The sequence below is a fragment of the Gigantopelta aegis genome, chromosome 2, assembly GCF_016097555.1.
Source record: "Gigantopelta aegis isolate Gae_Host chromosome 2, Gae_host_genome, whole genome shotgun sequence".
Lineage (NCBI taxonomy): Eukaryota > Metazoa > Mollusca > Gastropoda > Neomphalida > Peltospiridae > Gigantopelta > Gigantopelta aegis.
Window position 1 is genome coordinate 46,898,473 of NC_054700.1, and position 72,089 is coordinate 46,970,561.

The 72,089-nt window shown below is 38.5% G+C and overlaps 1 protein-coding gene and 1 long non-coding RNA gene across 2 annotated transcripts; one reads left to right on the top strand and one right to left on the bottom strand.

The window, feature by feature from the left end:
- Positions 1 to 11,231: 11,231 nt before the first annotated feature.
- LOC121385081 lies at positions 11,232 to 17,138 on the top strand. The gene is made up of 3 exons (XR_005959494.1): positions 11,232 to 11,361; positions 15,666 to 15,746; positions 17,029 to 17,138. It is a non-coding gene; the product is annotated as an uncharacterized LOC121385081 (long non-coding RNA).
- A 14,654-nt stretch (positions 17,139 to 31,792) lies between these two features.
- On the bottom strand, positions 31,793 to 60,517 carry LOC121388750 (limbic system-associated membrane protein-like). Its single transcript, XM_041520244.1, has 9 exons — positions 60,429 to 60,517; positions 59,392 to 59,513; positions 40,342 to 40,469; positions 39,165 to 39,369; positions 38,284 to 38,433; positions 37,097 to 37,225; positions 35,987 to 36,274; positions 35,399 to 35,620; positions 31,793 to 31,875 (listed from the first exon to the last, which is right to left on the bottom strand). The coding sequence occupies exons 1-9, from the start codon at positions 60,515 to 60,517 to the stop codon at positions 31,793 to 31,795; spliced, it is 1,416 nt and encodes a 471-aa protein (XP_041376178.1).
- Positions 60,518 to 72,089: the final 11,572 nt, after the last annotated feature.

The window sequence follows — 72,089 nt, forward strand, 5'->3', positions numbered from 1 at the left end:
CCCACAGGCAGGATAGCACAAACCATGGCCTTTGTTGAACCAGTTATGGATCACTGGTCGGTGCAAGTGGTTTACACCTACCCACTGAGCCTTGCGGAGCACTCACTCAGGGTTTGGAGTCGGTATCTGTATTTTTAAAAATAACATGCCTCGACTGGGATCCGAACCCAGTACCTACCAGCCTGTAGACCGATGGCCTAACCACGACGCCACCGAGAAGGCCATACAATACAATAGATAATAATACCCAAACTAAGACTATGTTACACTCCTGACATTTGAGTGTAGCTGACATTATTGGAGCATCAAACATGTCGAAATGTATAAACAAACACATGGATTTGTGGGAGATATATAAGTAATTGTAAAAGAATCAGTTTGCTTTTAGAATTTTTTTTTACTGGATTTCATAGAAGAGAGATATTTTTCCAAGACTTGTTTGATGATCTTCAGAAGTAAATATATCCATTTATTTTGTAATAGATGTGACAAGAAGTGTTCACTAAAGCACCAGTACTCCCAAAAGACTAATTTTCACCCGTCAATCACCAGAAAAAATATTTTCATTTTTTTTATTTCATGCGAAAGTGTTACACTCCAGACAGTTTTAGAAACATCATTTTTTTATATTTCTTTTGTCATACATGCATGGAATCGTTACGTGTGGAGATGTCACATCGATAGGAACATAACGGAACAGGAACTGATGAATAGTATTGTTTTTAGTGCAACAACAACAGCAATAACAACAACAACAACAAACTGATAATAAAAAGAGCCATTTTTTCACTTATATTTAAAATACATGTAATTCAGTAATCTGTTTATACACGGTGATTACACACAATGGGTCGTAAATGTGACACGTAATCTAGTTCATATTCATACCCGCATGGTCCATAATACAATGAGACACGTAATCTAGTTCATATTCATACCAGCATGGTCCATAATACAATGTGACACGTAATCTAGTTCATATTCATACCAGCATGGTCCATAATACAATGTGACACGTAATCTAGTTCATATTCATACCCGCATGGTCCAGTAATACAATGTGACAGGTAATCTAGTTCATATTCATACCCGCATGGTCCATAATACAATGTGACACGTATTCTAGTTCATATTCATACCAGCATGGTCCATAATAGAATGCCTATGATAATTATGGTTGAAACCTACGGATTCTTGCTTATAATATTCACTACTGAGCATCCCGTGTGTTTTTATTTGTCCAAATACTAGTATCTATAGAAGCTTATTAAGTAGCCAAATATCTATAGAAGTTTATTATTAAGTAGCCAAATAGCTATAGAAGCTTATTAAGTAGCCAAATAGCTATAGAAGCTTATTAAGTAGCCAAATATCTATAGAAGCTTATTAAGTAGCCATATATATATATAGAAGCTTATTAAGTAGCCATATATATATAGAAGCTTATTAAGTAGTCAAATATCTATAGAAGCTTATTAAGTAGCCATATATCTATAGAAGCTTATTAAGTAGCCAAATATATATAGAAGCTTATTAAGTAGCCATATATCTATAGAAGCTTATCAAGTAGCCATATATCTATAGAAGCTTATTAAGTAGCCATATATCTATAGAAGCTTATTAAGTAGCCGAATATCTATAGAAGCTTATTAAGTCAGATTAAAGGGACTATCCCGAGTTTCCTGCCATTGTATCACGTGTACCACATTCTGAGTCCTTTTCGTGACTAAAATTACATATTAAAGATATTTTATATTTTTGTTTAGAATATCAATGTCTGTATAAACAAGATGTTTCTAATTGTTCTAATGTTTGTGTAGCCCAAACGGTTTTTACCTTCCAATAATTTCGTACGTACAAATATATATATATATATATATATATATATATATATGAAAAGTGACTGCTACAAACATTATCACTCGATTACAAACATATTGGATATACAGACACTGATATTCTAAACACGAAAACGTAGTTCATGTGTAATAATAGTCGCCATAAAGGCTCTGTCAGTCTGACACATCTTTCAATGTCTGCAAACTCAGGATAGTCCCTTTAATTAGCGTCAGTGATTCATTTTCATTTCAATTTATTTTCGTGCTTATATCAAATTAAGATTCAAGCACGCTGTCATGGGCACACACCTAAGCTATCTGAGCTGTCTGTCCAGGGCAGTGGGTTAGTTGTTAGTGGGTAGTGGGTAGTGAGAAAGAAGAGGGTGTAGTGGTCTTACACCTACCCACTGAGTCGTTGAAACTCGCTCTGGGTGTGAACCGAGTACCTACCAGCCTTATGTCCGATGGCCGAAAGAACTTGGTGGCTTAACTGAGGCCGGCGTCGGTGATTCATTGTTTAACCTGACACATTAAAGAGACACAGTCAAAGGCGATTCTTGATCTGACGTCGTCACAGTGAGCTTGGGAACCCAGATTGTGTTTTATTATTACTATGAATTTCCCCTAGTTGTATTACTATTTGTATTATTTGTATCATTGTTCCTGCAAGACAGAACTTGTAGGAGTGGGCAGTACTGTAGTTCACATATGACTAAAGAAATACATAATTTGTGTAAATGTAGTAGAACCATCGGTGAGTGTACGTTATACTAGGTTCAGACTACCAACTGTCAGCACAAAGTTGGCAAACGTTTTGCTCTCATGACTTCTACGACTGTTCAGTTGCTAGTCTGAGCGCTCGTACAACTCGATTCTCGTCGTATAACTCATTAGTTGCTAGTCTGAGCGCTCGTACAACTCGATTCTCGTCGTATAACTCATTAGTTGTTAATCTGAGCGCTCGTACAACTCGATTCTCGTCGTATAACCCATTAGATGTTAATCTGAGGGCACCAGTCGTAAGTTGGGGAAATAAGAACGCAACCGTCGAGTTGGCCAACGTCGTCCTGACAATTGACAGTCTGGTCCTAGCATTAGTAGACACGTTCCTGTTTTTTCTCACGTTCTGGAATATATTTCTCAGTGGAAGACTTACGACATATACACATTTGACGGTGCGTAACCAATCTGTGTAATAACTATCCATTTTGGAGTTGAAATAAGAACATTAAATAACCATGTTGTTATGTATTTTCTAAGACACGAGGTAAAATGTTTACGTTCACAGTTATCAAAAGTTATATATTTGTTTCTTCAAAACTGTACAACAGCGACTTTATGGACCTTAGAAGGAAGCAAGGAAGGAAATGTTTTATTTAAAGCCGCACTCAACACATTTTATTTACGGTTATGTGGCCTCAGACATATGGTTAAATACCACAGAGATATTGAGAGAAGAAATTCGCTGTCGCCACTTCATGGGCTACTCTTTTCGATTAGCAGCAACGGATCTTTTATATGCACCATCCCATAGCCACGGTAGTACATACCACGGTCTTTGATGTACCGGTCGTGGTGCACTGGCTGGAGCGAGAAATAGCCCAATGGGCCTACTGGCGGGGATCAATCCCAGACCGACCGCTCACCAAGCGAGCGCTTTACCACTGCCAGCTGGTCTACGTCCCGCCCATTATGGACCTTGGAATGGTGGAAATGACGGTTACGTACAAGTATATTATTATTATTATTATTATTATTAGCTTTCCATTGTTGTTGTTATTCTTATTGTTGTTATTATTTTAATGTATGTAGAATAAAAAGATTATACATTGGTTAAACTCTATGAATTTATTTTATTGTTTGTGTTGTCGTTGCTGTTCAGTGAAGAAGTTGACTACATGTGTAACAAAAACCAAAACAAAAAACAACAACAACAACAACAACAAAAACAACCCAAGCCAAACAACCCAATATCACACAAACCCGATGGAAGATCGTGAAATCTCCTGAGCTGTTTACACCATCACCTACGTATCTCTGTGTACTTTCTGCATCCACATTGACGTCCTTGTTCTCTGCCACTAATAAAGTTGGTCTGGCCCACGTCACTAACTAACGATCGCCAGTGGTAGAGGAGTGTAGTAAATTGTTATATATAAAAATGCCTCATAACAATGACGGAAGTAACCACTGAACACTCTGTCAGATTTAGCCTACAGTTAAAACTCATGGCAAATGGCAGCTGTGTGGTACGAATAGCCATAAGTTAAAGTTTGTTTTGTTTAACGACACCACTAGAGCACATTGATTTATTAATCATCGGCTATTGGATGTCAAACATTTGGTAATTCTAACTCTAACTCTAACCTTTAAATTTTTCTAATGCAGCAAGGGATCTTTTATATGCACCATCCCGCAGACAGGATAATACATACCACGGCCTTTGATATACCAGTCGTAGTGCACTGGCTGGAACGAGAAATAGCCCAATGGGCCCACCGACGGGGATCGAAGTTTGAGGTGAGTGGAATTTGGATTTTTTTTAGTAAAGTTGAGAATAACCATGTCTGGTCAGTTTAAAGGCCAAACAAAAACATTTTGAGTGCTCATCCAAAGTTTGAAGGTGATTGGAGCAATTTAGACGGACTGCCAAAAATAAAGGTTGTCGGACTATTTATATAAAAAAAACAACAACAAAGTTTTGGAAATGACGACCAAATTTTTTTAAGTCAAACTAAGTCCATACTTTATGTAAAATTACATCACAGTGACCAAGCAATGACTCAACCAAAAAGTTAAATAAACTAATAACTGAAATAATATGGAACAATATATATTTCACATTGCCTTTAGTCCAACTTTTGACATTACCAAAATGTGTCTGCTCGCGGGAATGCACAGAGCTAAGACTGCTGGGAAGCGACTATGACGTCTCTTCCACAATATGACGTTATTGCTTGGTCACATGACTACACACACGGAGGCAAAGTTTGACGAAGGAGGACGCTATGACGAGTAGAGGAACTCGTTCGTCTTGAGGTTAGGAAATTGTGGCCGGAAAGACGGGCGTGCTAGCAAGACGATAATGGCCGGGCAGGCCCTTCCGAAAATCCTCTTTACAATCTGGTGGATCGCGAGGTTGACCATTTCTGGGATGACGAGAGCCTGGGTAATTATGTCTTGGTGGCAAAAGCTGATACAAGCGGGCCTGTTTCTTGTCTTTGAATACGGCATAATTTTAGCGCAGACTCTCCTCGTGATCCACCAGCAACTAGAACGGGAGTCGGCCCGGATGGATGAACAGTTTCTTGACATCCTTGATGTTGTTGGTCCAGACAATCTTGGCGTAACGATGGGTTTAACGTCTCGTCCAGTCGTGGTTTTCCTCTAAGTTCGGAGCTCTTGGCGGACCGGTGACACATCGGGAGCCATAAGCTTGGGTGGTGGCCGTACCGGAGTCGCCGGAAGTGTAGAAGGTGTTTGGCAGGGAGCGTCGCCGGAAGTGTAGGAGGTGTTTGGCGGGGAGCGTCGCCGGAAGTGTAGAAGGTGTTTGGCGGGGAGCGTCGCCGGACCCTCGCACAGGGCGGTGTCCAATTCCGGCAAAGGGATATTGGAAACGTCTTCCTCTTCCTCCATCTTCGATTCTTCTGCTCCCGGTCGGCATACATCAAAATCACGGTTGCCCGTGATCCAGTGTACACGACGCGGTACTCGAGTAAAACTCCATAAGTACGGATAAATTCCCCCAGGTGTGTGTGTGTGGAGGGGGGGGGGGGATAAAGACAGCGAGCAAGGAGACACGTCCTGCTTTATCGATTGACAGTATTGTGGTTTCATGGGTTAAATCTCCGAGGACAATATCACTTTTGATCAGAGCAATGGGACCAACTGACAATGCAGATATATTCTCATTATGTAATAAAGTGTTTAATACATTACTTTTATAGTACTATCATTTATTAATAAGCCATATGAAACGCTATACCCGACGGTTTCCATTTGAAATGAGGATTAATTTTTTGTGTGTTTAAAGCTATGGTTTTTTAAAAGTCTTTGTCGACGAACACGATCATTGTAAAATAGATGACCTTTTTCATGTATAAGAACACACATTACGTTCAAATGTTTCCATTAATAATGCAGCACCAACGTTTTGTGGCAGACATAACGGCATGAACACTGTTGAGCAAGCAGCATGTAAGTACGTGTATACTAGTAGATCTACCATAAAACCATTTAGAATTAATGGACACTGGATTATAATGGAACTGGGGGGGGGGGGGGGGAGATGTGTACAAGTTCTTCAAAACGCCTTGTGTCTATAGTTCTCTCTATACAAATGTTTGACGATTTGGTTTGTTTGTTATTTATATTTTTGCTATTGCTATATATACCCATAACGTTACCTTCATTTACAATTATAGTTATGGTATGCTCTGAACGTTTGTTATTTTATTGGAAGATTTCAGCTTTACTGACACCAAACGGGAACAAACTGATACTAAGGTATACCAACGTGGTACTCTTATAGTTTTAATTATAACTATTGTCTTCTGAAAGTTGTCATTATTTTATTGCAATTTTAGAACACATGGTGTCAATTATGAGATTGAGGTTTGCCTTGTTGACTCTAATCGTCTGCCTCAGCCCGCCATGTCGAGGGAAGCTGAACCAGGAGAAGCTACTGCTGGTGGTTCCAACCAGAAACACGCCGCAGTGTTTCAATCTGTGCTGGGCTACAAAACCATGCAAGAGAATTACATTCGACGTGAAGACCAAACTATGTAGTCTTCTCCAGCACGACCCAGATGCTGGTGCTCCTGATGCTGCTGCTGCTGATGTTGAGGATGACGTCGACAGAACACGGACAGTCTCTCACAACATGCACGCATACGACCTGAGGAAAAAGCTCCAAGAATCCACCGCCGAATTTCGACATTATGGAATAAGACAGCATTCTGTACACAAGGTAAAGTCAATAGAAGCTAACAGAATAATGATATAGTATTCAATTTTTGCAAGGGGTATACTAAATATATGCCATGATAAACAATTTGCGAAGATCTTAATTAGAAATAGTAATTCATGACTACACACATGGTTCGGTATATTTTGTTTCAAGATGATACTGTCGGTAAAGTTCATAAGGTAATATATTTCCCATAATGTAGACCTAATCCCCAACAGTGTAATGCTTGCTCACAATCCAACGACATAAATCGTTATCAAATTCCATTTCGAATATCTGTATTTAAGTCAAATGCAAGAAAAAGATACAATGGAAACACTGAGCCAATACCGTAATAATTGTATAGGTTCATAATGTCCATTTCAACCCATAGGGCAATAACTATCCCGTTTTTATTTCTTGGTTTAATAGTTTAAAAAAAACAATTTGAAGGGATTCTTTTTATACATCACATTATATTGTCTATTAAATCTGCAGTATTTAGAAAAATAAATTTGAAGTCACAGCATTATGCGATAAAGTGGCTGCTGTGCTGAGTATAAAATTATATCTTATATATTATTTCATACAGAATTATAATATTTGTAATTAGGAGAGGGCCTCGTAAGTTGAATAACTTGTGCCCAATCCTTTTGTGTAGTATATACAATAAAATATGTTTCAAACCAAATTATCACACATAATGATGACACCTTTGGGAATATGTCACTTGTCAGTATGAAATCATAGAGAAGATAATACAATTTCTTACACACCCGTTGGTGAGAACACTATGCGTTATTTTTTATTACAATTGGTTGTTTACACATGTACGTGATGACCAGGTCACCACTGCCATACATCCAATGAAAAACTACACGATGGAAATCGATTACATTGTGACGTATAATTAACCTGACAACCATGGGTATGTGACGCGTAAGTTAGCTACAAGTGCAACGGCTGTAAATAACTTTTAGTCAAAAAAGATGTAAAATTTTGCTTAAAACCTGGTTTTTGAGGATGTGTAAGAAATAGAATAATACATTCGTGTCCGTTAGTTACCATTTATCTCACATCTTGTTGTTTAAAAACGTGTCAAACTCGCTTTCGCTCGTTACATACATTTTAAAACAACTCGTTGTGAGATAAATGGTATCTAACGGACACTCATGTATTATTCTCTATATATAGCACGGCTTTTGATATACGAATCAATATACGATATACACACACGCACGCACGCACTCACACACACAGATAGATACAAAGGGAGAGACATTGTGTGTGTGTGTGAGAGAGAGAGAGAGAGAGAGAGAGAGAGAGAGAGAGAGAGAGAGAGAGAGAGAGAGAGAGAGAGAGAGAGAGAGAGAGAGAGAGAGAGAGAGAGCAGCAGCAGCAGCAGCAGCAGCAGCAACATTTCCCCTGACATTAGCAAATGAATTCTTTGTATCAATAACCATAAGTTATCATAAATAATTTTCCAAGATTTAAAAGTAGTACTTCCACAATGTCCGTGTCAAACAATATGGAATTTGAACAACAAAACCATTTGCATCTTCAAGTTCACAAGACAGCTATATTTGACTATATTCATCCATTAATCTCCGACTGTTATGTGAACGTTTTCCTGCTCCATTTGAATAAACTTTGCTCAGGAGTTTCTCCAGAGACCCAGAAAGCCATAATCCAGTTGAAATAACCTCCATGCCACACGAAATAAAAAAAACCGTCGTCCTCCTAAAAAGCCATAGGCATTCTAAATCTTTGCCATGAATTTAAATCATTCACATTTTGTTTAGAGTGATTTATGAGTCCACCTATACACAAATCACGCGAGTGAGTCGACGTAGCAGACACAGCCTTGCCAAAAACTTCCTTTGATTTTGTCTTGTGCAGAGGTACGTTGAGGTTTCTGTTTTGTTGTTCAGATTTAGCATGGACATTGACTGCAGTATTAAACCATATCTTGTTGTTGAATATAAAAGTATTCATCAGTGTTTTTGTATTGTAGGCATATGTTGTCGGCTGTATGAACCGTCCATGCAGAGAATATGAAATATGCTCTGGGATAACTGACAAACACCACTGTCTTACCAAAGGTAAATCTTAAGAGTTCTAATAGAATACTATCACAGACAAACATTTCTGTTAGGTACTCAAGTTATGAAACATCAGCACTGACCTTTACAATTTCTCTACGCAAATTAAATGTCAATAAGGGCAAGACGTTTCTCTCTCTCTCTCTCTCTCTCTCTCTCTCTCTCTCTCTCTCTCTCTCTCTCTCTCTCTCTCTCTCTCTCTCTCTCTCTCTCTCTCTCACCGGCCTCGGTGGCGTCGTGGCAGGCCATCGGTCTACAGGCTGGTAGGTACTGGGTTCGGATCCCAGTCGAGGCATGGGATTTTAATCCAGATACCGACTTCAAACCCTGAGTGAGTGCTCCGCAAGGCTCAATGGGTAGGTGTAAACCACTTGCACCGACCAGCGATCCATAACTGGTTCAACAAAGGCCATGGTTTGTGCTATCCTGCCTGTGGGAAGTGCAAATAAAAGATCCCTTGCTGCCTGTCGTAAAAAGAGTAGCCTATGTGGCGACAGCGGGTTTCCTCTAAAAAAAACCAGTGTCAGAATGACCATATGTTTGACGTCCAATAGCCGATGATAAGATACAAAAATCAACGTGCTCTAGTGGCGTCGTTAAATAAAACAAACTTTACTTTTTTTTACTCTCTCTCTCTCTCTCTCTCTCTCTCTCTCTCTCTCTCTCTCTCTCTCTCTCTCTCTCTCTCTCTCTCTCTCTCTCTGACAACGTTATATAATTGTTTTATTTGCTCTGCATTAAACAGTTTTATCACCAATGGTTTTGAGCAGCAATTGTTATTGACTTAAAGGCAGATTGGAAAACCTTAATCCACCAACCACTGAAACGTCCACAAGACACAGTGCTACTGCTCAGTAGTCGGCCAATACACTAAGTGGTTCTGTTTTATTCCATTGTTCTTACAGACAGAGACACAATTAATTATTTTCAGATTGGCCGTTTTGGTTACCCGATGATAAAACAGTGTCCAGTTCTCCAGTGACAAAACCTGGTGATGTGACAGATGAGTGGAACACAGACTCTAGAGTAGCATCATCTGAGAACACAAGTATCACGTTAAAGAAGACCTCTGGAACAAATGCGACGTATTGTTTAAATGGAACAGTCCTGGAGTCTGGTAGTGGTACGTCTAAGACAAATACGTCTGCTAACCAGACGGCTATCTGTCGGCCAATTCTGACGGGAAATGATAATGCGGAATCCAACAAAGAGGAAACCAAGATCTCTAAGCCTTCACATGGTAATCCCACTGGTGTTGCTGATAATACTGCGGGTGCTGCCGGTAATATCACTAGTACTGTCGATCATGCCACTAGTACTGTCGATCATGCCACTAGTACTGTCGATCATGCCGCTAGTACTGTCGATCATGCCGCTAGTACTATCGATCATGCCACTAGTACTGCCGATCATGTCACTAGTACTGCCGATCATGTCACTAGTACTGCCGACCATGCAACTAGTACTGCCGATCATGTCACTAGTACTATCGATCATGCCACTAGTACTATCGATCATGCCACTAGTTCTGCCGGCAACTTCAATGTTAATAATGTGGATAATACAAAAAGTACTTCGAATAGTCTCAGTGGTACTAACAATAATAACGGTATTGTGGATAAAGGTACTTTCACGAAAACGTTCACTATGAATAGGTCAGGACATCTGAGTACTGCTAACAGCAACAGTAAAGGCTTTATAAAAGCAGAAAAGGTGCGCGTAGAAGACACAAAAACCAACGACCAAGTTGAGGATGTTGCCATGGAGGAGAAGTTCTGCACCAGTCATTACAAATCAAAAGGTAATCATATTCAGTTATAAACAGTAAGGGCCGAATTTACAAAGCATGTTTATGACTTACACACGTTTACAATGCTTAAATACAGGTCTGTGTTTAAGAAAAACAGGAGTCGTAAATTCGGCACTTATCTTATCTTTCGCAATTAGCTGCCCGCCATAATGCATGTAGGCAAAAGAGGGTTCGTGTATATACTCATTGTACAACAATTCCTCATATGCAGTTGTTTGACAACCTGAATGTTCCGAAATAAAGTTTTTTAAGTACAGTTTCAAGTTTTATGTTTTAGCGGTCAATTCTGTTTTCAACTGGTGGACAAAAGAAGGCTAAAGTTTGGTAAAATTATCGAAAAGCTACCGGAGATTATAAAACTAATTCCTATATTTTTAGGATTTTCTTTAAAATCACAAACAAAATGTAATGGAATTAATAAAAAAATATATACTCCTTTTTTTTTAGTAGATTATACATTGAGGAAGCCGTTAATAGTGTCGTTAATAAAACAAACTTTAATTTTCAGGTGTATGTTATGTGATGTTCATTAAAACCGACCTCAAACAACGGGGAATCGACTTTAAGGCAAACATATATGTAGTGTCAAACGTTTGGTACCATACATTCGCCAAGTTGGTCATTTTTATTCCTGTTCAAGACGAATCCATTGGAGTTTATACGGTAAGGACGATTTCATTGAATATTAAAATGGGGATTTTTGTCGTTACGGTAATTATGCCGTGCCAAACGTGTTGTCCTATAACAAAATAAATTGTATCCTTTAATAATATCATTATGATGATTTGTATAAATAATCCTTTCTTTATTTTTATTACTCTCATTATGTAATAGATCTCCGGCCTCGGCGGTGTCGTGGTTAAGCCATCGGACATACGGCTGGTAGGTACTGGGTTCACAGCCCGATACCGGCTTTCACTCAGAGCGAGTGTGTCTGACGCCATATAACCGTAAATAAAATATGTTCAAGGAAAAGAAGGAACTGTTTTATTTAACGACGCACTCAACACATTTTATTTACGGTTATATGGCGTCAAACATATGGTTAAGGACCACACAGATATTGAGAGGAAATCCGCTGTCGCCATTTCATGAGCTACTCTTTTCGATTAGCAGCAAGGCATCTTTTATATGCACCACCCCCAAGACAGGATAGTACATACCACGGCCTTTGTTACACAAGACAGGCCTCGGTGGCGTCATGGTTAGGTTATCGGTCTACAGGCTGGTAGGTACCGGGTTCGGATCCCAGTCGAGGCATGGGATTTTTAACCCAGATACCGACTCCAAACCCTGAGTGAGTGCTCCGCAAGGCTCAATGGGTAGGTGTAAACCACTTGCACTGTGTGGTCCTTAACCATATGTCGGACGCCATATAACTGTAAATAAAATGTGTTGAGTGCGTCGTAAAATAAAACATTTCTTTCTTTTCTTTGTTACACCAGTTGCAGGGTTGAAAATTAACATGAAAACCATGGTTGCCAGCAGGGCCAGTTGAAGAAAAATCTTACTGGCCCTTCTCAAATTCAACTAACCCGCCAATTATCACATTCAAATTTAACCGCACAGCCAAAATCAAAAGTAGAATGTCCTTTGTTGAATAATAACCATGTGAGCATCGTATATAGTCCGTTTGCTTCAAAAGGAAACCGATGAATTGGCATGTAACTTCATAATGAATACAGTTAAAATTCATATAAAAACATGTGCTTAAGTTTTAAACCCATAACAACTCAAATAACACTTTTTGAAAAAAGAAATCAAGTATAAATAAAAATGTTTCTTTACAAATTACATATTAAATCTCATTTGTAATACAGAGGTGACGACAAAATGCTAGAACAGCCAAGGTATGCAGCTTGACTTGCATTGTCTTTGAAGTAAACAATAAAATAATGAATGAATGAATGAATGAATGTTTAACGACACCCCAGCACGAAAAAATACATCGGCTATTGGGTGTCAAACTATGGTAATGCAAATAAATAAAGTGATGATCAACATCAATATAAAAATTCAAGATTTAAACAAAAACAGTGTAAAGAACTGTGCAAAAACACAAATATCACAGAATTTTACGGATACTGAATTCTACTCAAAACTTCAATTTTGTGCTGTATTGGCCATTCTCAAAGAATGTTACACCCCTGCACCACGGTGGGGTTACAGCACACGCAGGGGACAATAAAATAAGGCAGTACAAAGAAATAAAGGTAGAATTGCGCATGCTTTATTATATAAACTATTCTGGGGTGGCAGTCCTCTTTTTGGCGATGCAAGAGGGAAGAAATAAATTTTGTGGTGATGCAACGGTGTAAAATCGCCAGTAAAGAATTTCCTCGGGACTGGCTGTCCTCCTACAAATAAAGCACACACACGTGTGCGTTTAATTAGGTTATTGTAAATGTTACAGTAGTAGGCTACTGTGACGGTACATGCTCTTAATTTCTTTTCGCCTGTGGCGATATTGTTTTAGAGGGCCGTGTGCAGTTCCAATATGCACTTAGCCTTGGGCAACTTGTTACGTGATACCTTTGCGCGACGGTCGTCGAGCTTTTCTAAAACACACCCAGCGCAGGTGCGGAGGCCATGTGGCCAGTAGTTACGTAATACCTCCGCGAGTGCGGTTTTTACAACCGTGATTTTGGTGACTAGGCGTCATTGAGTCTGACCATCTGAGAAAAAAAATACCGCTTGGTCGCTGTGGAAATTCACATGATAAGATTCAGTACCGCCTTGTACCCCCAGGCGATATTCGGTATTTTTAATAAATAGCTAGGGTTTTAGAGATATCGGGGAGAAACATAAGGAAGGCTCCAGGGGATCGCTGTCCGTCCGGACTGGTAAATAATTTTATTTTCTGCTCTGTTGTATAACCTTGATGTGATTGATGTGACTTTAAATATTTTAATACTGTATTATACCAATATTATTTAGACGGTGCTGCCGGTCATCTGACGCAGTATACTGTAGGCTCACCGTTCTGATATATATATATATATATATATATATATATATTATATATATTATATATATATATATATATATATATATATATATATATATATATATATATATATATATATATATATATAAAGCTTATCCAGTCATCCTAGAGGACCTAGGTAAACTGTAGGTTATTGTCTTTATTGTGATAGGTACCAGTATTAATTCTGTATTACAAGGTTATTGATTGAGTAGATAGGGTTAATTAAAAATTAACCAGTTAGGAATAGAGTTGTAATTCCTTTATTAATTAAGTTCTCCTGGAAGCGTTTCTCAATTATCACACGTGTGGGTGTTGTGTCACGGTGAAATGATTAGCATATTTTGTAAACTAGACACCTAGAGATTAACTAATTAGGTGATCAGTTCTGGGTTGTTATTATTTGTTGTTGTTAATTAACTACTGCGGCAGTACATTGGTCTGCGTAGGTTAATACAGATCCCAAAGTGTATTGTGTTTTTGTTGTGTTTTCTAGTGAACTAAACGTGCTATAATAATATATACTTTATATAAGATCTTATCTCTGATCATACCTAGACGAGCCAGCGGGTATAACTGCCTGTTACAGAGAGATCTAATAGATATACAGTTAGGAGAGATATTTGGACAATCGTGTTTCATTCAGTTACGGGTATTATAGGATCCCCGTGACAGCTACTAATAAAATAAATTTGGAAAGAAAAATAAATCTGTGACAAAAAAAAAAAATCTTTTTTTTTTTACCAAAATATACGATGTACTTAGTTATTATATCAAAAGCATAAAAATGTATTTATTGTTTATTACAGTAATATTTGGATAGTTGTGTCATCATGTAACTTTTGGTGTTACTTTAGATCTGATCTGTTCTTATTTCATGCAAACCGCTTAAACTTAAAAAATACCTTCACTGACCTTCGGAATAAGCCCTGTAGTAATGGAAAATGTCATTGCTATTTTATATGCGCGCATGCGCTCATATTAATGTAAGTTAAAACTACACGATAGATTTTGATTTTTGTCCCAGAATAATGTAAGGTAATTAAATATGATTCCTTTTTACCACATCCATGAATAGTGTTTCTTTTTTAACCAGTACCTTACGCGCCAAACCCTAAAATCAACGGTCGCCCAACGGACTACCTTTGCAGACCGGGCGACTGCTAATTTTCAACCCTGAGTTGTGGAGCACTGACTTTCAACGAGAAATAGCCTAACGGGGATCGATCCTAGACCGACCGCGCATCAAGCGAACGCTTTACCACTGGGCTACGTCCCGCCCCTAATATGTGTTGAGTGCGTCGTTAAATAAAACATTTCCTTCCTATGAGTCATCGGCTATTGGATGTCAAACGTTTGACAATTTTGACATAGTCTTGGAGTGGAAACCCGTTACATGTTTTCCATTAGTAGCAAGGGATCTTTTATATGCATCATCCCACAGACAGGATAACACGTACCACGGAATTTGGTATACCAGTCGTGGTGCACTGGCTGGGACGAGAAATAGCCCAATGGGCCCACAGACGGGGATCGATCCCAGACCGATTCTAAGGTAAAAATGGAAACCTTGTTTTTCCAGATTAAATTGCCGTGGGGCGGGATTTAGCTCAGTGGGTTGAGTGCTCGCTTTAGGTGAATGCGTCGCAGGATCGAACCACCTCGGTGGACCCATTCAACTGATTGGTGTTTTCTCGTTTCAACCAGTGCACCACAACTGGTCAAAGGCTGTGGTATGTGCTATCCTGTCTGTGGGGAAGTGCATATAAAGGATCCGTTGCTGCATTAGAAAAAATGTAGCGTGTTTCCTCTGATGACTACGTGTCAGAATAACCATATGTTTGACATCCAACAGCTGATGATTAATTAATCAATGTGCTCCAGTGGTGTCGTTAAACAAAACAAACTTTATTAATTTATAATTGCTGTTCGTATACTCGGCAATGTGAAAACTATAGTGGTGAGATACATCTTATTTCAGTTTTATGCGCGAGATGTTACAATTCGCAAGATTGTGTTTGTGTCTACAGTGAAAGAAAATGAAACATGGAATGTGTACTGGGTGAGTAGGCTAAATGGTGACAGACACTAATTTACTAAAACCACACATATACCGGTATGTATACACACACACACACACACACACACACACACACACACACATCTATGTATCAATCTGTCTGTATATGCGTATGTATATATGTATGTGTTTCTCTCTCTCTCTCTGTGTGTGTGTCTCTCTCTCTCTCTCTCTCTCTCTCTCTCTCTCTCTCTCTCTCTCTCTCTCTCTCTCTCTATATATATATATATATATATATATATATACTCACGGAAAAAAGTTCCTGTGCATCATTAAAATTTCAGGACTTATATTTTTAGAATTTGAAAATATTGTAATTTACATAGATGTACTATTTATCTGTTAAAAGTACGGTGATCCTCTCCTGCCTTCTGAAACTTAAGTACTGTTTACACAATGTTTGGTGAGCCGTCGGTGACGATGTAACAGAACAACGTACTGATGTACGGTTATGGTCGTACTTTGTTATCACCTAATCGGTTGCGTTCAGTTCTTCCACTGATTGGCCTTAACTCAGAGATGCATTAGGATGTTAAATGTATCATTTCCAAATGATTCCATATGTGTACCCGCTGAATACTGACGATTTGCTGACGTGGTGTCACGTGTCGACTCCCCAAACATGGAAGATCCCTAGTACCCCTAAACTGTCGAGAACATCTCCGCAGATATTGCATAGTGTTCTGATGAACACCAAGGAATACCAAAATTACTAGCAAATTACTAGCAACAGCGTTTGTGCCATTCTAACCTCAATCATACTCATCGTTCGAAGGAGTCCATTTTCTGGGAGGCGTGGCATCACACTGACGACGATCAGATACCAACAAAAATGTTTTTCTGAGCGATGAGAATCCATACAATAGTTTTAAAGTCCAATAATAAGAAAAATGACGTCAAACAGGAGCACGTGACAAAGAATGCTAGTAATGCAACTTGTGGTCACAAAGAATGAATAGTTCATGCAATTGACAGGACACCGCAGGAATATCGACGGGAGTGGTTACACGTTCATTTACTGAAATTTTTATGACCAGATTTCAAGTAAATTATATTCTATATGCAATTATTTGGTGCACAGGAACTTTTTTCCGCGAGTATATATATATAGCAACAGCTATATAATATATATAATATGTGTGTGCGTGAGTGCGCACGTTTAAATATGTGATTACATTGTATTGTGTTGCATTGTATATATTCATCCAACCATTCATCCATCCATCCATCTATCCATCATTCCATATATTTATCTTTTTCATAGATTCATATAACCAAACCATCATCACAGTCACGCGATTACATCTTCTGGCAAAAAAAGACAATCAGAGGTCCGACAATGTTCAGTTTCTATGTGTCATCGTCAGCTTCTGGGTTAACCAGTAAACTCAGGCTCAACAGATTCAAATATTTAGCCCCAGTCTTAACGCGGTCTACACTCAAAACTGAAAATCGTCCAAGTTCCAAGAATGATGGTTCAAAGTAAGATTATTCTTTAATTCTGTTAAATGTCATGTCACCCATTATTCACTTGCAAGCATATTTGAGAGAGAGAGAGAGAGAGAGAGAGAGAGAGAGAGAGAGAGAGGGGGGGGGGGGGGGGGGGGGGGGGGGGAGGGAGGGAGAGAGACAGAGACAGAGAGAGAGAGAGAGAGAGAGAGAGAGAGAGAGAGAGAGAGAGGGAGAGGTGGTGGGTGGGTTGGGTGGTGTCATGTGCTTGTTCAATACTATGCAGGAGGTCTAGATCGTGGTTACCTACATTTCTACGAGGAGTGTTGTTGATATTGTTCTACTTGTGTGTACGTGCCCAAAACAGATTACAGACTGTTTACATTCCATCGACTTCATTATTCGTTGTAGTCGTTGTTTTTGTTCTTGCGACATATCTTAAGAGGAAACCTGCACACATTATGGTAGATAACTTGTCCAGCAAGGTATTCACACCCGCCGATCCCGGGCACAATCATGTTCATATCCTGGACAGCGTGCTTGAACCCTCTGTCGAATGCAAGCACAAACGTACCAGCATTATTATCATCAGCATTATTCATCAGCATTATTCATCATCATTATTAACATCGTCATCGTAGCCAGTTTTTAAAAAGGTTGAATAAAGAAATGATTCTGGCTCCTGCTGATGTTTGGAGCCTAGTAGGGTATACTACTATCATCACGATGATGGTGTTGATCATGATGATGATCAACATCACCATCACCACCACCACCGCCATGAGCATCATGATCACCACCACCACCATCATCATCACCGTCATCACCATCACCACCACCATCATCACCACCATAATCATCACAATCATCACCACCATCATCATCGTCATCATTACTATTATCATCATCACCATCACCATCATCACCACCACTATCACCACCACCATCATCATCACCGTCATCATCACCACCACCATCATAATCATCACCGTCATCATCACCACCATCACCACCATCATCACCACCATCATCATCATCATCATCACCCCCACCATTATCATCATCACCACCACCACCACCACCATCACCACTGCCATCATCACCACCATCATCATCACCACCACCACCATAATCATCACCATCTCCATGATCACTACCACCACCACCACCACCACCATCATCATCACCACCACCATCACAACCATCATCATCATCATCATCATCATCATCATCACCACCACCACCACCATCATCATCATCACCCCCACCATTATCATCATCATCACCACCACCACCATTATCACCATCACCACTGCCATCATCACCACCATCATCATCATCATCACCACCACCACCATAATCATCACCATCTCCATGATCACTACCACCACCACCACCACCACCATCATCACCACCATCACAACCATCATCATCATCATCATCATCATCACCACCACCATCATCATCACCACCACCACCATCATCACCACCACCACCATCATCATCACCACCACCATCATACCACCACCACCACCATCATCATCATCATCATCATCATCACCATCATCACAACCATCATCATCATCACCACCACCATCACCATCATCATCATCATCGTCACCATCATCATCACCACCACCATCACATCATCATCACCACCACCATCACCACCACCACCATCACCACCACCACCATCATCATCATCACCATCATCATCATCACCACCACCACCACCACCACCATCATCATCAGAACAACAGAACAGAACAGTTTATTCACCCTGGCTGTTCAGCGACGGCATACGAGAACAGGTAGAGACGTAGCCCAGTCGTATAGCGCTCCACGTGATGCGCTGTCGGTCTAGGATCGATCCCTGTGTGTGCTATCCTGTCTGTGGGATGGTGCATATGAAAGATCCCTCTGTCTTAAAGCTGGGTAAGAAAACTTACAAGCAATTTGGTGGTGAGTTTGGACAAGAACAATTTAGCAGGTGCCAGTTTTGATTTGCCAAACAAAACAAATTTGCTGACAAAACAAACAGATAAATAAATAAAACGTTTTTTAAAATTAGGTTTTAGGATGTCAAATATTTGGTAATTCTGACACATATTCTTGGAGAGGTAACCCATTACATTTTCCTCATCAGTAGCAAGATATCTTTTATATGCACCATCCCACAGAAAACACAGTACATACCACGGTTTTTGATACACCATACGATCGAAGCCCCTTTAAGAAATTTCAAGACTATTACAAATGGAAATGGTGGAACTTACTGATTAATTACAGAGATGTTTTTGCAACAACATCTAATCCCATCGGTGTGCCAAGCTGACATCGTGGGCTATTTGTGACACCCATATATTTGAGCACCATTTGCCTGTCGTGTAGAGGCCATATCGTAACACGATGTTATTGCCTGTACATGCATGCGGGCGAACACCAACGTCCGCGTCCATTAACAGCGTGAAAATACGACCCCGGCGCCAGATTTATGGGGCATTAACTGCGCAGAGTGAAACGTCGGTTTAGCGAGCGTGCAAATCGTGTGCGAGGTTTACTTTACGAAAGTAAGTTGAAGGGCGCACTTGAATAATGTATATGTAGTGTTCTCCAGTTCTAAAGTTTGGTCTAAGCCGATGTACCGGGCAGTGATATACAGCTTGTAATATTTCCACATCACTCCTTTTTATTCACCAGAGACAAAAGCTTAAGGCCGTTTATGATCAGTGCGACCATTTCTCCCGATAAAGATGAATATGTCAGGATATTCTACTAAAGCAGGCGCCAAAAATGATCGCATGGGGAAGTGGTATGCAGAAAGGAAAACTAATATTTTTTTAACGACACCCCAGGAACACATGTTTTAGTTTTGCCAGACTCGGTAATGGTCATACATATAGCCTAATATAACTAGAGATGGGTGTGGGCGGTAATGGTCATACATATAGCCTAATATAACTAGAGATGGGTGTGGGCGGTCATGACCATACAATGCCTAAAATAACTAAAGGTGGGGAATAGGGTCAGACATAGTCGAAAATAACTAGCCGTGGGGGTGGAGGTCAGACACAGCCGAAAATAACTAGCCGTGGGGGTGGAGGTCAGACACAGCCGAAAATAACTAGCCGTGGGGGTGGAGGTCAGACATAGCCAAAAATAACTAGCCGTGGGGGTGGGGATCAGACATAGGGCTCACGTCAGACGTAGTCTAAAATATCTAAAGGTGGGGATGGGGGAAAGGCGTCTAAAATAACTAGGTGTGAGGGACAAGGGTTAGACATAGTCTAAAATATCTAAAGGTGGGAATGGGGGAAAGGCGTCTAAAATAACTATGTGTGGGGGACAAGGGTTAGACATAGTCTAAAATATCAAAAGGTGGGGATGGGGGAAAGGCGTCTAAAATAACTAGGTGTGAGGGACAAGGGTTAGACATAGTCTAAAATATCTAAAGGTGGGGATGGGGGAAAGGCGTCTAAAATAACTAGGTGTGAGGGACAAGGGTTAGACATAGTCTAAAATATCTAAAGGTGGGGATGGGGGAAAGACGTCTAAAATAACTATGTGTGGGGGACAAGGGTTAGACATAGTCTAAAATATCTAAAGGTGGGGATGGGGGAAAGGCGTCTAAAATAACTAAGTGTGAGGGACAAGGGTTAGACATAGTCTAAAATATCTAAAGGTGGGGATGGGGGAAAGGCGTCTAAAATAACTATGTGTGGGGGACAAGTGTTAGACATAGTCTAAAATATCTAAAGGTGGGGATGGGGCAAAGGCGTCTAAAATAACTAGGTGTGAGGGATAAGGGTCAGACATAGGCTAAAATATTTAAAGGTGGGGATGGGGGAAAGGCGTCTAAAATAACTAGGTGTGGGGGATAAGGTTCAGACATAGTCTAAAATATCTAAAGGTGGGGATGGGGGAAAGGCGTTTAAAATAACTACATGTAGGTGTGGGGGATAAGGGTCAGACATAGTCTAAAATATATAAAGGTGGGGATGGGGGAAAGGTGTCTAAAATAACTATGTGTGGGGGATAAGGGTCAGACATAGTCTAAAATATCTAAAGGTGGGGATGGGGGAAAGGCGTCTAAAATAACTAGGTGTGGGGGATAAGGGTCAGACATAGTCTAAAATATCTAAAGGTGGGGATGAGAGAAAGGCGTCTAAAATAACTAGGTGTGAGGGACAAGGGTTAGACATAGTCTAAAATATCTAAAGGCGGGGATGGGGGAAAGGCGTCTGAAATAACTATGTGTGGGGGATAAGGGTCAGACATAGTCTAAAATATCTAAAGGTGGGGATGGGGGAAAGGCGTTTAAAATAACTACATGTAGGTGTGGGGGATAAGGGTCAGACATAGTCTAAAATATCTAAAGGTGGGGATGGGAGAAAGGCGTCTAAAATAACTAGGTGTGAGGGACAAGGGTTAGACATAGTCTAAAATATCTAAAGGTGGGGATGGGGGAAAGGCGTCTAAAATAACTAGGTGTGAGGGACAAGGGTTAGACATAGGCTAAAATATCTAAAGGTGGGGATGGGGGAAAGGCGTTTAAAATAACTAGGTGTGAGGGACAAGGGTTAGACATAGGCTAAAATATCTAAAGGTGGGGATGGGGGAAAGGCGTTTAAAATAACTAGGTGTGAGGGACAAGGGTTAGACATAGTGTAAAATATCTAAAGGTGGGGATGGGGGAAAGGCGTCTAAAATAACTAGGTGTGAGGGACAAGGGTTAGACATAGTGTAAAATATCTAAAGGTGGGGATGGGGGAAAGGCGTCTAAAATAACTAGGTGTGAGGGATAAGGGTTAGACATAGTCTAAAATATCTAAAGGTGGGGATGGGGGAAAGACGTCTAAAATAACTGTGTGGGGGATAAGGGTCAGACATAGGCTAAAATATCTAAAGGAGGGGATGGGGGAAAGGCGTTTAAAATAACTGTGTGGGAGATAAGGGTCAGACATAGGCTAAAATATCTAAAGGAGGGGATGGGGGAAAGGCGTCTAAAATAACTAGGTGTGAGGGACAAGGGTTAGACATAGGCTAAAATATCTAAAGGTGGGGATGGGGGAAAGGCGTTTAAAATAACTATGTGTGGGGGATAAGGGTCAGACATAGTCTAAAATATCTAAAGGTGGGGATGGGGGAAAGGCGTCTAAAATAACTAGGTGTGAGGGACAAGGGTTAGACATAGTCTAAAATATCTAAAGGTGGGGATGGGGGAAAGGCGTCTAAAATAACTAGGTGTGAGGGACAAGGGTTAGACATAGTCTAAAATATCTAAAGGTGGGGATGGGGGAAAGGCGTCTAAAATAACTAGGTGTGAGGGACAAGGGTTAGACATAGTCTAAAATATCTAAAGGTGGGGATGGGGGAAAGACGTCTAAAATAACTATGTGTGGGGGACAAGGGTTAGACATAGTCTAAAATATCTAAAGGTGGGGATGGGGGAAAGGCGTCTAAAATAACTAAGTGTGAGGGACAAGTGTTAGACATAGTCTAAAATATCTAAAGGTGGGGATGGGGGAAAGGCGTCTAAAATAACTAGGTGTGAGGGACAAGGGTTAGACATAGTCTAAAATATCTAAAGGTGGGGATGGGGGAAAGGCGTCTAAAATAACTATGTGTGGGGGACAAGGGTTAGACATAGTGTAAAATATCTAAAGGAGGGGATGGGGGAAAGGCGTCTAAAATAACTATGTGTGGGGGACAAGTGTTAGACATAGTCTAAAATATCTAAAGGTGGGGATGGGGCAAAGGCGTCTAAAATAACTAGGTGTGAGGGATAAGGGTCAGACATAGGCTAAAATATTTAAAGGTGGGGATGGGGGAAAGGCGTCTAAAATAACTAGGTGTGGGGGATAAGGTTCAGACATAGTCTAAAATATCTAAAGGTGGGGATGGGGGAAAGGCGTTTAAAATAACTACATGTAGGTGTGGGGGATAAGGGTCAGACATAGTCTAAAATATATAAAGGTGGGGATGGGGGAAAGGTGTCTAAAATAACTATGTGTGGGGGATAAGGGTTAGACATAGTCTAAAATATCTAAAGGTGGGGATGGGGGAAAGGCGTCTAAAATAACTAGGTGTGAGGGACAAGGGTTAGACATAGTCTAAAATATCTAAAGGTGGGGATGGGGGAAAGGCGTCTAAAATAACTATGTGTGGGGGACAAGGGTTAGACATAGTGTAAAATATCTAAAGGAGGGGATGGGGGAAAGGCGTCTAAAATAACTATGTGTGGGGGACAAGTGTTAGACATAGTCTAAAATATCTAAAGGTGGGGATGGGGCAAAGGCGTCTAAAATAACTAGGTGTGAGGGATAAGGGTCAGACATAGGCTAAAATATTTAAAGGTGGGGATGGGGGAAAGGCGTCTAAAATAACTAGGTGTGGGGGATAAGGTTCAGACATAGTCTAAAATATCTAAAGGTGGGGATGGGGGAAAGGCGTTTAAAATAACTACATGTAGGTGTGGGGGATAAGGGTCAGACATAGTCTAAAATATATAAAGGTGGGGATGGGGGAAAGGTGTCTAAAATAACTATGTGTGGGGGATAAGGGTCAGACATAGTCTAAAATATCTAAAGGTGGGGATGGGGGAAAGGCGTCTAAAATAACTAGGTGTGGGGGATAAGGGTCAGACATAGTCTAAAATATCTAAAGGTGGGGATGAGAGAAAGGCGTCTAAAATAACTAGGTGTGAGGGACAAGGGTTAGACATAGTCTAAAATATCTAAAGGCGGGGATGGGGGAAAGGCGTCTGAAATAACTATGTGTGGGGGATAAGGGTCAGACATAGTCTAAAATATCTAAAGGTGGGGATGGGAGAAAGGCGTCTAAAATAACTAGGTGTGAGGGACAAGGGTTAGACATAGTCTAAAATATCTAAAGGTGGGGATGGGGGAAAGACGTCTAAAATAACTAGGTGTGGGGGACAAGGGTTAGACATAGTCTAAAATATCTAAAGGTGGGGATGGGAGAAAGGCGTCTAAAATAACTAGGTGTGAGGGACAAGGGTTAGACATAGTCTAAAATATCTAAAGGTGGGGATGGGGGAAAGACGTCTAAAATAACTATGTGTGGGGGACAAGGGTTAGACATAGTCTAAAATATCTAAAGGTGGGGATGGGGGAAAGGCGTCTAAAATAACTAAGTGTGAGGGACAAGTGTTAGACATAGTCTAAAATATCTAAAGGTGGGGATGGGGGAAAGACGTCTAAAATAACTATGTGTGGGGGATAAGGGTCAGACATAGTCTAAAATATCTAAAGGTGGGGATGGGAGAAAGGCGTCTAAAATAACTAGGTGTGAGGGACAAGGGTTAGACATAGTCTAAAATATCTAAAGGTGGGGATGGGGGGAAAGACGTCTAAAATAACTATGTGTGGGGGACAAGGGTTAGACATAGTCTAAAATATCTAAAGGTGGGGATGGGGGAAAGGCGTCTAAAATAACTAAGTGTGAGGGACAAGTGTTAGACATAGTCTAAAATATCTAAAGGTGGGGATGGGGGAAAGGCGTCTAAAATAACTAGGTGTGAGGGACAAGGGTTAGACATAGTCTAAAATATCTAAAGGTGGGGATGGGGGAAAGGCGTCTAAAATAACTATGTGTGGGGGACAAGGGTTAGACATAGTGTAAAATATCTAAAGGAGGGGATGGGGGAAAGGCGTTTAAAATAGCTAGGTGTGAGGGACAAGGGTTAGACATAGGCTAAAATATCTAAAGGTGGGGATGGGGGAAAGGCGTTTAAAATAACTAGGTGTGAGGGACAAGGGTTAGACATAGTGTAAAATATCTAAAGGTGGGGATGGGGGAAAGGCGTCTAAAATAACTAGGTGTGAGGGACAAGGGTTAGACATAGTCTAAAATATCTAAAGGTGGGGATGGGGGAAAGGCGTTTAAAATAACTGTGTGGGGGATAAGGGTCAGACATAGGCTAAAATATCTAAAGGAGGGGATGGGGGAAAGGCGTCTAAAATAACTAGGTGTGAGGGACAAGGGTTAGACATAGGCTAAAATATCTAAAGGTGGGGATGGGGGAAAGGCGTTTAAAATAACTATGTGTGGGGGATAAGGGTCAGACATAGGCTAAAATATCTAAAGGAGGGGATGGGGGAAAGGCGTTTAAAATAACTGTGTGAGGGATAAGGGTCAGACATAGGCTAAAATATGTAAAGGAGGGGATGGGGGAAAGGCGTCTAAAATAACTAGGTGTGGGGGATAAGGGTCAGACATAGCCTAACATATCCAAAGGTGAAGATGGGGGAAGGGGGGGGGGGGGGTCTAAAATAACTAGATGTGGGAGATAAGTGTCAGAAAAAGAGTCGGGGCACAGTAATGTGAGGTGATCTCCAGCGAGACAAAAATGGCATTTTTAAATTTAAAATACATCTCAAGCAAGCGTCTCTTTATTACATGTTGAGAAGTCGGTCTGGGATCGATCCCCGTCGCTGGATCCATCGAGCTATTTCTCATTCCAGCTAGTGCACCACGTCTCGTATGATAAAGGCCACGGTATGTGCTGTCCTGTTTATGGGATAGTGATTATAAAAGATCCAATGCTACAAATATAAAAAATGTAGCGGGTTTCCTCACCAAGACTAAATGTCAGAATTACCAAATGTTTGACATCCAACAGCCGATGATGAATACATCGATGTGCTCTGGTGGTGCCATTAAACAAAACAAACTTTAATAATAATAATAATAATAATGATAATAATAATAATAATAATAATAATAATAATGATAATAATCTTTAATAAATAAGCGGGTATTATAGTAATTGTCTGGAGAATGAAATAGTTTGTTTTTGTTTAACGACACCACTAGAGCACATTAATTAATTAATCATCGGCTATTGGATGTCAAACATTTGGTCATTCTGACACGTAGTCATCAGAGGAAACCCGCTACATTTTTCTTAATGCAGAAAGGGATCTTTTATATGCACTATCTCACAGACAGGGAAGCACATACCACGGCCTTTGACCAGTTGTGGTGCAGTGGTTGGGAGGAAAACCCCAATCAGTTGAATGGATCCACCGACTGAGCTAAATCCCGCTCAACTGAGAGAATGAAATAATGAACCGATGAATATAATATAAATAATTATTCACGAACGGCAGCAAGTAATCTTTTATATATATATATATATATATATATATATATATATATATATATATTTATACAGACACATTCAGGTGGGAATCAAGTATTGCTATAGATCCCACTTCTTGGAAGTGTCCATTCGTAAATGTCGTTGAAAATATTGTGTTTGATAATTATTGGGTGTGTTTGGGGTTTTTTAATTATAAATTGCATATTTCAGTGTCTATTTTTGTTATTGTGGCAACTGTATAATGTAAGATACTGTATGAATTAAAATAATTTAAAGTCGCGGACCATAGTTTCAATCTGTGAAAATGGGCACTAATCTACAAACCTGTCACACATTTGAATAAAGTTACAACAGAGTGAAACAAGAGTATGTGGCGTTGAAACAAAGTTACAACAGATTGAAACAAGAGTCTGTGGCGTTGAAACAAAGTTGCAACAGAGTGAAACAAGAGTCTGTGGCGTTGAAACGGGCAAATATTATTGAGAAAAAAACTAGGCTAAAGCTTGTATTGATAACCATTACTTCTCTGAAGTACGTGCGTTTTTTAACAATATGAAAAATGCATTTCGTGCTATTTGAAACACCAGGATGACCAGGGGCCTAATTCACAAAGGTCTCTTAGGCTCTGCTAGACAACAAAGTCTTTTAGCACTGCACTGCGAGATCGCAAGTTGCGAGAATTTAGTGAATTAGGCCCCACAAACACTAAATTGTGCGCAATTGCGGCTTACCGAACGGTAGTAAAAGATTTCCGCGCCAATACAACAGCAACCCTATATTTGACGTTAAATACCTCGATATCGATCATTTTCGAGCTCCTTGATAAAAAAAATATATATCACATATTAACCAATAATACACACAATATAGGAAGAAACCCGACAGCACCCACTTTCAATAATGTTCCTGTTAAATACGTATTTGACAGGCCCGTACGCAAAAATTTATATGGGAGGGGGGTGGGGTGGGGTGCGTAATCAACGGCCGGAGTTGCAAGGGGGGTCCGGGGGCATGCCCCCCCCCCCCCCCCCCCGAAATTTTTTAAAATCTAGAATGCAGGAAATGCATTTTCTGCATTCTGGGAAGTAAATTTGAAATGTTTCTTTGCCTCAAAATATTTTTTACACATCCACGGATGGACCTCGGCAGACAATGGGGGGGGGGGTCTACGCAACCCCCCACCCCCCACCCTGTGCGTACGGGCCTGTTTGATGTTGGGTTTCTTCCTGTAGTGTATATATTAGTGATTAATATGTGGAGGGTTTTTTATATGGGAACCAGAAAACAACGTTTATGGCAATATTCGATATTATTTTCATACAATCATACAGGACATATAAACGCATTTTATTTTGCACCGCTGTGTGTTTCACACAAATTATCCACGGACGGATGAAATTCATGACAAAAAAACCCACCTCGTAACAGAAAACAGAGCAAGACATTACATGTGTCATTTTAACTTGATATGGAAGACATATGTCATGTTTGCGAATTAGACAGATTTATGATGTTATGATAACAATAATATAACGTGACGATATCAAACGCCAGCCATGTGTTTGATGTCAATACCACATTAGCAATCGTTCTGGGAGAAATCCAACCCATCCATGTCCGCGTTTTAGGGCTAATTCCCAACGGCTTGCGCGCTTTTGTCCGCGCTCAATTCGGAGCAATTCGATCAGCGGTCTCATACCGGTTTTTTGACATCATTCGTCAATAAATAATTCCTCGAACATTTTTTCCCTCTGTCTTAGACTCAGTTTTCTTCCGTCGATAGTTTACCAATAACAGTACACTGCAACTAAGCGCTATAAACCAAAAAAAAAAAAAAAAAGGACCAAAAAATAAATCCTAACAAGAAAGTTTGATTGATTGATTTACATTGCATGTTGTAAGCATGTTTTATAACATCTGTCATATTTTTTTTAGTTGAAGATACATGTCTATTACATCTGTTAAATATCTGTAGTATCGTGGTTGTCATATTGAACCAACCACGTTTTTATAAAATATAAATATATGCAGGAGGACTCAGTAAGAGTGCAGCAGGAGGTGCGCAGCCCCTTGGATATAGGCCTATGCAGTTTGAAATGTAGAGTATTAATAATTTTGCATCCCTTTTTTTCACATTTCTGAAAATTCTTGTATCTGTTCCTCACACCTGTAAAACAAGAAAACCCACCATCCATATGCCCATCCCCAATACATTACAATACAATACAATACAATACAATATAACACAACATAATACAACACAACACAACACATCATAATACAACATAACACAACACAACACAATACAATACAATACAATACACTCTTTATTGCAGCCATTGTATGCGTACACTGGTTAAGGATTTCCATTTAATAAAAGAATGAAAGGAAACATGAACTAGTTATAACAATAGTAAACAACAGAGATTTAATACACGTCTGCATCAATATGCCCAATAAACAGAATATTAAACGTTACACAAGATACACACACACACACCCACACACACGCGCACACACGCACACACACACACAATTTATTTGAAATATTGATGTGACAGACCCTAATTGTTATCCCTGTTTAAAATGTAGTTTAAATATACAGCTATGTAATATAGGTCGCCATGTATATTGTATGTATATAGAAGAGGGCCTCGTAAGTTATCAAACTTGTGCCCGATTCTTTTGTTAGTTGTACAATAAAATTTGTTTTAATTAATGAATCAATTAATCAATAAATCAATCAATCAATGTTTAAATACCACGGCCTATCTTTCACTTTTAGAGCTGTTTTTGATCACTGAAATCAGACATTACTTAGATTCTATTGTATTGGCGCGGAAATCTTTTACTACCGTTCGGTAAGCAGCAATTGCGCAGAATTTATATAGATTGGTCTCTGACGGTAAGAGTGTTAATAACTGTCCAAATGTCCGTCCAGCTCTCTTACCGTCAAGAGAACTCGAGCTATGGCTCTTGTAGGAAACGAGGTGTGGTAGTAGCCGAGTGCTGATTGGATTTATTAAAGTCAATTCGTTTTGTTATAGCACATTGATTTATTAATCATCAGTTATTGGAAGTCAAACATTTGGTAATTTTGACATATAGTCCTAGAAAGGAAACCAGCTACATTTTTCCATTAGTAGCAAGGAATATTTTATATTCACCATCCCACAGACAAGATAGCACATACTACGGCCTTTGATATATTCATGTACCAGTCGTGGTGAACTGGCTAGAACGAGAGATGGGCCCACTGACGGAGATCGACCCTAGACCGACGGTGCATCAAGCGAGCGCATTACCACTGGAATACGTCCCGCCCTTATTTGGACTTATTTAAACAGTTCCGCGTGGCAATAAATAAATAAATAATAGTTCATTAATTAACAGGAAATTAATTTGGCATATATGTTTGAGTTATTGGACATAGCAGGTTATTATAATAAATCTTTTCATCAAAGCATCAAATTGTGAACACTTCCATTTCTGGAGCATGCGCATTACAAAAAAACCAAATCATCACAAACAAAAAACAAACAAAAATTGGTATAATATTTATTTTTTCTACAAATAACCATTGTTAATTTTATGTAAGTAATATATTTAGGTATCATACAATGTCTTAAAAATAGCCAAAATTGCTACCATTTCTGACACGGTGAACACTTTAATTACTACTACTGATAAAATGTGCATCAACTAATTAATGTATCTGTTTAGCAGTTTTTACTATACTGTAAAACGTATAGCAAAAAATAACTTGAGCTCTATGCTGTCGTCGAGTTATCTTATTGGTTGGTCTGGTCTTTCGTTGGATTGTCCAATTCCACAGCCTTAAATAATGTGTAACACCATATTTGATAAAATAAAAAATAAAAATAAATAAATCATACTTTATGATGATCTACCAGCATGTTGGCATATATATATATATATATATATATATATATATATATATATATATATATATATATATATATATTAGGTGTACATATATTACATGACAGGTATATGCCTAAACTTAAAAATTGGGATTTGCGAGCGGCCGGATGCACTTGCCGGGATGTCTTTGAAGGTTATTAATGGAAGGGGTGTATGTAATGGTGACCATTTAACGGTCCATTTCTACGAAGCGAACGAATGGGTTGCATTGATAAACCCAATAGTCTGTTTTCACCAAGCCATCCCGACGTGAACGAATGGTTTCTAGTGATACACCTAGTAGTCCGTTTCCACCTAGCTCGAGTCATCTCCAGCCCTTCCTTTATTGATATTGATATGCAGGGGAAGGCTAGAAGAAACGAAGAAACTATGTAATGCTTTGGCAATCGTCGACAACCAAATGGTCGCAAGCTACTGTGTAAAATACGAATTTTGTTTTCATCAATCTGATGCCACAGAGCTTTAGTTTGATTATTCTCGAGTCTAGTCATGACACAGGGCCGGGGGGGGGGGGGGGGGGGGGAGTGAGTAGTTAATAGTCTAAAACTCCTTAAACAGTTAAGAAGAAAATTTTCTTTAAATTTCTATAATGCTTTCCGGATTATTTGTTTTTGCCCCCCCCCCCCCCTCCCATTGCCCCCTGCTAGCTACGGCCCTGTGACATTAAACTTACATGTTGTTAACCAGTACCAACGCTATACGAAGAAACGCGACGCCCCTATGCAAAATGAACCTGCGCTGTACTTATATGACAAATTAACATCGAATAAATGACATTTCCAAAACTCTCCATGCTTTCAAGAAGCTGCATTTATACATTTATATATGTTTAATTTTCTTTTTATTCCTCGAATGCACCGATAGGCTGTATAGTTATTTATTTACTGGGGTGGGGATAATTACTATTTTTAATGAAAATCAAAATTCGAAGAAAACCATTTGGGAATTGCTATCGATGGAAAAAGGTTGTTCGCTGTTCGCGTGGTAGAAAGCAACCTACCTACAGACACACACGCACGAACGCACACACACACCACTGAGACTAACAGTATCATAATAATAATGTCCTCTAATGCATACCACAAATACGAGGTCTACAACAGATATAATGTTTCATTTTCAATTAAGTTTCTTATCACAGAAATACATAAGTTTTAAAGAACATATCATTTTTTCTCTTTTTTTTTCTCGCCTTTTAATAACTGAATATATTATACCCGAATGTCTAAAATTGAAAATAAATAATATTGTTTCATATACATGTACTAGTAAATGTTCCTCACGCGTGTCACTGGTTACATAGTATTGACAAATACATTTACATGAAATTGCACAGTGCAATTGTATCATTCAACAAATAGTACTATATATACTAATGTACATACATCTACGAATGACATCTATCCGGGAAATCACTAAAGAATAACAGTTATACATATTTGACAACAACAGAACAATAAATCAGTTTCACGTAACAAACGACTCATTAGGGATGTTTATCTTCCGGCTAAGTGTACGTCCGATACATGTGGAGCGGAATGAAGGTCACGGTCACGGTCACGCTATAGTTCAGTGAAAATAAGACTGAACCTAGAACATATTGCAACAGAAGGTTTTAACTTGTTTTAATGTGTTAAGATGACCCCATTGTATTCAAAATCCGCCCAAACCAGATACCGGGCAAGGTGCTAATTAGCATAAATCCAATATGGCCTCCAACACCAACTTTGAGGGTTTGTACCTCCTAAATGCCTGATATTAGCTGATATCTGTATAACGTTCAGTTGGGCCATCATAACAATATAAAATAATAATTATAAAAACCCCAACCATTCTGTTGCAATTGTTCTAGATTCGCCTACATTTTGGCTTCGATTTACTTGAAATAATTTTTGGACTGGCATGTGACATAACAAAAAATATAATATACATGTTTCATATTATATACTTGAAATAAAAACACCAACTAAAGCCAACGTTTATATACAACATGTAAATTACATTTTACACATTTGGAGCAACGTATATAACCTGTTGGTTGGCGTAGATATTTATGACTTAAATCTCTATTTCGATTTTAAAATGCACACGTTCCCATACTCATTAAGAATCACAATTCCCATTACATTAGGTACATAACTTCAGCATGTTACATGATTATGTGTAGAATAAAACATACAGATCGAGTAGTGCGCATGTGCGAGGTAAGTAGTGCTCACGTACAAGGTTTTCACGATTCCCGTTCTGAACGTGAAACCACGAGATTACAAATCTTCGAAGGTCTTCAAATTCTAATACAGACAGAAACCGGTCTCGTGCTAGACATAATGTCCTATTGCCTGATATTTCTGTTTTATTACGATTGTATGCAGAAAACTAACACCCCAAAACACACGTTTCTTCATCTGTTTAGATGAATTCTTTTGACCACTGTCTCTAATTGTCGTATGTTTCTGTTTTCACAGTCTATCCACAAAACCCACTGCAATAATAAGGCGTATATTTTACTCAAACTTGGCAGCGCCTGTTACTAAACCAGGCGCGGATTCAAGCGGAGTCCTAAGGGGCCCACCCGCCCGCCCCTAATTTGGGTCAAACAATATATATTACAGAATACACCAAAAATGCAAACATGTCCCGTACATCTGTCAAGGACCTTTAAATTCTATTTTCAAAAACAACAAGGGGTTTTGGGCCCCCTCTATTAAAACAATCCTGGATCCGCGCCTGGATACATCACCTTTATGTTCTTCCACAAATTGTATTGTTCAAAACTTTAGCTCTTGTTCATTCCTATTACTCTTGAGTGCAGTCATACCAGTTGTCATGACAACATGTACACGAGTAATGTAGAAAACAGCACATTTACGGTATGGTCGGATACCATAAATGATCCACGATTGTACTTGCCGGTTCCAAACATACCTGCAACAGAATACCATTTTTATTTAATATTAAAAGATATATGCCTGAAACAAATTGACACAATATTAATAGGTGATACATTACGTAATAAGCAATCGAAAATTGACGCGAGCCAAGAAACCTCTTGTGACCCCCGCCATTAAAAAAAAATAAACAAGCACAAAAGCCCAGCTTCGAAACACTAAAGATACTATTATTCCTAATTATACTAATGCATAGCTATTCATGGCATTCCAAAGCAGAAGGGATGAGAGCAGGGGGTAGTAGTCCCCAAAAATAAATTCACAAAAGTCTCGCAATTTTACGTTCGCGCAATATAATGCAAAATGACTTGCAAGGACACTGCGATGGTGTTCAATGGCACTTTGTGAATTAAGCCCTGGAGAAGACATTTATTACTGTGGCATGATTATTTTTAGAACCCCTACCCCAATAGTTCAGGTTAGATACGGCCCTGCAATGACATGTTACGACTCGGCCAGTAGCCAAAGGAACCGCCAAATAACGTTTAGCATTGCTATCGTTGGAGAATCCCGTGACAATCAAATATTTGTAAAGAACATAAATAACGAATCCAGGTTGGAAGATGACGAAAGTCAAAAGGGTAATGGCGCTTTTGCCAGACGATATTAGCTGGTGAACTTACTTGACAAGTCACGGAGGCATACTACAGCTTTTACCAGAGGCATTTTACTTTATATTGATGAAAGATCTCTTCCATGTTTTTAAACAGTGTTATTTTTTTTTCAGTATATGTTTGTAATAAAATATTGAAAGGTCACATAATGATAGGCTAAGACTACCAACTGTTATGACGGCGTTGACAGACAGGCCGACGTGACGACTTCTACGACTGTCCAGTTGTTATACTGAGCGATCTTACAGCTCGATTCCTGTTGTATACAACTCCTACTTCCGATTAGTTGTTAATCTGAGCGCACCAGTCGTAAGTTGGGAGTGGTGGAAATCACAAGGCAACCGTTGACTTGACCAACTCCGTCGTGACAGTTGACAGTCGGAGACTAGCATTAGTAGCAATTTCAGAAAGTGATGGCCAACAACTGACACACTACAGGATTTGTGAGTACAAGAGGGAGGGGGCAGGATGTGTGTTGATTGCAATACTGGTACTAAACATGAGCTAGGGACGGAAAGAAGAATGTTTGTTGTGTGCAGGGGGCGGGACGTAGCCCAGTGGTACAGCGCTCGCTTGATGCGCGGTCGGTGTGGGATCGATATCCGTCGGTAGGCCCATTAGGCTATTTCTCGTTCCAGCCAGTGCACCACGACTGGTATATCAAAGGCCGTGGTATGTACCACCCTGTCTGTGGGATGATGTATATAAAAGATCCCTTGCTGCTAATCAGAGTAGCCCATGAAGTGGCGACAGCGGGTTTCTTCTTTCGATATCTGTGTGGTCCTTAACCATATGTTTGACGCCATATAACCGTAAATAAAATATGTTGAGTGCGTCGTTAAAGAAAACATTTCTTTCTTTCATTGTTGTGTGCAGTTCGCTGCGAAGGGTCGGGCAGATTCGGGTCCATGTTTATTAATACTACTAAAACTATTTAATACAAAAAACTCCTCTAGAACCACGATATCAGACCTCTCCTTTAAAAAATTAAGTGAGTGATTAATTGCTTTTCTAACTTAGATAATGGATAGCCATTTAACATATTAACATAATACTGAGCATTGGCATTTGTTAAAACCATTTGTAGTACCTTTTTAAAAAAATCATATGCTAAGGGGACAAGTTTTAGGGGAATGATGGATAGAGATAATGATACACCCACCCCCTTAAACATTTTGTACTACTGTCATTGAAAGTCAAATGAAGCCTTCGAGATAGTCGAATTAAATAAGATGAGTGCAACAATGACCTACTATACCCCTGTTATGGCGAAAGACGCAGGATAACTGTTCTAACGACGAATTCGTGTTGGTGTCTTGTTAAACATTCATTCTTTCATTCTATGATTCACCCACCCACTCACTCATTCATTCATGCATCCATCCATCCATTCATTCATTAATTCATCCATTCATTCTAAAATCAGCAAACATTATTTTTCATTGTAGTATAAATGACCGTAGATCGAGGATTCAGTTATACAAATCTGACCCCCAACATCACCCCCTTAATAAAAATTAAAATCCCTGAAATGTGTAATAACTGCCATACCTGTTAACTGCGCGCCGGCGCTGGGTTTGGTCAGCAGTGTTTTATCATGGGTCAGTTTGGTCTTCATGTTCACTTTACCGCCGCTGTAGTGTCCGAAACTACCGGACCCGTGCTTTTGGTTTCCGCCCGCGTTACTCACAATCATCACTTTCGGGGTGTAATGAACATACGACTGCGTTGTCGTCGTCGTGGTAGGCGGAGGTCTCGTGAATGGAAATACTTCTGAAATAAAAAGGAAAGGAATGTGTGTGTTTAACGACACCTCAGCCAGGTACCGGCTCCAACCTAGAGCAAGTTCTTAAGGGTTCAATGGGTAGGTGTAAGGACACTACACCCTCTTCTCTCTCACTAATCACTAAAACTAACCCACTGTCCTGGACAGACAGCCCAGATAGCCGAGGTGTGTGCCCAGGACAGCGTGCTTGAACCTTAATTGGGTATAAGCACGAAAATAAGTTGAAAGGAAATGATGCATGTACATCCCGCCTTCTACAAATTAAAGTGGACCCCATAACCCTAAAATAACCAAGCAACCAAAAACAACCAATTGAATACGATGGTTTCATGTCACTGGTGTGGATATCTCACCATACAACATCATCTTCGCCGACGTCATGCCGTGTGGGTTGAGCGCTTCACACATGTAGATGCCGAAGTCGTTGTGGTCGATGTTGGCTATGCGGAGGGTCAAGGTCACGGTGTGCGGGCCGTCGTTGTACAGATCCACTTCGTACTTCCAGCTCGTACTCAGTTCGACGCCATGACGTTTCCACACAGTGACACCTAGCGGCGAGGAGGAGATAATGCACTCGAGAATTGTTTCTCGCCCAACTATTTGTCCTATCCTCGAATTGGGAAGCCTTATCTCTGGAGGGTCTGAAATAAAACAATTAAAAAACCCAATAATAATAATAATAATAATAATAATAATAATAATAATGGTGATATTTCTTAATAAAATTTTCTTTGGAAGGAAGGACAACTCTATTAACGTGCCATATCCACTAAAAGTTCAGGCACGTCTAGCCTTGTTTGCTCCAGATCTTCTGTACAGTACAGGGGCCTAGTTCACAAAGCTCGCTTAGGCTTTCTTAAGCTCTAGTTCACAAAGCTCGCTTAGGCTTTCTTGAGCAACACGGCAACGTCTTTGAAAGTCCTTTTGCACTGCACTACGAGGCCGTAAGGTTGCGAGAGTTAGGTTAATTAAGCTCCAGATTTCTTTAGAAGTGGCAGGCCTCTTAAGACGAAGTAACTGACAGTAACCTATGGTAGACCACCGTCACGAACTAATTTAAACGACCGTTGGACTCTAGCTTTGGCAGAGACTGAGTTTGATGTCCGATTTTGATTATTATTCCTTTTGACAATAGTTTTCAATATGATTTTTTTAATATAATCCAAGACACACAAATACCACTAACAAAGACAGTCCAAAAACACTCGGTGAATCACCTATAAAAACCTCTTTAGATGGAATGTTGTATATCAGCAACACTACCCGTGTTACATGATCTCATCATAGATAAGACGGTTATGAATATTGAAAACCACCAGGCAGATGGGGCAACTACTTACAAAAATGGAAGCCCGTACGCCTATGCGCACACACCATCTCGAAATATGTGCACGCAACGTTATTATACAATACAACAAACCCACCACCCCTAACATGATAAAACAACAACACATATAACATACATTCCACTGTAACTTTGATTTGTCTCGACTTGGATGGAGGCACGGAGTTGTTGGCCACACACTCGTAGCTGTCTGCGCACACCCTCGAGATGTTGCGGATGCGAAGAACCTCACCTTCGAAACCTATCTCTGAAAGGACAAAACATATATATCACAAAGGGCAGACCCAAGGGAGGAAGACCTGTACACTCCTCTGAAAATTAAAGTGTACTCTCTCTCTCTCTCTGTCTCTGTCTGTCTCGTGTTGTAAATGATAACTGCAATACTTGATCTTACTTGATGAACAAGAAATGTGTAATGCTCACGGATCGTGATCTAGCTCAGTCGGTAGAGCGCTCGACTGAACTGATTGAGTTTTTACCCTGCGACTGGTATATAAAAAGTCGTGGTATGTGATATGTTGTCTGTGAAAAAGTGCATATAAACGATTCCTTGCTGCTAATGGAATAAAAATGTGCAGGTTTTGTCAGAATTACTAAATGTTTATCGGATGGAAAGAGAAATAATCAAACACGTGAAACATTTTATAAATTGGTTTTTCTTTTCTTTTTTCTTTTTCAGCAGGATTTAGCCCAGTGGGCAGAGCGCTTGCTTGAGGTGCTTGCCTCGGAGGATCGAACCACATCGGTGGATCCATTCAACTAATTGGGTTTTTTCTTGTTCCAACCAGTGCAACACAACTGGTTAAAAGCCGTGGTATGTGTTTTCTGTTTATGGAAAAATACATATAAAAGATCCCTCGTTGCATTGGGTAAAATGTAGCAGGTTTTCTCTAATGACTACGTGTCAGAATTACCAAATGTTTGAAATCCAATAGCCGATGATTAATTAATCAAAGTACTCTAGTGGTGTCGTTAAACAAAACAAACTAATAACTGTTGACTACGGCTCAGAATTTACCAAATGTTTGACATCCACTAACCGATGATTAATTAATCAAAGTACTCTAGTGGTGTCGTTAAACAAAACACGTTTTTTCTTGTTTCAACGATTTTATTCGGAGTTATCTCCCCAACTGATTTGCAAGAACTACTTTTTCCTTGTTTAACTGGTTAAACAGTAATAATAGTATTAAAACTCTGTCCGGAATGGGTGTGTGATGGACGTGCCTGAACTTTTTTTGGATATAGTCACGTTAATAAAGTTAAAAGAAAAAATATTAAAGGTAATACTGGTTATACACTTACTTTCTTTTGCTTTGTTGCTGTATCTGTTTAACCGGTACCACGTGATTGTCGGCGGAGGGATACCAGTGGAGTTACACATGAGCTGTACGTCGTCCCCAACGCGCACTTTGATGTCAGTGGGACGTGTGTAGTACGTGATTTTAGGAGGAACTACAATTAGACATAGGATGGGATATGATTGGTACTGTTAGGAGATATACGATTACTGACATGACTGTAATTGACAGGACATATGATTAGTGATATGACTGTTATTGTTAGGAGCTATGATTGCTGATATAACTGTTACTGCAAGGAAATATGATTATTGATATGACTGTTACTGTTAGGAGATATGAAATCTTATTGATTTGACTGTTACTATGGGATATGATTACTGATATAACTGCTACTGTCAGGAAATATGATTACTGGAGACATGACTACTAATATTACTGTCACCGTTAGGAGATACGATTAGTGACATGGCTGTTACTGTTAGAACAATATTAGTACTCATAAAACTATTACTGTTAAGATACTGATATAGCTGTTACTAGTTGGAGATATAATTTCTTAAGTGACTGTTATGGGATATTATTACTGACATGACAGTTAATGGGAATATAAATACTGTTAGGGGATATGATTACTGGTTATGATCAGGTATGAATGTTACTGTTAGGTGATATGATTACCAGTAATGATATGACTGTTACTGCTAGGGGATATGATTACTGGTAATGATATTACTGTTACTGTTAGGGGTATGATTACCGGTAATGATATGACTGGTATGGGATATTATTACTGATATGACAGTTAGTGGGGATATAAATACTGTTAGGGGATATGATTACCGGTAATGATATATATGACAGTCATATTGGACGTGTGCTCACCTTGCACGATCAGATTGACCTTTTTGAACCTCGGAGGCACGGTGTTGATCTGACAGCTGTAGATACCCGCGTCCTTCAGACTGATGTTCCTGATGTGCAGATTCCAGTCACTCAGAAATGGCCTTTCCACCGTAATGCGCATGTCATTGAGCATGCGCCGATCCTGCAGACTTATGACAATATGCTCAGGGTTCACCCATACGACCTACAGTTTTAAAAATACATATACAAATATGCTGCTAAAATGTAGTAGACGTAAATAGGAGCTTGAAAATTGTATTAGGAAATGGCAGAGTACACCAAATAATTAACATGTAAAGGTAGGAGAGAGAGAGAGACATACAGACAGACAGAGACAGAGAGACACACACACACAGACAAACAAAGAGAGACAGACCGAGTGAGTGGGTGAGACAGAGGGAGAGACAGAGAGAGGAGACATATAGACAACCAGAGTGAGGGGTGATCGAGCGCTCACGAAAAAAGGCAGTCTAGATGGAAAGCAGGTGCTTCACCTCCTGAATATGTCTAAGAAATGCGTCCAGGACAGCTAGCGTTCACAGGAGCTCGCAGTCTTAAATAGACTTATTACTGAATCGACAATCACTAGCGCTCTCCATCCTAAGCAGTGATTGCTCTAAGACTATTACCTAAAAAGATTATCTCCCTATCTTTTACTTATGGCCCTTTCACTTTTAAACATAACCTTAAATGTCCCTGAATAAAAAAGACCCATAAGATCACTCTAGATAAGAGCTGGGTTAAGTTCAGTGAACCGATTGTTGCTAACGTTTGCAACACAGTTTTTTTTAACGCTACACAGTAACCGAATTACCACTTTGGGAACCAGTCAAAAATAATTTGCAAACGTTGGCGAAAAACAGCTATCAGTTCCAAGTCCAGCCAGCAAACGTTTTGCTAACATTCGCGAACTATTTGATTCGATCCCGACGTGGCCGTTTGGTTTACCGTGAAGCGCATAAACCAGTCTAGCGGACGTTTTTTTCTGCTCTGTCCGGCTGAACTCGGCCCTGAAATGATGTCGCTGACCTGTGTGCTTTCATTTCCGGTGTAGTAGGGATCGCCCAATATTACCATTAATGGCCGACACCCTCCACATTAGATGCTCCTCTCCGACAGGGATATTCACTATATTCAGTTTAGTCATAACTGATACCTTATATTCGTCGTTGAATCCTTCTGTGTATTTAGGGTCAACAGTGCAGGGCAATATGGCTGTTGTCTTGGCAACGACCTTGACATTGATCGGCGTCTCATCAATTACTCTATCATTCTGGCCAAATCCTACAACAAATAAACTGTTTTAAGAGACAGTAAAGCGGCTGAAGGATCCGAGACATCTATTCATACCATGTCTTTACAAATAATTAACATCGGATACAAAATCTTAATATAGAAAAATCATTAAATATTGGTATAGCAGGCGCGTGTGCGGGGATTTATGATGGGGAAGGTGGGGGGGGGGGGGAGCGAGTGAAGCTTAAAGGAGGGCGGAGTCATCATCCCCCAGAAAACATTGGGGAAAAAAAGAAGAAAGAAAGTTCGTCTGATCAGGGGGTAGGTTTCGATCTCCGACCCCACCGACCCCCAATCTGCACACGCTCCTATATAGTATTTTAAACAAACCATACTAGGCCTATATGGGTTTTTCTTGTTACAATAGTATGTTACTTATATCTCTTAGATGTAATTATAAACCAGTAGCCCTTAGCGAACATCTCCAAATTGGCTTCATTTGGCAGTAAAGAGGAACTGGTAAACAGTATTCCTTTCGTTGGAGTGTGTGTGTGTGTGTGTGTGTGTGTGTGTGTGTGTGTGTGCGCGCGTTTGCGTGTGTATGTTATCTTATACCATTATAACAGTTATGTTTGTCATGTTGTTTATTAAAACTGGATTTTATTTTATGGCCCACTGTCTAATATCAGTGCTTATTTACAGTTACATGTACGTAGTTTGTTCTATGACATGCTAAACGTTTCTCTTTGTGATGTCTGTTTGAAGTTATGCATTTTATTCCGTATATAAATTTATTTATTTTATGGCATGCTAATAGTTCTATTTGTGATTCCTTGTTTTATGCCTGTTGGCACAATTAAGGCCTGAGTTTTCGGTTTAAACATTATTCACGATTCAAGTAAAAATCGATCGCTTGTATTTTGGTGTTGTTATTCATTAAAGTATGAATCTCCTTGTGACTCATCTTCGCATGTACTCATTGCCAATGCACCACGACTGGTATATCAAAGGCTATCCTGTCTGTGGGATGGTGCATATAAAAGATCCCTTGCTACTAATGAAAAAAAAAACAATTAGGGGGTTTCCTCTCTATGACTGTCAAAATAACCATATGTTTGACATCCAATAACCGATGATAAATAAACTTCTGAAAACTAATTCTCATTCTCAATTTTCATTTGAATCGCGAACCTTGGTTAAACTCTCAACATAAGATCGGGCTCAAGACGTGTGCTTCTTTTAGTGACAGTTGCGGGGCGTAGCCCAGTGGTAAGGCGCTCGCTCGATGCGCGGTCGGTCTGGGTCGATCCCCGTCGGTGGACCCATTGGGCTATTTCTCGTTCCAGCCAGTGCACAACGACTGGTATATCAAAGGCCGTGGTATGTGTCTGTGGGATGGTGCATATAAAAGATCACTTGCTGCTAATTGGAAAGAGTAGCCCATGAAGTGGCGACAGCGGGTTTCTTCTCTCAATATCTGTATGGTCCTTAACCATATGTCTGACGCCATATAACCGTGAATAAAATGAGTGCGTCGTTAAATAAAACATTTCCTTTCCTTTCTTTTAGTGACATTCTAAACGATCAGTTTTCACTTGAATCGCGAACTTTGGTTAAACTATCAACGAAAAATCGTGCCCAAGACGTGTGCTTCTTTTAGTGACGTTCTAGACAGTCAGTTTTCACTTAAATCGCGAACTTTGGTTAAACTATCAACGAAAAATCGTGCCCAAAACGTGTTTTTCTAGTGACATTCTAGACGGTCAGTTTTCACTTAAATCGCCAACCTTGGTTAAACTATCAACGAAAAATCGTGCCCAAGACGTGTTTTTCTAGTGACATTCTAATAGTGGTTTGTGTTCAGTTGCCACGTCGATTCTTTAATTAACTTTAAGTATGCACACCACGTCACTCGCCACGGTTAAAGTTGATTCCCATCGTGTGACATGCTAATTATTGTGGTTTGTGGTGCCATTTAAAAGTTGTGTGTTGTTAATGGATAACCTTCCTGTCGTGAATTTCCTGAATGTGCGTGTCTATTTACCAGTCAATGGCCAACAGCTAATTCCATTCTGACTTTTGATTTTCGTGCTTATATCAAATTAAGGTTAAAGCATGCTGTCCCTGGAACACACACACGATTTATTTAAACTGGCTGCCCTGGATAGTGGTTAATGATGTGTGGATTGTAGGATCTCTTGGTGGACCCATTCTCTGATAATCATTTTCCCGCCTCAACAAATGCCCCACGACTGGTATATCAAAGACCCTGGTATGCGCAGTTTTTCCACTGGGAAAGTGCATTGAAAAGATCCTTTACTTCTAATGGAAAAATGTAGCGGGTTTCCTATAAGACTGTGTAAATATTATCAAATGTTTGCCATCCAATAGTCGATGATTAATTAAACGGACATTCCTGAGTTTGCTCCATTGTAAGATGTTATCGACTTAGTCGGACTAACAGAGACTTTTTAACGATTTTAATTACATATCAAATATATTTTTCTGCATAAAATACTAGTGCCTTTATATTAAACGTTTTTCTGATCGTTCTAATATTTGTATTAGGTTATATTTCATTTTATTTCCTAAAATATTGTTTTTTCGTACGTATGAAATTATTTGAACATAAAATCCAGTTTGGGCTTCTTACAAATATTAAGACGACCAGAAACATATTGAATATACAGACACTGATATTCTAAACACTAAAATATATTTAATATGTAAGTTTAATCGTAGAACTATTTTATTAGTCGGAAATATCTTACAATGGAGCAAATTCAGGAATGTCTCTTTAATTAATATCCTGTAATGGTGTCGTTAAAAAAAAAAACCCAAACCCCCCCCCCCCCCCCCCCCTATTTAACGTTGATTAACTTTCCCCATCCCAACCAGTGCCCGACGACTGGTATATATCAAAGACCCTGGCATGTGTTATTCGTCCTGTTGGAAAGTGCATTCAAAAGACCCCATACTGCTAATGAAACAAATGCAGCGGGTTTCCTCTAAGACTATGAGTCAGAATTATCAAATGTTTGTCATCCAGTAGCCGATGTTAACTAACCAATGGCTTGTAGTGGTGTCGGTAAACAAAACAAACTTTATTTTGATTATAGTTGTTGGTGAAAGGACGAGAAGTCTATGTAACTGTGTAGTGGCCTTACACCTCCAGCCGTTAGAACTGACTCTGGGTGGACGCAGGTACTGGGATGCGATCCCAGTATTTCTACACAACCTTAGCCGTTATAATTGTGTTTGTGATTTTATGATGGCAGTTCAAGTTGTGTGCAGCTAATAGGTGACTTTTCTGTCGAGAATTGGCCTTACACATGTTCCTCTTCACCAGTGACAAAGCAACGGTTAAGCCAGTTGACCGTAATACCCGGTTCATGTTAGCGGCTGGATTGTGAGAGTGAGCGCCCCTTGAAAGGCAAATCAGCGTGTTATTGTTCGGCGTGCACCGCCAAATCACTTCAGTTGTTTGTCTATCAGTTATCTCACGACTCTTCCCTTTCCACTGCCCTTCGCCGAGTGATGTTTCCAGTGCGAAACTGTTCATGTGAGCATTTCAATCAGAAAATAAAGGCTGAAGGGCTAATACAAACACAACGGAATCCTAACGCTATTTCGTAGTCATAGGCTGAAACGGAGATTCCCCATTTTCACTGGAGAGTTCTTCTTCCGCTAATGACGGGCGCGCTTAGGCAACAGACGTCACTTAAACCCATATTGACAGATATTATATTGGGATCTCATTTCATTTTATTGGATGTCAATCAAGTTTGATCATGGATGCATCCACTACTATTAACCGTCGAGTAGGACGCCGATACTCCATGAAAACAAATAAAATAACCAGTCTGTGGTCGACCTCGTTTATACAGCAGTCTCGATCGCCGAAGTGCCATCACATATTGGGCTGGGAATGGCCCAAGTGTTCTTCAAAATGTATGACAATAAAATGAAGGAACGAAATGAACTAAAAGGGATAATGGGAAAGAGTTTAGAGACGCGCTCCATAAAGTATCGATTGGACTGCCCGAAAGCCACACAATATGGCCGAATGCATTGATCCCGCGATTATTATGGGTACTGGGTTGCGCACAATCAATCGCCCTGCAAATGTTTGCGGTCGCATATTTCTCACGAATTTGTCCCGAGTCACCAATAGGATAGTTCCATATCTGTTAATTACTTTAGCCGAAATAAGTTTTTAGACCAAATTGGTCTGATACGACCATTATTAAGGAGATACCGTCTAATGCAAGAGGAATGCTACTATAAACGTTTGGGTCGTTATTCAAAGTGGTATTGACCTCTTACATATTATTATCCATATGGTTCAACATAACCGAGTTAATAATAATCATACGAAGCACACGTGTAATGACAAGTGTAATGACGTAATTTTGGGAAGCGACGTCATAACATGACGTTGCTTCTACAGTCCTAGCTCAGACTGTGTATTTAAAATATGACGTCATTTCGTCATCTCCTTCTAGTTGTGGCTGAAACATTTTGAGTTGGGTCTTGTTATTTATAAAGAAAACAACTATAATAATATGGATAATAAAGAAATTATTACACTCGCGTATGAGTCGTACTGATTTTACGAAACTCATGTCAGGATTCATGTATTACCCTCGCTGTCGCTCGGGCAATACAATAATCCTGACACTCGTTTCGTAAAATCAGTACGACACACAAGCTCGTATAATAATCTCTATTTATTATTTTTATGATATACCCGGTGCTTATTTAGAGAATAACTAACGAGCTACGAGGAATTACGAATTATCTGTCCCGAGTGAATGAATGTTGTAAACCCGAGCCTTTGGCGAGGGTTTTACAACATTCATTTACGAGGGACAGATAATTCGTAACTCCTCGTAGCGAGTTGGTTATTCTCTTTATTACCCATTGTCAATTTTAACTGATTTTTAATGTAAAAATTCCTCTGCAGTCTACAACAAAGCCATCAGCCATTACGTCATATAATCTTACGCGCATTACATGACGTAATGTAAGTGACGTCATAGCATTAACGACGTTCTTTATACAGCCAAATGTTTACAGTACAAAATAATACAACTGTATTTGCATTTGAAAATAATAATTTTTATATATTACTAAAGCTGCTGCTTATGAAAATATACCATTTCATGTTTACGAAACAAATGAGTCCATTTTCTTGTTGTAAATCTGTGTAGATCGTATAACGTATGTGTAATCTGACTCATGAATGGAAACATTATATGAATGAAAGTGAAGTTCCGGTCATGGCAAGCAACCAACCAAACGTCGTGATTTTTAAGCCAGCCAATCAGTGGCTGTAGAAGCAATCTGCACACTGTGCAGAGATCGAAAAAATATTACCCCGTATATTTTAGCCCATATGGGTAATAAAAATTGTTATCAGCGTGATAATGGACTGTTACATATTATTATATAGTTGTAATTAGTACATGATGTGATAATCACCTCTCACATTTTATAGTTTGATTGTGCGCAATCATGTTCCCATGATATTCGGGTGATAGATTTTATTAGAAAAATATTACGCTATTGCATATCCAAGACTATACCTTCCCCTCCCCACTTAAAAACAAAACACATAAAAATGTGCATTGTAGTTTGAAAGCGGCTGTTTTGTCTAGCTGCTAAAATACCCTACATCAGTGTGCTCTGATCTTTTACTGCAGACGTGTGAGACAAGTAAACGTTAATGGAGAAACTATGGAGAAATGTGAGATTCGGTTAGAGTCAGTAGACTGGGTAGAAATGTGAGATTCAGTTAGAGTTAACAGACTAGGTAGAAATGTGAGATTCAGTTAGAGTCAGTAGACTGGTAAAAATGTGAGATTCAGTAAGTTAACAGACTGGGTAGAAATGTGAGATTCATTTAGAATTAATAGACTGGGTAGAAATGTGAGATTCAATTAGAGTTAATACACTGGGTAGAAATATGAGATTCAGTTAACAAAGTTAATAGATTGGGTAGAAATGTGAGATTCAGTTAGAGTTAACAGACTGGGTAGAAATGTGAGATTAGTTAATAGACTGGGTAGAAATGTGAGATTCAGTTAGAGTTAATAGACTGGTAGAAATGTGAGATTCAGTTAAGAGTTAATAGACTGGGTAGAAATGTGAGATTCAGTAAGTTAACAGACTGGATAGAAATGTGAGATTTAGTTAGTTAATGGACAAACTATTTAGAAATGTGAGATTCAGTTTGCGTTAACAGAAAAACAAAATAATCAACTAGGTACTATTTCCATATCCAGTTTGTTCCCGCTAAAAATCAAAATCAATGTTTGATATTCATCTGTCTGTTCTTTTTCTTTCTTTTTTTTTGTAAAAGAGAAAAAAGAAGAAGAAAGGAATAAACAAGGCAACTCAAAGTTGATTCCGTAGCCAGTCGGCACTTCGCCTGTAATCAAGAATAAAACACACGTACTTTGGCCACATTGAAAAGAGCGCTGATGTGTCATCAAAGTGTGTGATTTGCACACATGCACTTTGGAGTGGAACAACTGAACGGGCGCCTGGGGCTTCCAAAGCGCCGCTAACAAGCCAAACGGTCAACCATGCAATTTTTCTCTCTTAATTCACATTGATTTTACTAAAGAATTATAGATGCCGGCATGAGCATTAAAGTGTTTTGACGTTCGTAGTCTTGCATCTTCTTCTGTTTCCTCATTTCCTCATCCATACGTAAACATCAAGAAACAGTTAGCGCTAGTCAGTAGAGCGTTCGGCTTATGTGCTTGGATCGTGGGATCGAACCCCATTAGTGGACTCATTCTCTGATATAGATATTTTTTAATTTGGGGGTTGGGGGTAGGGGTGAGAATGTTAGTTTTTTTGTTTGTTAGGCGTTTTTGTTTTGTTTATTGCCCCCCCCCCCCCCCATGATTGGTATATCAAAAGCCGTGGTATGGGCTATCCTGTCTCATGGGGAAAATGCATATAAACGATCACTTGCTGCTAATGGAACAAGGTAGCGGGGTTTTTTTTGAAGACCGCATGACAGAATTAACCAGTGTTTGACATCCACTAGCCAATGATTAATATATCAATATGCTTTAGGGGTGTTGTTAAAAAAACAAACAAAAAAAACAACAACTTTTAAACTCTTCTTTTTTACCGACTTCGGCAGTATAGCGGTTTAAGTCATCGGACTTGAGGATGTGCGACAGTTATAATTTTATTATATATTAATTTTCACCCCCCTCCAAACCTCCCCCAAAGTTACCTTGGCATTCCGCCTCATGTCATTGCCCCCCACCCCCACCCCCACCCCCAATGGATTTTCTGGATCCGCCATTGCTGTATATTCGCATGCCCGTAGGAACAATATCTGAACTCGGGGTGCACAAGCCAAACTTTTATTTTTAATTACATAGAATAGGACACAAAACACCCCATACATTTACATCCTCAAGTGATATTGATAAATTGATAAATATGGATTATCAAATGTGTAATAAATATATATTAACAGCCGTTTAATAACATACGCCTTTTCTATGGATCCACTCTTTCCATTGGGCCATTTCTCGTTCCAGCCAATGCACCACGACTGGTATATCAAAGGCCGTGGTATGTACTACCCTATCTGTGGGATAGTGCATATAAAAGATTCCTTGCTGTTAATCGAAAAGAGTAGTCCATGAAGTGGCGACAGCAGGTTTCCTTTCTCAATATCTGTGCGGTCCTTAACCATATGTCTGACGCCATATAACCGTAAATAAAATGTGTTGAGTGCGTCATTAAATATTTTTTTTTTTTTTTTTTAAAGTATTAGATGTAGAATGAATATTGAACCACTGTTTAATAACATATATTATATTATTTATAAGCCAGAGATCGATTGATAAATTATATAGAAAACAAGAAAAATGCCATTTCCATTTCCAACGTAAATTACAAATCGACGACATACATTTTTATATCAAATTAGATATCTTTCACATTGCAACGATATGCTAGTTTGCTATTGATTGATTGATTGATTGACTGATTGATTGATTGATTGGCTGATTGATTGATTGATACTTATTTTCGTGCGCACACTCCAGCTAACTGGGCTGTCTGTCCAGGACAGTGGGTTAGTTGTTAGTTGTTAGTGGTCACAGACTTTACATATACCCATTGAATAGTTAAAACTCGTTCTGGGTGGGAGCCGGTACTGAGATGCGAACCCAGTACCTACTAGCCTAAGTCCGATGTCTTAAACTTTATTATTTTAAAATAATTATAAAATACATATATACCGACTAACTGTAAGGGTGGGACGGGTTGCAAAATTTGTGTTTATTGTCTTCTGAAAATAAAATTCGTTTGCGTTACAATGTATTATTTTTGCATATAGCTTTAGTATAACAAAAATTCAAATTTAATGGTTATTCACACACACACACACACACACACACACACACACACACACACACACGTATGTATGTATGTATGTATGTATGTATGTATGTATGTATATATATTTATTTATTTATTTATTTATTTATTTATATATTACCAACATGGGCTCAAATATACGGAGTAATATGTTTTTCGATCTCTGCACATATTGCTTCTACAGCCACTGACTGGCTGGCTTAAAAATCACGTTTGGTTGGTTACTTGCCATGGCCGGAACTTCACTTTCATTCATATAATGTTTCTATTCATGAGTCAGATTGCACATACGTTATACGATCTACAAAGATTTACAGAAAAAAAATTGACTCATTTGTTTCGTAAACATGAAATGGTATATTTTCATAAACAGCGGCTTTAGTAGTATATAAAATAAAAAAATTCTAATGCAATTACAGTCGTATTATTTTGTACTGTAAACAGTTGGCTGTAAAAAGAAAGCCGTTATGCTATGACGTCACTCACATTATGTCATGCAATACGCGTAAGATTATATCACGTAATGGCTGATGGCTTTGTTGTAGACTGCAGAGGAATGTTTACATTAAAAATTAGTTAAAATTGACAATGGGTAATAAAGAGAATAACCAACTTGCTATTCCTAATATATGATATTGACGATACCAAAAAACACGAGGGTAATACTCTATCATATAATCTCAAGCTTAATACAACGTGTTTTTGTAAACTTTAATTCCAGTCAGCCATTTGTAGATATATTCAAATGATGTAAGAATATGTGGCTCGGTGTCTTTTTGAATGGAACTGACGTCAAATTCGAATGACGTCATTTTGGGTGTCCTTACATCAAAATAAACCAGTTTATTGTTTTCTGAACGCTGGACAGCTTTCAGTGTAAATTTCGTATTGAAATGTTTTATATATTGATTATGAATGCATACGTCAGTTATGGAGTGTAACCCTAGTACGTTTGCTTAAATGTCAATAAACCTAGTGTCGTGACCTTGGTTAATTTACATCTAATGTGCAAAGCTATCAAATTCTTAAAGTATGTGATCTGAAACATCTCACATACTTTGATTGCACTGAAAATGTAACGTGTGTTTATAAACTGTATAAGGTAGAAGACCATAGTTATTTGTGAATCTTCAGCAGAGATATATGCATACTAGCCTATAGCATCATAAATGCCCACCTATGGTTTAAAAATATAGAAAGATGCAGGTATTTTTAGTCTCAAAGAAACAACGAAAAGGGTCATAATTATAAAAAGGACTTATTTAAAATATTTTTAGTTAAATGTTTGTGTAACTTTCATCGTAGTGTGTCCTAACTGCATGCTTTTGGGTGTATTTTTGGCAATGTTCACAAATACAAACCCCACCCAAGCGGGATTTAGCGGATATCACACATATATTTATAGAAATTCTGCTCATCAAACCTTACAAAAAGCCTCATTTGAATAAAAGTTTATATATTAAATTTTTCACAAAATGAGCTTGTTTGAAAATTACCCAAAATTATCACGCCCCACTTTTGTCACATGGAAAACCTGGTGTATGAATACCAAGCCTCGTTACAGCTAAACCTTTCGCACTGCTGGTGACAAAGCAATTGTCATTTTTTTAAAAATAACTCCTTGGCTATCACTAAGCTTCAAAAATGGAACTGTGCAAAACAGACAAGCGAACTCTTTGCGCGCACAAAGGAATTAACTGTATACTGTTACCTAAGCAACTTTAATTCCAGTTAGCCATTACGCAATATTCAAATGACGTAAGAATAAGAGACGTGGTGTCTTTTTGAATGGAAATGACGTCAAACCTGAATGACGTCATTATGGATATTCTTACATAAAAATAAACTAGTGCTTAACGTTTTTTTGTTTTCAGAATGCTGGACGGTTTTCAGTGAAGTCTTGCTATTGAAATGTTTCTGTTTGATGACTATGAATGCATACGTCAATTATAGAGTGTCACCTTAATACACGTCTACATCTAATTTGCAAAGATATCAAATTCTGAAAGTATGTGATCTGAAAAATATCACATACTGTGATTACACTGGATATGCTAGCTAATATACATACATACATACATACATACATACATACATGAGTTAGTCTCGCAATTTGCGGGCGATTCGGTGCCACAGGTTCGAGTCCCAGAAACGGCATGGGACAGTTTGTTAGGCCAGAGGCGTTAATATCTATGTATGTAACAGTCAACCTCGACATACATACAATATATAGATATTCATACATCAGTACATACATACATACAGAGAGAGAGAGAGAGAGAGAGAGAGAGAGAGAGAGAGAGAGAGAGAGAGAGAGAGAGAGAGAGAGAGAGAGAGAGAGAGAGAGCGAGAGAGAGAGCGAGAGAGAGGGAGAGAGAGAGAGAGAGAGAGAGAGAGAGAGAGAGAGAGAGACGGGGGGGGGGGGGGGTAGAGAGCAAACGGGATTCAACTGTATGTACACATGTGTATATATATTAATATATCATTAAGTGTGTAAAACATGGTGAACTAACACAAAACAAACACACTTTTCTTTTAAATGTATTTGGTACTGCTCTTACTGCATTGTAGGGCGAACGCTCCCATTATTTGCACGCAAGTATTGTCACATAACGTTCTATTTAAAACAAAAATCGCTTTATCAAGAGAAATACCAAGTTCAGCCCTTGGTAACTGACTTACTTGATCACAAAACTGAAACCTAGAGTATCGTCTAATTTCGCAGATATGTTCCCAGTTCCCACTGAACACCTATCACACGCACCACAGGCACTTGACACATATTAGTATATATATATATATATATATATATATATATATATATGTATGTGTGTGTGTGTGCGTGTGTGTGTGTGTGTGTGTGTGTATGTGTGTGTGTACAGTTTTGATATAAATAAATCCACGTTAAATGGCTATAACATTGGCATGTATGAAGAGATTGAAGCAAAATATTGTGAAAGTATATATCAAATTTACCAATATACAACACTTTTATGTAACGGTATGTATACTAATCTATGTCAAGTGCACACATGTATGCACACATGTTACCATCCAGTTAAAAATATAAAAATAACTAGAAAATATCGACACATTTGAATACTACACAGACCAACATACATGCAGTCATTGAAGAAACAACTGGAAAGACACTTTTATATTTTATATAAATGTTTAATGGAGACCTGTTTCCTAATTTGACCTACATTAAGCTGCTATAAATAGTAACAACACAGAGAAGGGTGGTGATTGTGTCTGAAATATTAATAACTTCAGATCTGATCGCTGGTCAAAGTTTATTTGTGGATGCATATTTACCTAGAAATGTGTTTGGATAAACTCCTATATTTCCCCATATTTTCGAAAAGAAATGTTTACATTCGTGATGAGGCCCCCCCCCCCCCCCCCCCCCCATCTCATCCAGTGTCACACGACTGGTACATCAAACGCCGTGGTATGTGGAGTCCCTTGCTAATGGGAAATATAGCGGATTTCCTTTGTGTCAAAAATTAAAAACATATTTGTCATTCAATAGCCGATGATTAATAAATCAATGTGCACTAGTTGTGTCGTTAAACAAAACAAACTTTAAATAGTTCTAAATGGCCAAGCATTCTGACCATCCAATAGGATATATTTGTAAAAACAAAATGTTTTCAAAAACCCACTATCATCCAAAACGAGACGTGTGTCAAATGGTAAAATTTAAATTCTCTAAACTTTAATTAGTTACATTAGCGATTAATTATATTATTTTTGTTACAGATAAATGAATCGTTCACATAAAGACACTTCTAAATGTAAATACGCCAGAGCTTTAATACAACAATTCCAATCTTTCTTCTACATGATTATTTTTCTTATTCCTGGGAAATCCAAATATTGGAGATATATTGAGATGAGGTTCTCAGATGGAAATAAACTGTGGTTGGCGCTCTAATCACGGCTGGGGCCGACTTGGATGTCGCTCGCTCGGTGAATCACATATTAGCTGGACGCAGACAATTAGGGCTAATTCTGCTTCCAAGCGCTCTCGCATTTACACCAAGCCCTATAGTTGTTGTAGGAAAATCAAATCGCAGATATCATATTGCGGTGTGTCGGTCCCTGGGGCAATGGTTCAAATAAGAACAGGTATGGGGGGGGGGGGGGGGTGAGAGGGGGTGTTTCGTCGTCTGCGTTTGTTTGCATTTTGTCTCTCACTTCTCTTTCTATTATGTGAAGAGGGAATGAATGAACGAATAAATACATGAATGGATGAATGGATGAATGAATGAATGAATGAATGATTAACGACACCCCAGCAGCCATTGAGTATCAAACTATGGTAATGTGAAGAGGGAGGCAGACGCCAAAATATGAGGGTGTTTTGTGTGTTTTGTGTGTGTGTGTGTGTGTGTGTGTGTGTGTGTGTGTGTGTGTGTAAATACGTGTACTATAAGACAAAGAAGTTAATGTTTTGGGCCTCAAATAGGGAGCATATTCCTCTCTGTCCCTCACCTCTGACCTCGATTCCTGCAGGCCTGTTTGCTCACCAATATGTTTGTCTCTCTTCCAATCAATCAAGCAATCAATCAATATCTCCCCCCCCCCTCTCTCTCTCTCTCTCTCCCTCTCTCCCTCTCTCCCAACACACATGCACGCACACATATGTACGCACATTGGCCTGTTTAGAAATTGTGCACTGCAAATCAAAATCAGTGTATATACAGGGCACTATGTCAGTGTGACACCATTACGTATCCTTCTGCTATACAGTCTGGAGAAGTGTCTATTCGAATGATTGATATCGACACAAATAAGTTGCCTACAGTTCTGGGATTGGTGTTTGGAATGTATAAGATGTGTTCACACTTACTTAAATTAACCTGGTTTAACTATACTGGTTTAGCTAAAACTTTTTTGATTGGAAATGACGAGCGTTCACTCGTGTAATAGTTATACCATTCCGGTATAAGGTGAAAGTGTAGTCATCCGCATTTGCTCAAGACATAAAACAGCAATGGACTACGAATCTGTTAGGTCGTTGCTAACGCGCTTACTGCTTATTCTGTCATTCTCACATCAACCGTACACTAGTTTAACTAAAACAGTCTGCGTTCACATTTATATTTAAATCAGTTATATCAGTTTTAACTAAACCACATGCCGAACTGTTTTAGCTATACAGCTTTAACTATACCGGCATAGTGAAAAGATCGCAGTCATGCTTACATTTTAAACTGGTTTAGTTATACCAGTTTAGTATATTTTAATTCTTAGAATATCAACATCTGTATAAAAATTTATTTTCGTGTTTACATCCAATTTCGGTTCAAACACGCTGTCCTGGAAACACACCTCAGCTATCTGGGTTGACTGTCCATGACAGTAAATTAGTTGTTAGTTGGTTAGTGGATAGTGAGAGAGAAGAGGGTGAAGTGGTCTTACACCTACCCATTGAGCCCTTAAGAACTCGGGTTGGAGCAGGTACCGGACTGCGAACCCAGTACCTACCAGCCTGATGTCCGTGGCTTAACCACTGCGCCTCCGAGGCCGTTGTTTGTTGTCGTCCTAATTTGTTTTAGCATTAACTGGAGTTTACTTCCAAATAATCAAATAATTCGTACCTACAGCCGATAGTAGGGGAGTATAGTTAGTATAGTGGTTACAAGTGCTTCTTAACAATGTCACAAGTCACCACTGAACACACTTCGAAGTTAGCGCTGATGTAAACTGGCAGGTCTGTGGCACAGATAGCCACACGAGACAAGCTCATGTCACGGTTGGAGAGACAATGAATGGGATGTGGCACGTGGACAGCAAAAGAAGTTGAAAGATGGCAGTAGCTGCCAGGTTGAGAAGACATGAGATAGAATTCAAAGGAGAGAAAGGAAGGGTGCAGTGGGATAAAAAAAAAAAAATAATAATTTCGTACCTACGTACGTACGAAAAAAATCCATATACTACGAGGTAAAATAAAACTGACTGTTGAAAACAGTAGCACACGAGCACGAACAAACTGGATATACAGACACTGGTATTCTGAACAAGAAAATGTATTTAAAGCGACAGACCCTAATTTTTAAACACTAAGGCACAGTTTTCACTATTAGAGCCGTTTATAATCAATGAAATCAAACATTACTTATATTTTATTGTTTAGATAATCCATTTCCGTACAACCGAAGTGTTTCTGGTCATCCTGGTGTTTCTAATTTCTACAAAATGCATTTTTCATATTTTTAAAAACGCACGTACGTCTGAGAAGTAGCGTTTATGGAGTCGCGTTTTAGTCTATTTTAAAGGGTATTTCAACGTCACAGACTCTTTTTACACTCTGTTGTATCCAAATTTGTTACAGGTTTAAAAATTAACCAAATTTAGTGTCCATTTTTACGGGTTGAAACTAGAGTTTAGGTGAAAAATATGCCCTAGTGTTTAAAAACTAGGGTCTGTTCCTTTAATATGTAATTTTAGTCGCCACCAAAAACACTCTGTTAGTTGGAAACATCTTACTATGGCTGTAAACTCAGGACAGTCCCTTTAAAACAGAGTGACATCGGGATAAATGATGATAACAATAAACATAATTTACACGTATAAACAGGATCACTATTAACGGATCAAGCATTGAACATGTTAACACAATGTCCATCTCCAAACCGAAACTAAGAAACAAATTTGATCTGTGTGTAACATGCGTTAGGCCCCCCAAAACACCTAAGTTGGTAAACGTTATGATAAAATAAAGGTTTGCAGTACAATTATGAAATAAATATATTTCAAATAACGATAGTTAGTAGTTACAAATAGTAACCATACCTGTAACACTGAAACAAACTGTAAACATGAATTTTATCATTAGTGTTACTTTATGGCTGATTATTATGTACATTAAACGTTTGTGTTCAATATAACTCTGGTATAACACAATGTAATATCTCAAGTGACAGTTTCATGTCTTCGTAAGAGTTTGGAATTGGTTGCCTAAGCAAGTATTGGGATTTTTTATAAGAAAGTTTCTATACACGAGGCAGCAAATACTAAGGTTTTTGATATACAATTTGCTGCCATGTCTTAATAAGAGGCTGGTTGCCTAAGCAAGTTCTAGGATCCCTTTTTATAACGGTTTCTCATACACAGGGCAGCAGACTCTAAGGGGTTTGATATATTATTTACTGCTGTATCTCAGTAAGATTTTCGTTGTCTAATAAGAGGTTGGTTGCCTTAAGCAAATTCTGGATTGTTTATTAGCAATTTCCTATACACAGGGCAGCTAATACAACGGTTATTGATATATTAGTTGCTGCTGTATCTCAGTAAGAATTTCGTTGTCTGATAAGAGGTTGGTTGCCTTAAGCAAATTCTGGATTGTTTATTAGCAATTTCCTATACACAGGGCAGCTAATACAACGGTTTTTGATATATTAGTTGCTGCTGTATCTCAGTAAGAATTTCGTTGTCTGATAAGAGGTTGGTTGCCTTAAGCAAATTCTGGATTGTTTATTAGCAATTTCCTATACACAGGGCAGCTAATACAACGGTTTTTGATATATTAGTTGCTGCTGTATCTCAGTAAGAATTTCGTTGTCTGATAAGAGGTTGGTTGCCTTAAGCAAATTCTGGATTGTTTATTAGCAATTTCCTATACACAGGGCAGCTAATACAACGGTTTTTGATATATTAGTTGCTGTATCTCAGTAAGAATTTCGTTGTCTGATAAGAGGTTGGTTGCCTTAAGCAAATTCTGGATTGTTTATTAGCAATTTCCTATACACAGGGCAGCTAATACAACGGTTTTTGATATATTAGTTGCTGCTGTATCTCAGTAAGAATTTCGTTGTCTGATAAGAGGTTGGTTGCCTTAAGCAAATTCTGGATTGTTTATTAGCAATTTCCTATACACAGGGCAGCTAATACAACGGTTTTTGATATATTAGTTGCTGCTGTATCTCAGTAAGAATTTTGTTGTCTGATAAGAGGTTGGTTGCCTTAAGCAAATTCTGGATTGTTTATTAGCAATTTCCTATACACAGGGCAGCTAATACAACGGTTTTTGATATATTAGTTGCTGCTGTATCTCAGTAAGAATTTCGTTGTCTGATAAGAGGTTGGTTGCCTTAAGCAAATTCTGGATTGTTTATTAGCAATTTCCTATACACAGGGCAGCTAATACAACGGTTTTTGATATATTAGTTGCTGCTGTATCTCAGTAAGAATTTCTTTGTCTGATAAGAGGTTGGTTGCCTTAAGCAAATTCTGGATTGTTTATTAGCAATTTCCTATACACAGAGTAGCAAATACTAAGAATTGTTATATATTATTTGTTGATGTATCTCAGTAAGATTTTCCTTTCGTTGTCTAATAAGAGGTTGGTTGCCGTAGCAAATTCTGGATCTTTTATTAGCAATTTCCTATACACAGGGCAGCTAATACAACGGTTTTTGATATATTAGTTGCTGCTGTATCTCAGTAAGAATTTCGTTGTCTGATAAGAGGTTGGTTGCCTTAAGCAAATTCTGGATGGTTTATTAGCAATTTCCTATACACAGGGCAGCTAATACAACGGTTTTTGATATATTAGTTGCTGCTGTATCTCAGTAAGAATTTCGTTGTCTGATAAGAGGTTGGTTGCCTTAAGCAAATTCTGGATTGTTTATTAGCAATTTCCTATACACAGGGCAGCTAATACAACGGTTTTTGATATATTAGTTGCTGCTGTATCTCAGTAAGAATTTCTTTGTCTGATAAGAGGTTGGTTGCCTTAAGCAAATTCTGGATTGTTTATTAGCAATTTCCTATACACAGAGTAGCAAATACTAATATTTGTTATATATTATTTGTTGATGTATCTCAGTAAGATTTTCCTTTCGTTGTCTAATAAGAGGTTGGTTGCCGTAGCAAATTCTGGATCTTTTATTAGCAATTGCCTATACACAGGGCAGGAAATACAACGGTTTTTGATACATTATTTGTTGCTATATCTTAGTCTGTTTGTCTCATAAGAGGCTGGTAATTAGTAATTTCATATACACAGGGCAGCAAATACAACGGTTTTTGATATATTATTTACTGCTGTATCTTAGTAAGAGTCTGTTTGCCTTATAACAGTTTGGTAATTAGTAATTTCATAAACACAGGGCAGCAAATACTGCGGTTTTTGATATACCAGTTGTTGAGCACTCGTTGGGACGTGAGTCGAAACCAAAAACCTGATCTGCCGAACAATATTGCAAAGCATGCTCGTGTAACTCTCTCAGTCATATGTATACATATTTGATACCACGAAACAACACAACTTCAGCGAAATTAAAACAAGGCGTCGATATTAATATCGTTCTATAGTCGATCAATTCCGAGACAAGAAGTTTTCAATTACGGAAAACCATTAAATTGTCGTAGTAGTATTATCTAAACGACGGCCTCGCTGATACGATGAGTTGCAGTGCGTTTGACTGGGAAGAATAATTCATTTCTGGGAGCGAGACGACTCTTCGTCCCTCCAACTCTGGTGTTGAACGTCAAATAGCTGATCTCCTGTCCTTTAAATGTCTTCGTCTAACACGATTTGTCGTTTTATTATCTTTTACAGATGACGGGAATTCATATTACAAGCTCGAGTCGGATATCCCCCGGAATCAATGTTTTGCAATGCATAAGAAATTGTATTCCGATCACTTGAGAGATAACACAAGCATCGTCGTCTGTTGCAGAGCGTTGTACCCTGGCAGACAGAAAATATAAAAACCAAACTAAAACCAAAACTAGTTTAAAACTTTAGCGATTTTAGTGGCAGTGTCGTTTTTATAAAGGTAAAGTTTGTTTTGTTTAACGACACCACTAAAACACATTGATTAATTAATTAATCACCGGTTACTGGATGTGAAGCTTTTGCTAATTTATACACAAACTTCAGAAGAAGCCCTCTACATTTTGTCATTAGCAGCAAGGGGTTATTTCTATGCAATTTACCTACAGACAGGACCACACATACCACGGCTTTTGATTTAAGCAATCACGAGGCACTCCTACGAATCCAGTGACGTCAGACGAGCACTCTACCGACTGAGATAAATCCCGCCCCCATATCTCTTTCTCAAGTCCGCAATCCATTCAAATTTCAAACGAATTTCCATTTCGTATCATGTTTTTGTTCCTAGTGAATTTTTTTTTAATTATCACGAGCTTTAAACAGCCTTTAATATTCCAACCGTGGGGCACTGGTTGGGACTGGGGAAAAAACCTAATCTGAGAATGGGACAACCAAGAGGATTCGATCCTCCGCTCCAAACACCTCAGAGAAGCCCTCTACCGATTGAGATAGATGCCGTTCTAGTTCCTTTAAAATACACTGTATTGCAGTTGCGAGGTATTTGTTGGATCGGGGGGCGGGAGGGGAGGGGGGGGGGCAATTAGATAATGGGTCCCCCAACTGACAACTCAGGCGAATGTTCTACCGACTAGCATGCCCCCTTGTCATTCAGATTTACAGGACAAACGTTAAAGCTAGTCAGATGAGTCTATAGATGTTTGTACTGGAATTTGGCTGATTGAATTCTGAAGAACTTACTAAACTCTGTGGCCACACTGATCCAGTGGGAGATGAGGTGTACTTCCAACAGGAGCCAGAGAGTGATGGACGCTCGCAGACACATTTCCCTTGTTGGTGGATCTCTCCAGACACCCTCAGATCTGTCAATACACAAACATGATCCTTTAAAACATGTTATCTATAGAGAATTGTACAGCTCTCTCTCTCTCTCTCTCTCTCTCTCTCTCTCTCTCTCTCTCTCTCTCTCTCTCTCTCAATCTCTTTCTCCTCTTCTTCCCTGTCTCTTCCTCTCTCTCTCTCTCTCTCTCTCTCTCTCTCTCTCTCTCTCTCTCTCTCTCTCTCTCTCTCTCTCTCTCTCTCTCTCTCTCCCCCTAAACGTGGTTGAATCAGCAGATACACAAAGAAAGTTATCTTAAACACAATACTTATATAGACTGATGCTGTTATTTTAAATACGTTATTTATGGATACTAGTTCAGTTATTTTTAACATGTTACTTACAGACTTACCCAGGTACAGTTGTTTTAAATATGTTACATGTAAAGACTGATACGACGTTTTTAAAGCATATAGAGTGAGACAGTTATTTTAAACATGTTAGTTATAGAGTGATACAGTTATTTTAAACATGTTAGTTATAGAGTGATACAGTTATTTTAAACATGTTAGTTATAGAGTGATACAGTTATTTTAAACATGTTAGTTATAGTGTGATACAGTTATTTTAAACATGTTAGTTATAGAGTGATATAGTTATTTAAACATGTTAGTTATAGAGTGAGACAGTTATTTTAAACATGTTAGTTATAGTGATACAGTTATTTTAAACATGTTAGTTACAGAGTGATACAGTTATTTTAAACATGTTAGTTACAGAGTGATACAGTTATTTTAAACATGTTGCTTTTTAGAGATTGGTAGAGTTATAATTATTTTTAATGTTATGTTCTAATTAATTTATCAAAGAAATTATTATTATTCAATAAAAAAAAAAAATAGCTTGAATAATAAAATAAATAAATGAAACAAGCACTAGACGGATGTTGATTTTTTACCTTGTTTTACGGGTATGGGAACTCTTTTTTACGTGCCCATATTCAAAAGTAGGTTCAGTCACGCTCATCCCGAATTTGAACTCTGACATCGTTAGTGGGCAACTACGGGACGGGTGGGTTTTTTTTTTTTTTTATCATTTCGTGCTTATCTCCAATTAAGGCTCAAGCACGCTGTCCTGGTCACACACCTCAGCTATCTGGGCTGACTGTCCATAACAATGGGTTAGTTATTAATTGTTTAGTGAGAGAAGAGGGTGTAGTGAAGTTACACTTACTCATTGAGCCGTACCGGGCTGCGAACCCAGTACCTACGAGCCTATGTCCGAGGGCTTACCACGACGCCACCGAGACCGGTCGTGTTTTTTTTCTATCTTTTAATACAGTCTGGACTGGGCTGGTTGTTTAACATGCACATTTAGAACAAGCTGTTGTAGCGCATGCCTGTCCTGGGCACAGATACCGGCCTCGGCCGGTTTCTCTGGTCAGGAGAAAATGAAAGTTTTTATGTATAATACACTACTCTATTTCTCATTTATATTTAATTCTATAAACTGGTTTTCCTGTTTTACGTTTTATATTTATATAAATACTGGCATAAATGTTTTCTAAAATATAACTATCTGTATACAATGACATTTTATTTTACATTTTTAAGCGAATGATTTTCTTTTTCATTTCTTTAACGCCAATGTATTTAAATAATAAAGACCGGCTATCGCTAAAAGCTATATTTTCGTACTCTCCGTTATTCCGAGGAGCACGATCCGGACAGCACGTACGGATCAGGCTAATAAGCGAGACACTGATCAGGGCGAACGGATGCAGAAACAGTGCGCCGCGAGAAATATGTGATAATAAAACTAACCATGAATGATCAACTTCCTGTGACCAGTAAATGAGACCGTGTGTGTGGGGGGGGGGGGGGGGGGGGGGGGGCACAATGGAGAGGAGGGAGATCGGCCAAAGTGTCATATCGTGTGAGCATATTCAATCAAGGTTCAGGCACGTCCACCCTGGCTCTCACCCAGAGTGAGTTATAATGGTTGAATGGGTAGGTGCAAGGCCACTACACAGACATCTCTCTCTCTCTCTCTCTCTCTCTCTCTCTCTCTCTCTCTCTCTCTCTCTCTCTCTCTCTCTCTATCTCCCCCCTACCCCCTCTTTCTCCCCCTCTTTCTCTCTCCCCTCTCTCGCTCTCTCTCTCTCTCTCTCTCTCTCTCTCTCTCTCTCTCTCTCTCTCTCTCTCTCTCTCTCTCTCTCTCTCTCACACACACACACACACACACACACACACACACACACAAAATCACTAAGCAGTGTTCGAGATTAAAACTTTGGAGCAGTATCCCAGTTGGATACTAACATTTCAAAATCTGGTATCCCACCTGAGAATTTAGTATCCTACTTAAATGAAATTCATAAATAACATCGTCACAAGCTTGGATGACACTGTTCTCGTTCCCAGTCTATTGCACCGCAACAATCGCGGAATTCGTAAAATTTGCGGTAAAACGGATCTATGTTTGAATAATACTAACATAAATTAATATTTAGCAGTAATTTATTAGTGATTCTGACATTAGTAATGATAAACCTACCTGTATCAATTTTCTGTAGATATGGAATCAATATCTCAAATAAAATTTGAAGGGAGGAAACATCCAACAAAAACGCATTAGCATTAGACTGGGTATGAGTTGGGGAAGATATTATTATGGCATGGCATTAGACTGAGTACGAGCTCGAAAATACTGTTACTTAACTTCACCAGTAAATGACGACTTTCCTTGTTTAGCAAAAAATAAAAACGCAGGATTAAATTTTTTTTTTTTAATTATATGGTATCCCGGTGGGATACTGGGTTCTTGAAGTCTGGTATCCAAAATTAAATTCTGGTATCTCCGGGATATTGGGATACCGTTAATCTCAAACACTGCTAAGAACCAACCACTAAAACATTGTTTTGTGGACAGACAGCCATGGTAGTTGATGTGTGTGCCCAGGACAGCGTGCTTTAATCTTAATTAGATAGAAAGGAAAGACAAAGAGAGGAGTAGAACAAGAACAAGACACCATCGTCGTCATCATCATGGAAACAAAATCGCTTTCCTGGTCAATATCTCTGTTACTTTAAAGTTTGTTTTGTGTAAGGACACCACTAGAGCATATTGATATATTAATCATCAGCTACTGGATGTCAAACATTTGGTAATTTTGACTTATTGTTGTACAGAGAAAACCCGCTACATTTTTCCATATAATCCTAAAGAGAAAACCCAACACAATTTTCCATTGGTAGAAATGGATCTTTTATATGCACCATCTCACAGACAGGCTAGTACATACCACAGCATTTGATATACCAGTCATGATGCACTGGCTGGAAAGAGAAATAGCCCAATGAGCCCACCGACGGGTATAGATCCCAGTCCGACCGCGCATCAGGCGAACGCTTTACCACTGGGCTACGTCCCGCACCTTTCTCTGCCACGTACACACATGACAATGAAATCAGATGTCCCAAATGCAATCAATCAAATGTGAAATGTAATGAAGATAAATCTTTGTCGTTTGATAAAATAATTAGATAATGTGATACATTAGGAACCAAAATGAAGGTATGCTCATTTACCTGGGAAACCTTGCAATCTTACGTTTCAAAATGTAAACATGGTAACGCATAATTTAATCCAGTTGACATGAAATATCATTACACCATTAACATGATATCTGACATTTTAAAATATGGTTAAATAAAATTATTAGCATAAAAACAACGTTATTATATTAAAGTCAAATCTCATAGTTTGGTTGTGATTTCCTGCTGACATGAAACCTCACGTTTTCATAATGTTATTACACATGAAACCTAACATTTAACATCACAGAATTTAACGTAATAAAACCCCCTACCCTTCCATAACATTATTATATAGCACAAAACGTCAGTCCCAAGACTAGCTAAAAGAAAAACTAGTTTTAGGAGTGGCAATCCTCCTACAGGCAGTGCAAAGGGGATGAAATATCCTATTAAGGTTTTCCTGGAGTGGCGGTCCTTCTAAGGACGAGCACCTGATAGTAAATCATGGAAGCAATCACGACACTCCCAGACTAGCTAAAAGAAAAGCTAGTTTTTGGAGTGGCAGTCCTTTTATAGGCAGTGCACAAGGGATGAAATATCCTGTTAAGGATCTCCTAGGGGAGTGGCGGTCCTTGTGCAAAGATACGATTTTGATCATGTGATTTTCAGATTTATGGTCTTATCATTTTAAAGACACTTTCCTCAGTTTGTTGTCATTGTTAAGATGTGTACAATAAACAAAGTATTTTTAATAAATACAATTACAGATTAAATGCATGTTCCTGTTTAGAAATTAGTAGAATGAGTATATCTGAAGTGTTTGTGCACTACGCAAAACTTCATTTTATTACCTAATATATATGTTTCTGTACGAATGAAATTATTTGCAAGTAAAATTAAAAACTTCAGTTTATTATTATTATAATGTTTTTGGTACGTACGAACTTATTTTGAGCTTTGGACTACTATATATAAACATTAAGACGACCAGAAACACACTGAATGTACAGACATGGATATTCTAAACGAGAAAATATATTTAATACTAATTAATTTAGTCATTACTAAATGACTCTATTATCCGTAACATGTTACAGTTGCACAAACTGAAGACACTCCTTTAAAGTCACAGACCTTAGTTTCAGTCCGTGAAAATGGAAACTAGGTTTGGTTAAAGGAACATTCCTGAATTTGCTGCAATGTTTATAATGTTATCGACTAACAGAGACTTTTTAGCGATCGTAATTACATAATATCAAATATATTTTTTTCTGCATAAAATATTAGTAACTGTATATTAAACGTGTTTCTAGTCGTTCTAATATTTATACTAGGTTAAATTTCATTTTATTTCCTAATTTTTGTTTTCGACTTCTAACAAATATTAAGACGACCAGAAACACATTGAATATACAGACACTGATATTGTAAACAAGAAAATATATTTAATATGTAAGTTTAATCGTAGACATATTTTATTAGTCGGAAACATTTTACAATGCAGTAAACTCGGGAGTGTCCCTTTAATCCACAATTCTGGATAAAGTTACAATAGAGTGAAACGAGAGTCTGTGACGTTGAAACGGGTAAATACCCTTAAAAAGTAGACTACAGCACGTCTCCATAACCGTTACTTCTGAGGTACGTGCGTTTTTCACAATATTAAAAATGCATTTCGTCGTATTATAAACACCAGGATGACCAGAAACACTCCGGATGTACGGAAATGGATTACCTAAACAAAACTAAATATAAGTATAATGTCTGATTTCAATTATGTAGTGGAAAACACACCGCAATGTTTAAAAAACTAGGTTCTGTCACTTTAACAGGAAACCACACGATTCCATACTACAATCTTATTAACCTACCGGTATTAGCAAGCCAGAAGTGCCACCGAGAAACCGCCACTCGTTAAGAAACCTTCCTCACAGAGATCTCACACCACACTTCTCTATAGGCATAGCTCTCGATACTGTATCGATGAAACGGTTAGGTGAATACAGTAGGTAATTAAATATTTCATTATTCGTAGAAAAAAAAAGAGGCGGTAATTACACCGTGGAGAGAAGCGTACAATAATGATTATCAAATGACGATGCTATATAATGTAAACTCGTATATCTGTACAAAAAGAGTCTAAAATATATTTCAAAATTATTTTGGTTATCAGAATTTCAGGTGAAAATATTGCTTTATAAAGGCTTGCACAGTAATGTCATCTCTGTATGAAACAGCAGTTAATCATTAGTTTTTGATAACATAGACTTTACTACGACTGAAGCTTATTGTTTACACAGCTATCATTGCTTACATAGCTATGATTATATACACAGCTATCATTGTTTACATAGATAGCTGTGATTATATACACATCTATCATTGTTTACAAAGCTGTCATTGTCTACACAGCTATCATTGTTTACTTAACTGTCATTGTATGTACAGCCATCATTGTTTACACAGCTGTCATTGTATACACAGCTATCATTGTTTACACAGCTGTCGTTGAATACACAGTTATCTGTTTACACAGCTTTCATTACACAGCTATCATTGTTTACACAGCAGCCATTGTGACACGGCTATTATTGTTTACACAGCTGTCATTGAATACACAGCCATCAGTATTTACACAGCTGTCATTGTATATACAGCTAACACTGTATATACAACTATCGTTCTTTACATAGCTGCCATTCTATACACAGTTATAATTGTTTACACAGCTGCTATTATATACACATATATCTGTTTACACAGCTGCCATTGTATACACATCTATCATTGTTTACACAGCTGTCATTGAATACACAGTTATCTGTTTACACAGCTTTCATTACACAGCTATCATTGTTTACACAGCAGCCATTGTGACACGGCTATTATTGTTTACACAGCTGTCATTGAATACACAGCCATCAGTATTTACACAGCTGTCATTGTATATACAGCTAACACTGTATATACAACTATCGTTCTTTACATAGCTGCCATTCTATACACAGTTATAATTGTTTACACAGCTGCTATTATATACACATATATCTGTTTACACAGCTGCCATTGTATACACATCTATCATTGTTTACCCAGCTGTCATTGTATATACAGCTATCACTGTTTACACAGCTGTCATTGTATATACAGCTATCATTGTTTACACAGCTGCCATTATATACAGCTAGTTATGTTTAGACAGCTTCCATTGTATACACAGCTGACACTGTATACAAATCTTTCATTGTTTACCCTGGTGTCATTGAATATACAGCTATCACTGTTTATACAGCTGTCATTGTATATACAGCTATCATTATTTACACAGCTGACATTGTATACACAGCTATACCCGTTCACGCAGCTGCCGTTACACATATATCTGTCATACTTTATACAGCTATCATGATTTATACAGCTATCATAGTTCATATAGCTGTCACATTTTATACAACTGTCATTGTTTACACAGATACCATTGTTCGTAAGCTGCCATTGATTACTCAGATGTCACAGTTCATACAGCTGTCATAGTTCGTACACCTGCCATAGTCCATACAGCTATCAGTTTATACAGCTGCCATTATTGACCCACCTGTCACTGTTGACTTAACTGCTCTTCTTTACACAGCTGTCATTGTCAATACAGCTGTCATTGTCAATACAACCGTCATTGTGGCATAGCTGACACAGATGTAATTATTTACACAGCTTTCGTTGTTTACACAGTTGATATACACAGCTCTCTTTGTTTGTTAAAAGAATCCATCATATTCGGCCATGTGGGATAAAAACAAAAATGTACACTCGGGGTAGTAAACAATTCGAATTGGAACTTGCATCGGCCCGGGGTCGAAATTTTCATCATTGAGGGTATATTTCTCCTATCTCATATGACTGCATCTTTTCTCTCATCCATTCGGTAAACAAATTATTATTTTACACGAAACAACAAAGGTGGCTAAAAAAAGTAACTTTTTTACTTGAACATTTTATCATAAATAAACTACACTATCGTATTTCGTGATGTTTAACTACAAATAACATTAACAAGATAACATTTAGAATGCAAAATAGTATTGTTCCATATACACTAAATAGTAGTGCAGAAACAGACTTTGACATGAAATATTAACATATTTTTCTCTTCGGAGTCTCATTTTATTTTACTTTATTTTCTAAATTTATGCATAAGTGATAAATGTGAACGACAAAACCGTAATACGTGATCAAAGCCGTATCTCTGGACAATGCAGAGTCGAAACGACATTTGGCAAAATAGATTCCGTGAATGTCTTTCTAGTGTCTCGTCTACAGGAAGACATCCACTCCTGTTCCATTTTCAAAACTTATCGACATATCTATAGTTGGTAAATGAAATACTTGTTTCACTGCTTTCCTCCAGATTATTGTTTTAACGTACATCAATCAGACAAATTCATTTTTATTACAACATAATTGTAAAATAATGACAAAACAAAAGTACCACGAGCAAAATAAATTATTATGCAAAATAATAAATATTAGTGACAAAACAAAATAACTAAGTTTTTGTCTGACAAAATACAATATTGATATAAAATAGTGTTTAACAATAGTACTTCCATGTTTATGAAAACTGCAATATAAATGTGAAATAGTAATATTATTAAATAGTATTTTAGTTTAATTAATGAAAACTCAGTAAAATTATAAACTTGTAAAATAATACAGAATTTCAGTTGTCTATGCAAACATTTTTGTATTCATATCACTTGACAAAACAAAGTAGCATTCCTGTTTGTATGTTTTTATGTAAATTCTTTAAACTGTATAGCTACAAAACAAAGTAGCAATTGCGTTTGTGTGAAAAATGCAAAATAAGTTTAAAATAGTGACAAGTCTAAACAATATTTCAGTTTTCTTACAGAAAATTGAAGTATTTTAATATAAAAGAATGGCACGAAGAAATAGTACTTTAGGTGTTTTATGTAAAAATTACTCTTCAGTTTACTCTTAATAGCACTTAAGTGATTGTTTTTGGTGGTGTTTATTTATTTTTATTTTTGTTAGTGTAAAAAACCTGACGTACAAATATAGAATAGTAACAAAATTAAATAAATGTTTAATGCATGGCTACCTACCAAGTGTTTGGCCAGTGCCTTCATGCTTGAACCGCGCATTTGTTTCACTCTTCGAATACACGTCGTAACCTAATTACGAACGAAGAACATAACTCCAATACGTTAACACAAGGCGAAAGCTATTCTCATGCGATTCACAAAAGTGTTGGTGTTATTTTTGCGTCTATCCAAAGAAATTAACACAATCACTTTTGTTTAAGAACACGAAACACTTTTTTAATGTTTAAGTCAAATCTATGATTTTTCTCATCACACAATCATAACTGTTTTACTTCAATTTTGGTTCTCACTTCACTTCTGATCACAATCAAGAGCGACATCCAACGAAATTAAGACAATCACTTTTGTTGAGAACACAAGACACTTGTTTTTAATCGTTAAATCAAAGGGGAGATTTTCCCTTTTTTTACTTGATTTTTGTTCTCACTTCACAACCACCTTTCATTGTCTTGACCCCTCTTAAGACTGACTCTCTCTCTCCTCTCTTGCGCCCTTCAAACAAGTTATGACAAGCGAGATTCAAAGTTGAAATATGCAAACGCTTGTGACAATAAATCGAATTGGGAAGCAATGATCAGCGAATTGTCCAGTCGCGTCTCCGTGTGCTCGCTCTCTGCCCCCACGAGACAGGAGCCGATCTCGAACGGAGCAAATTATATCAGGAATTAGCGCTGCCAATATGATCAGTATTCATATAAAGAGAGAGAGAGATAGAGAAAGCGAGTGGGCAGGCAGGCGGGCGTGCGGGTGAGTGGACTGATAAACGACCATCATTGCAAGGTGCTGATTTAGACGAGGGTACAAGAGTCTCGCATCATCTCTTTAAATATAAATTATATATATATATATATATATATATATATATATATATATATATATATATATATATATATATAGCTGCTCCATATATACATTACCTATACATTAATTAATATATAGCTGCTCCACTCCAAATATACACCTATATATTAATTAATGTATAGGTGTCGTATACGGGGGTGGGGGAAGGATAGCATTGCCCCAATTCTGAAATTAATGCAGTGATTTCCTCACAACTGAAAATCATACTGGAGAGGGGAGAACCACTAAGTGCTGCCTTTACCATAGTCTGATACCCAATTGCCGTATGTATTTTTCGTGCTGGGGCGTCGTTAAACATTCATTCATTCATTCATTTATTCATTCATTCATCCATTGATTCATATGAGTTTCAACTGGGGAGGGGGGCAAGGCATTAATTATATTCAGAAGTGGGAGCATTGTCCTCTTACTTCCATCCCTACACTCCCACCTCCCCTCATCTACGACGTCTTTATAAGTATAAGGTAAACAATCTTGCTTAACTGCACCGAACTACATTACATTACATTAATGTTACGTGCCCCCTGTTCAAAAGTTCCTTGATCCGCGCCTGATTGCTGAGGGCGTGGCCTCGTAAATCCATTGCTGTCACGACGTTGGACGGAGTCGTTCATCAGACCTCGCAGACAGACGTCGGAGAAGGTGTCGAGGACGTGAGTGCGGCTCGCGCATAACTCATGGACAGAGATTCTCACGAGACAAGGTTCTTCGTGGAGATACATACATCCCGTACATAAACTGAATCGGCAGTATTAAGAACAGGGACGGGTCTAGTCTAAACTAACTATTGGTGGGCAGGGTAAAAGGAAGCAGAATGTGGAAAAATGGGGTCTTCTCGTAAAAGAGCATTTTGAACAGAAAAGGGGGCAGTTTTAAATGAAACAGGACATTTTCAAACTAAAAAGTATTCCCCTAGGGTTGCAGTTTCCCCCTTTGACACCCTGCTAGGTATGGCCCTGTAGACAGCCTCATTGTAAGCTAAAGGTGCATTTTGTGACATTAAAAATAATAATGATATATGTAGGCCAGGGAATTAAGATATGGATTTTTATTATTATACATGTATAGATAAAAGGGGAAAACCCACCCACACAGAACCACCAAAAATGCACCCGATGTCAAAAGGTGGAATAAAAAAAATATCGCGAGTTATGTTATCATCCACACGTTTTGGAAGTGAATATGTCAGGTAAAGACCGACATACAAGGACGCACTGTAGTGGTTAAATAAATGTATAGGCAATAATCCATACACGGATGTCTCCCTCAGCCCTCTCCCTCCAAATACAAACAGAAATATACCTCTTATCTATTTAATGTGTGGACGAAATGTGCGTACGTTTTATTAATTGTATTCCGTGGACAAAATGTACGGTAAATTACTAAAAAAAAAAAAAAAAAAAAAAAAACCATCTAGAGGACGAATCGTACAAGAAATATTTTTGGTTTTAGAACGAATCGTCCAGGAAAGAGTTTTGGTTCTGGACAAATCATCCTACATTCTTTAGTGGGGGAATAAACAGTGCATTTATTACAAAACGGACAGGGATCACTGATGCAGGACATTACTGGATTACTAAAGACAGTACAGTTGTCCGTAGTGGACTATTGTCCAATAATTATATTTCGTTTTGGACGTATCGTCCCTTGTTCATCAGTAGATGGATAAATAAATACAGTGTTCGTTATAAAACGAAGCTCGTCTGCCTACGTCATGGAGGTTGGCCTAATACGCGGATAAAAAGTTTACATCTGTGTTGAAGTTTGTACTTTGATATAGCAAGAAAATAGCAAGCGCATCAAAGACCAAGTTTGATTAGATGTATGCGCGTGTTAAAGGAACAGTCCTGAGTTTGCTGACTAATGCTAGGATCAGAATACCAACTGCCAGCAGACAATTGGCCAACGTTCTGTTTTCACGATTTCTACGACTGTTCACTTGCTAGTCTGAGCGCTCTTACAACTCAATTACCGTCGTATACTCCATTTGTTGTCAATCTGAGCGTCGGGAGTTGGGGAAATCACAACGCAAACGTCCAGTTGGTCAACTTTCTGCTGGAAGTTCGTAGTCTGAGACTAGCCTTTTTGATAGCGAAAATTACATATTAAATACATCATTCTTGTTTAGAAATGTGTTTGCTGTCGTCCTAATGTTTATAGTAGCCCAAACTAGATTTTACCTCCCATTAACTTCTTACGTCCAAAAAAAATTTATATTACGAAGTAAACTTAAAAATTATTGCATAAAATATAGAAAACTACTGTAAATTGAATGTAAAATACTACTGAACCATATATTCGTATTAATCTATCTATCTATCTATCTATCTATCTATCTATCTATCTATCTATCTATCTATATATATATATATATATATATATATATGTATATCTATATCTGTGTGTGTGTGTGTGTGTGTGTGTGTGTGTGTGTGTGTGTGTGTGTGTGTGTGTGTGTGTGTGTGTGTTACAAAATGCCAGCAACTGGATGGACCAATAAGATATTCTCTTTTTTTTCAACGGAGCAGGTGATGCACAATCTTCAGTACCTTCTCTGCTCCTACCTGCTTTTGACCCCGTTGTTTTCTGTTCGCATAATCAGACAAATGCCAGTGTTGTAAACAGGATGGTAACATAGTATGACAATATTATATTTAAATACAAAACGTAAGTGGACGCCAGTGCCTCGTATGTGAATATTCACGAAAATAGCCGATTGTGACAAGTTAAACACTCGCCTATTCTTGTACGGAGGCACTCGTATAGTGTGGCGTTGCCTTTAGTTGCATTAAAAAACAACAATTGCAATCGTAGTTGTTTCTGGTCTAGAAGCTATGATTAACTAAGATGCTTCCGAAACAAATGAATAAAGTACATGCACGTTAGTATCTATTTCACTGACAACATTAATTCTGCATTAACATTTTTATACTCATATAGGAAAACAATGCTATTCTTTGGTACAGTATTTTGGTCGTAGCCCAGTGGTAGAGGACTCACCTGATGCTCGGTCGGTCTAGGATCGATCCTCGTCGGTGCCCATTTGGGTTATTTCTTGTTCCAGCCAGTGCACCACAGCGGGTATACCAAAGACTG

Coding starts and splice junctions, on each gene's coding strand:
- LOC121388750 (XM_041520244.1), bottom strand. CDS start 60,517: ATGTCAGAGTTCAAATTCGGGATGAGCGTGACTGAACCTACTTTTGAA. Junction 39,370..40,341: donor GATTCAACGACGAATATAAG/GTATCAGTTATG, acceptor TTAAAACTGTAG/GTCGTATGGGTGAACCCTGA. Junction 37,226..38,283: donor CAGCAACAAAGCAAAAGAAA/GTAAGTGTATAA, acceptor TTGTCCTTTCAG/AGATAGGTTTCGAAGGTGAG.